The sequence below is a fragment of the Aquarana catesbeiana genome, linkage group LG06, assembly GCF_042186555.1.
Source record: "Aquarana catesbeiana isolate 2022-GZ linkage group LG06, ASM4218655v1, whole genome shotgun sequence".
Lineage (NCBI taxonomy): Eukaryota > Metazoa > Chordata > Amphibia > Anura > Ranidae > Aquarana > Aquarana catesbeiana.
The window spans coordinates 22,474,067-22,546,155 of NC_133329.1; the positions used below are offsets into that span (position 1 = coordinate 22,474,067).

General features: G+C 41.5%; 2 protein-coding genes across 2 annotated transcripts; one reads left to right on the forward strand and one right to left on the reverse strand.

Moving 5' to 3' along the window:
* Positions 1–26,463: 26,463 nt before the first annotated feature.
* Positions 26,464–27,423, reverse strand: LOC141147895 (olfactory receptor 8G17-like). Its single transcript, XM_073635057.1, has one exon. The coding sequence runs from the start codon at positions 27,421–27,423 to the stop codon at positions 26,464–26,466; it is 960 nt and encodes a 319-aa protein (XP_073491158.1).
* Positions 27,424–51,794: 24,371 nt separating this feature from the next.
* LOC141147896 (olfactory receptor 1J2-like) lies at positions 51,795–52,745 on the forward strand. The gene has a single exon (XM_073635058.1). The coding sequence runs from the start codon at positions 51,795–51,797 to the stop codon at positions 52,743–52,745; it is 951 nt and encodes a 316-aa protein (XP_073491159.1).
* The last annotated feature ends 19,344 nt before the right edge of the window (positions 52,746–72,089 follow it).

Genomic DNA, 72,089 nt, shown 5'->3' on the forward strand with positions numbered 1-72,089 from the left:
AAAATATTTATAGATAAAGACCCTGAACTGCAATAACATTCAATGTACAGGAACATGCAATTAAAGTGATTGTAAAGTCTAGTTTTTTTGCTCTGTTGCAGTGGATTTGCACAGAGCAGCCCGGATGCTCCTCTTCTCAGGTCCCTCTTTGGCTCTTCTGGCCCCTCCCTCCTGTTGAGTGTCCCCACAGCAAGCAGGTTGCTATGGGGGCACCCGAGCCGAGTGTCCATTCAGACATGGAGCCTCGGCCCGGCCCAGCCCCATTTCTCTCCTCATTAGCTGACTGACTATGATTGACAGCAGCGGGAGCCAATGGCACCGTGCTGCTGTCTGAGTCAATGAGGAGGGGAGTCCCAGGCAAGCGAGACATTCCTACAACATTGCTGGATCTAGAGGGACCAAAGGTAAGTATAAGGGGGGCTGGGGGGGAGATGCTGCACACAGAAGGCTTTTTATCTTAATGCAAATAATGCATTAAGATAACAAATCTTCTGCCTTTACAATCACTTTAAGGCATCTTAAGTGGCCTTTAATGAAAAAACTTTACTTAGAGTGGGATAGAGTGGAGAAGGGAGAAGTGTTTGTACCCCCCTGGTTTTTTACTGCTGTCTGGGTCTATATAAGAGAGGGGAACACTGAAGAGATTTTTTTTTAGAATAAATGAAGCATACAGTAGATCCTCTGTCAGATTTTTGTTTCTGTCTTTAACCCCGTGTGGTAAAACTATTTTCACTAGGACAGAGAGTGAAAATACATTTTTCTAATGGAGCAATGGATTGTTGTACAATTTGTACAAATATAAATACAAACCCTTGTAGAAATTTATTTAACCACTTCAAGTCCACCCCATAGCAGATTTACTGCTACAGGGCGGGTCTCTTGTGTAGTATCGTGTATATATTTACCGTCAGGTCCATAAATATTGGAAAATCGACAACAATTCTAATCTTTTTGGCACTATACACCACCACAATGGATTTGAAATGAAACAAACAAGATGTGCTTTAACTGCAGACTTTCAGCTTTAATTTGAGGGTAATTACATCCAAATCAGGTGAACGGTGTAGGAGTTACAACAGTTTGTATATGTGCCTCACACTTTTTAAGGGACCAAAAGTAATAGGACAATTGGCTGCTCAGCTGTTCCATGGCCAGATGTGTGTTATTCCCTCATTATCCCATTTACAAGGAGCAGATAAAAGGTCCAGAGTTCATTTCAAGTGTGCTATTTGCATTTGGAATCTGTTGCTGTCAACTCTCAATATGAGATCCAAAGAGCTGTCACTCTCAGTGAAGCAAGCCATCATTAGGCTGAAAAAACAAATCAAACCCATCAGGGAGATAGAAAAAACATTAGGTGTGGCCAAATCAACTGTTTGGAACATCCTTAAAAAGAAAGAATGCACCGGTGAGCTCAGAAACACCAAAAGACCCAGAAGACCACGGAAAACAACTGTGGTGGATGACCAAAGAATTTTTTCCCTGGTGAAGAAAACACCCTTCACAACAGCTGGCCAGATCAAGAACACTCTCCAGGAGGTAGGTGTATGTGTGTCAAAGTCAACAATCAAGAGAAGACTTCACCAGAGTGAATACAGAGGGTTCACCACAAGATGTAAACCATTGGTGAGCCTCAAAAACAGGAAGGCCAGATTAGAGTTTGCCAAACAACATCTAAAAAAGCCTTCACAGTTCTGGAACAACATCCTATGGACAGATGAGGCCAAGATCAACTTGTACCAGAGTGATGGGAAGAGAAGAGTATGGAGAAGGAAAGGAACTGCTCATGATCCAAAGCATACCACCTCATCAGTGAAGCATGGTGGTGGTAGTGTCATGGCGTGGGCATGTATGGCTGTCAATGGAACTGGTTCTCTTGTATTTATTGATGATGTGACTGCTGACAAAAGCAGCAGGACGAATTCTGAAGTGTTTCAGGCAATATTATCTGCTCATATTCAGCAAAATGCTTTAGAACTCATTGGACGGCGCTTCACAGTGCAGATGGACAATGACCCGAAGCATACTGCAAAAGCAACCAAAGAGTTTTTTAAGGGAAAGAAGTGGAATGTTATGCAATGGCCAAGTCAATCACCTGACCTGATTCCGATTGAGCATGCATTTCACTTGCTGAAGACAAAATTGAAGGGAAAATGCCCCAAGAACAAGCAGGAACTGAAGACAGTTGCAGTAGAGGCCTGGAAGAGCATCACCAGGGTTAAAACCCAGCGTCTGGTAATGTCTATGCATTCCAGACTTCAGGCTGTAATTGACTGCAAAGGAGTTGCAACCAAGTATTAACCACTTAAGGACCGCCTAACGCCGATTTACGTCGGCAAGGCGGCACGGGCAGGCAAAATCACGTACATGTACGTGATTTGCCTCTCGCGGGTGGGGGGTCCGATCGGACCCCCCCCCGGTGCCCGAAGCGGTCCCGTTCTGTTCCCCGGCGATCCGAGATGAGGGGGAGGCCATCCGTTCGTGGCCCCCCCCTCGCGATCGCCGCCGGCCAATGGGAACACTCCTTTGCTGCTGTATGCTAAACAGCAGCAAAGGAAATGATGTCATCTCCCCTCGGCTCGGTAGTTTCCGTTCCAGCGCCGAGGGGAGAAGACATCAATGTGAGTGCACAACACTACACACACAGTAGAACATGCCAGGCATACAAAACACCCCGATCCCCCCCCCGATCGCCCCCCCAATCACCCCCCCCCCCTGTCACAAACTGACACCAGCAGGTTTTTTTTTTTTTTTTTTTTTTTTTTTCTGATTACTGCATAGTGTCAGTTTGTGACAGTTACAGTGTTGGGACAGTTAGTATTACCCCCCTTTAGGTCTAGGGTACCCCCCTAACCCCCCCTAATAAAGTTTTAACCCCTTGATCACCCCCTGTCACCAGTGTTGCTAAGCGATCATTTTTCTGATCGCTGTATTAGTGTCGCTGGTGACGCTAGTTAGTGAGGTAAATATTTAGGTTCACCGTCAGCGTTTTATAGTGACAGGGACCCCCATATACTACCTAATAAATGTTTTAACCCCTTGATTGCCCCCTAGTTAACCCTTTCACCACTGATCACCGTATAACCGTTACGGGTGACGCAGGTTAGTTCGTTTATTTTTTATAGTGTCAGGGCACCCGCCGTTTATTACCGAATAAAGGTTTAGCCCCCTGATCGCCCGGCGGTGATATGCGTCGCCCCAGGCAGCGTCAGATTAGCGCCAGTACCGCTAACACCCACGCACGCAGCATGCGCCTCCCTTAGTGGTATAGTATCTGATCGGATCAATATCTGATCTGATCAGATCTATACTAGCGTCCCCAGCAGTTTAGGGTTCCCAAAAACACAGTGTTAGCGGGATCAGCCCAGATACCCGCTAGCACCTGCGTTTTGCCCCTCCGCCCAGCCCACCCAAGTGCAGTATCGATCGATCACTGTCACTTACAAAACACTAAACGCATAACTGCAGCGTTCACAGAGTCAGGCCTGATCCCTGCGATCGCTAACAGTTTTTTTGGTAGCATTTTGGTGAACTGGCAAGCAAGCACCAGGCAGCGTCAGGTTAGCGCCAGTACCGCTAACACCCACGCACGCACCGTACACCTCCCTTAGTGGTATAGTATCTGATCGGATCAATATCTGATCCGATCAGATCTATACTAGCGTCCCCAGCAGTTTAGGGTTCCCAAAAACGCAGTGTTAGCGGGATCAGCCCAGATACCTGCTAGCACCTGCGTTGTGCCCCTCCGCCCGGCCCAGCCCAGCCCACCCAAGTGCAGTATCGATCGATCACTGACACTTACAAGGCACTAAACGCATAACTGCAGCGTTCGCAGAGTCAGGCCTGATCCCTGCGATCGCTAACAGTTTTTTTGGTAGCATTTTGGTGAACTAGCAAGCACCGGCCCCAGGCAGCGTCAGGTTAGCGCCAGTACCACTAACACCCACGCACGCAGCATACGCCTCCTTTAGTGGTATAGTATCTGAACGGATCAATATCTGATCCAATCAGATCAGATCTATACTAGCGTCCCCAGCAGTTTAGGGTTCCCAAAAACGCAGTGTTAGCGGGATCAACCCAGATACCTGCTAGCACCTGCGTTTTGCCCCTCCGCCCGGCCCAGTCCAGCCCACCCAAGTGCAGTATCGATCGATCACTGTCACTTACAAAACACTAAACGCATAACTGCAGCGTTCGCAGAGTCAGGCCTGATCCCTGCGATCGCTAACAGTTTTTTTGGAAGCTTTTTATTGAACTGGCAAGCACCAGCGGCCTAGTACACCCCGGTCGTAGTCAAACCAGCACTGCAGTAACACTTGGTGACGTGGCGAGTCCCATAAGTGCAGTTCAAGCTGGTGAGGTGACAAGCACAAGTAGTGTCCCGCTGCCACCAAAAAGACAAACACAGGCCCGTCGTGCCCATAGTGCCCTTCCTGCTGCATTCGCCAATCCTAATTGGGAACCCACCACTTCTGCAGCGCCCGTACTTCCCCCATTCACATCCCCCAACGAAATGCAGTCGGCTGCATGAGAGGCATTTTTATGTGCTCCCGAGTACCCCTACCCAACGAACCCCCCCCAAAAAGATGTTGTGTCTGCAGCAAACGCGGATATAGGCGTGACACCCGCTATTATTGTCCCTCCTGTCCTGACAATCCTGGTCTTTGCATTGGTGAATGTTTTGAACGCTACCATACACTAGTTGAGTATTAGCGTAGGGTACAGCATTGCACAGACTAGGCGCACTTTCACAGGGTCTCCCAAGATGCCATCGCATTTTGAGAGACCCGAACCTGGAACCGGTTACAGTTATAAAAGTTAGTTACAAAAAAAGTGTAAAAAAAAAAAAAATATATATACAATAAAAAAAAATAGTTGTCGTTTTATTGTTCTCTCTCTCTATTCTCTCTCTCTCTATTGTTCTGCTCTTTTTTTACTGTATTCTATTCTGCAGTGTTTTATTGTTATTGTTATTGTTATTGTTATTATGTTTTATCATGTTTGTTTTTCAGGTATGTAATTATTTATACTTTATTGTTTACTGTGCTTTATTGTTAACCATTTTTTTGTCTTCAGGTACGCCATTCACAACTTTGAGTGGTTATACCAGAATGATGCCTGCAGGTTTAGGTATCATCTTGGTATCATTCTTTTCAGCCAGCGGTCGGCTTTCATGTAAAAGCAATCCTAGCGGCTAATTAGCCTCTAGACTGCCTTTACAAGCCGTGGGAGGGAATGCCCCCCCCCCCACCGTCTTCCGTGTTTTTCTCTGGCTCTCCTGTCTCAACAGGGAACCTGAGAATGCAGCCGGTGATTCAGCCAGCTGACCATAGAGCTGATCAGAGACAAGAGTGGCTCCAAACATCTCTATGGCCTAAGAAACCGGAAGCTACGAGCATTTTATGACTTAGATTTCGCCGGATGTAAATAGCGCCATTGGGAAATTGGGGAAGCATTTTATCACACCGATCTTGGTGTGGTCAGATGCTTTGAGGGCAGAGGAGAGATCTAGGGTCTAATAGACCCCAATTTTTTCAAAAAAGAGTACCTGTCACTACCTATTGCTATCATAGGGGATATTTACATTCCCCGAGATAACAATAAAAATGATTTAAAAAAAAAAAAAATGAAAGGAACAGTTTAAAAATAAGATAAAAAAGCAAAAAAATAATAAAGAAAAAAAAAAAAAGCACCCCTGTCGCCCCCTGCTCTTGCGCTAAGGCGAACGCAAGCGGCGGTCTGTCGTCAAACGTAAACAGCAATTGCACCATGCATGTGAGGTATCGCCGCGAAGGTCAGATCGAGGGCAGTAATTTTTGCAGTAGACCTCCTCTGTAGATCTAAAGTGGTAACCTGTAAAGGCTTTTAAAGGCTTTTAAAAATGTATTTATTTTGTTGCCACTGCACGTTTGTGCGCAATTGTAAAGCATGTCATGTTTGGTATCCATGTACTCGGTCTAAGATCATCTTTTTTATTTCATCAAACATTTGGGCAATATAGTGTGTTTTAGTGCATTAAAATTTAAAAAAGTGTGTTTTTTCCCCAAAAAATGCGTTTGAAAAATCGCTGCGCAAATACTGTGTGAAAAAAAAAAATGAAACACCCACCATTTTAATCTGTAGGGCATTTGCTTTAAAAAAATATATAATGTTTGGGGGTTCAAAGTAATTTTCTTGCAAAAAAAAAAAAACTTTTTCATGTAAAAAATAAGTGTCAGAAAGGGCTTTGTCTTCAAGTGGTTAGAAGAGTGGGTGATGTGTGACATAAGCTTCTAAATGTTGTGCATAAAATGCCAGGACAGTTCAAAACCCCCCCAAATGACCCCATTTTGGAAAGTAGACACCCCAAGCTATTTGCTGAGAGGCATGTCGAGTCCATGGAATATTTTATATTGCGACACAAGTTGCGGGAAAGAGACAAATTTTTTTTTTTTTTTTTTTTTTTTGCACAAAGTTGTCACTAAATGATATATTGCTCAAACATGCCATGGGAATATGTGAAATTACACCCCAAAATACATTCTGCTGCTTCTCCTGAGTACGGGGATACCATATGTGTGAGACTTTTTGGGAGCCTAGCCGTGTACGGGACCCCGAAAACCAAGCACCGCCTTCAGGCTTTCTAAGGGGCGTGAATTTTTGATTTCACTCTTCACTGCCTATCACAGTTTCGGAGGCCATGGAATGCCCAGGTGGCACAAAACCCCCCCAAATGACCCCATTTTGGAAAGTAGACACCCCAAGCTATTTGCTGAGAGATATAGCGAGTATTTTGCAGACCTCACTTTTTGTCACAAAGTTTTGAAATTTGAAAAAAGAAAAAAAAAAAAAGTTTTTTCTTGTCTTTCTTCATTTTCAAAAACAAATGAGAGCTGCAAAATACTCACCATGCCTCTCAGCAAATAGCTTGGGGTGTCTACTTTCCAAAATGGGGTCATTTGGGGGGGTTTTGTGCCACCTGGGCATTCCATGGCCTCCGAAACGGTGTTAGGCAGTGAAGAGTAAAATCAAAAATTCACGCCCTTAAAAACGCTGAAGGCGGTGATTGGTTTTCGGGGCCCCGTACGCGGCTAGGCTCCCAAAAAGTCCCACACATGTGGTATCCCCATACTCAGGAGAAGCAGCTAAATGTATTTTGGGGTGCAATTCCACATAGGCCCATGGCCTGTGTGAGCAATATATCATTTAGTGACAACTTTGTGCAAAAAAAAAAAAAAAAAAAAAAAAAAAGTGTCACTTTCCCGCAACTTGTGTCAAAATATAAAATATTCCATGGACTCAATATGCCTCTCAGCAAATAGCTTGGGGTGTCTACTTTCCAAAATGGGGTCATTTGGGGGGGGGTTGTGCCACCTGGGCATTCCATGGCCTCCGAAACTGTGATAGGCAGTGAAGAGTGAAATCAAAAAGTTACACCCTTAGAAATCCTGAAGGCGGTGATTGGTTTTCGGGGTCCCATACGCGGCTAGGCTCCCAAAAAGTCCCACACATGTGGTATCCCCGTACTCAGGAGAAGTAGCTGAATATATTTTGGGGTGCAATTCCACATAGGCCCATGGCCTGTGTGAGCAATATATCATTTAGTGACAACTTTTTGTAAATATTTTTTTTTTTTTTTTTTTTTGTCATTATTCAATCACTTGGGACAAAAAAAATAAATATTCAATGGGTTCAACATGCCTATCAGCAATTTCCTTGGGGTGTCTACTTTCCAAAATGGGGTCATTTGGGGGGGTTTTGTACTGCCCTGCCATTTTAGCACCTCAAGAAATGACATAGGCAGTCATAAACTAAAAGCTGTGTAAATTCCAGAAAATGTACCCTAGTTTGTAGACGCTATAACTTTTGCGCAAACCAATAAATATACGCTTATTGACATTTTTTTTACCAAAGACATGTGGCCGAATACATTTTGGCCTAAATGTATGACTAAAATTGAGTTTATTGGATTTTTTTTATAACAAAAAGTAGAAAATATCATTTTTTTTCAAAATTTTCGGTCTTTTTCCGTTTATAGCGCAAAAAATAAAAACTGCAGAAGTGATCAAATACCATCAAAAGAAAGCTCTATTTGTGGGAAGAAAAGGACGCAAATTTCGTTTGGGTACAGCATTGCATAACCGCGCAATTAGCAGTTAAAGCGACACAGTGCCAAATTGGAAAAAGACCTCTGGTCCTTAGGCAGCATAATGGTCCGGGGCTCAAGTGGTTAAAAAGTGAAAGTTTGAAGGATGATTGTTTATCTGTCCCATTACTTTTGGTCCCTTAAAAAATGGGAGGCACATATACAAACTGTTGTAATTCCTACACCATTCACCTGATTTGGATGTAAATTAAAGCTGAAAGTCTGCAGTTAAAGCACATCTTGTTAGTTTCATTTCAAATCAATTGTGGTGGTGTATAGAGCCAAAAAGATTAGAATTGTGTCAATGTCCCAATATTTATGGACCTAACTGTATATATATATTTAGCACTGATTAGTGTCACTGGTTCCCGCAAGGTGTCAAAAGTGTCAGTTAGTGTCTTAGGCTGGATTCAAACCTATGCATTATTAGTGCTTTTTGCATTTTGCAGATTTGCACTACAGAATGTGTTCCATAGAAAACAACGTTAAATAGACTGTAGTGCAAATCTGCAAAATGCAAAAGCACAAAAAGTACATAGGCGTGAATCCAGCCTGATTGTCCACGGCACTATCGCAGTTCCACTATATGTCGCTGATTGCCACCTTTACTAGTATTAAAACAAAAAAGAAAAAAAAAAATTCCAGAATATATCCAATAGTTTGTAGACACTAAAATGTTTGTGTAAAACAATCAATATACCCTTATTTTTTTTTTTTTGTTTTTTTTTTACCAAAAATATGTAACAGAATACATATTGGCCTAAATTTATGAAGACATTTGATTTTTTTTTTTCATTGGATGTGTTCTATAGCAGAAAATACAAAATATATATATTTTTTCAAAATTGTTTGTCTTTTTTGTTTTTAGTGCTAACAAAAAAAAAATGCAGTGGTGATCAAATACCACCAAAAGAAAGCTCTTACCAAAAATATGTAGCAGAATACAGATTGGCCTAAATTTATGAAGACATTTGATTTTTTTATCGGAGGTGTTTTATAGTAGAAAGTACAAAATAGAATTTTTTTTTTTCAAAATTGTTTGTCAAAAAAAAATGCAGTGGTGATCAAATACCACCAAAAGAAAGCTCTATTTGTGGGGAAAAAAAAATACTTTTTTGGGGTACATCGTGGCATGACCGCGCATATGTCAATTAAAGTATCGCAGTGCCGTATCGCAAAAAAATGGTCTGGTTATGAAAGGGGGTAAATCTTCCAGAGGCCAATTGGTTAATTGTTTAATCGCCTGAACAATAATGAGGAAATTTAGAAATAGATGGCTATTTACTAAAATTGGAGAGTGGGCATCAACTAAATCCTTGCAACTCTGCATAGAAACCAATCAGCTTCCAGGTTTTATTGCCAAAGCTTAATTGAACAAGCTGAAGTTAGAAGCTGATTGGCCACCATGTACATCTGCACCAGATTTTGAATGCACCAGTAATAAATCTCCCCCCATAATGAATAAGGAAGTGACATAATCCCCTTATTGTATACAATATACATACTTTTTTCTATATTAATATAATCAGTATAACCTGCCCTAGAGTCATAAGACACCTAACCCATGGTCAGCACCGGGCATCCAACCCATAAAAACATACAAATATCTCCAAAAGGGAAGCATGACCACTAATCCTACACCCACCCCCTATTATTGATGAAGCTCCCTAAAACGCATACCCTCGACCAATACCAAGATATTGAACATACCCCAAGAAACTCGAGGGCTCACAGCTACCCCAATGCTCAAGCACACTGTCAAGACAGTATGCTAACCGAACAGAGTAACCGCAATGACTATAAAACTACCAGGTCGCTTTCAGGGCTCAGTGCCCATGTTGTTCAACTTTTAATGTTTTTTTTCATAAGTCATTATTGTTCACCCTACTGAAAAAACATTACACTACTCCGAGTAATATCTTTGACAAATTATAATATTGCATTGTATTGCAGTTTTGACATTCTACAAATGTATTCCTATTGTGCAATATATCTTCTGTATACAATAAACTTTGATTTTGGAAAGAAAAAATATATATATAATCAGTAAAAAAAAATCCAATCCAGGAAATCCCATTAATTGATTATTGGATATGGATATGATATATGGATCAAACAAATTCTAGAAAAAATGCATAAATTAGGCTGAATACGGTTTACTAAAAATGGTGACCTATATTTACAAAATAAGTAAAAAATATACCTGTGAGATTTAAAGCCAGTAAAATGGTGAATTTTTGTTGTTTCATCGTCTTTCCGGATTTCTTTTTTCCAATATCCCTAGCAGAAGTAAATGCTGATGGAAATAGGAAATCTGTGTGATGCTTCTGGTCACAATACAGTTGTATTAGCCATCCATAGATATATTTATAATACAGAAATTTCCCCTGACATCTCCGGAACACACAAGAGGGTAAATTTGCTCTTTATTCCTCGCAAACATGGTTTCTTGGGAAAATGAATCTCTATAGAAAATAAATCACCTTCTGAATTCATGTATCCCTCACTGACATACAACTTCTCTCTACTGATAAATAGGTGACTTCAACTAAAATAAATTCACTCAAGTTTGAAAAGGTTAAGTTCTAAACTTGAAAGTAGAGCGACAAAAGATTGAAGGACATCAAAAGAAAATATATATAAAAAAGGTGAAAATAATAATGAGTGGAGGAATCTATGGAACATTATTCCTCCAGTTGCCCTCTGTTGAAAATTTACTGCATTTGTCAGGTTTGGAGTGATGTAGATTATTAAAAAAAATAAAAAATAATCAACAGGTTCAGTTTAGGTACCATTTCTTCATAGCTGACCTCCCCCATGGTCTTTATTAATTCATTTCACTTTCTCTAGACTCTTTCTAGTTTCTGTACATCCTTTCTGAGAACTGGTACCCAATTCTGGACTGCTAATCGGCTGTGTAGAGGGGAAGATACTGAGGTTGAGGCTGTTTATATAGCAAGTTAAAGTTTACTTTACCAAACCAAAGAAAAAAAAAAAGGGGGAAGAGTGAGCGGAGGAGGGGGATGAAGTGGGAATTGGAAGGGAAAGGAGGGGGAAAGAAAGGGTTGTCTCATTCCCCCTTCCACATTCCATCCACTCCAGATTGACACTTCAACAGACACTCCATTATAGCCCTTAGTAATTTCTCATTAGTTTTAAAATGAGATCAACATGACCACATGGTCATAAATGTATGTAGTTGATCTTGGGAGATATCAATTATTTCCTCCATTTCTTTAATTTTATTTATTCTTGTAAACCATTCCTTAACCATTGGCGTGTGTGTAGAGTGCCAATGTGTATGACCAAGGACTTGCAGTAGTCCTTTCTAGAGAGGGAAGTATGATGCAACAGATATTGCGCTGGAGTACAGCTTCCAGGTTTTCTAGCCAAAGCTTCATTAAACAAGCTGATTTTAGAAGCTGATCGCGTACCATGCACAGCTGTACGTGATTCTGAGTGCTCCAGTTTTAGTAAATCTCCCCCATTATATCTGAGATCAGAGGTAGTATAAATGTCAGACAATGAAAAATGATTGATTGTCAAAAATCAAAAACATATTAAAAAAATATTGTCTTAAATCTTAACGATAATAATTACGACGCTTTGTAATCTTTTACATTTGGAGGAGAATTATCATATGTTTGGCTCAGTGTCACAGTGACTACCCGCAGAGTTGGAAACACATTAATCATTGAAAAATGTAAAATAAAAATAATAGTGTGTATCAAATATATGACACATCTCAACCTCATGTTCCCCATCTAGTGTGCCTTGAGGTGGGCACACTAGCCAGTCTCACTCCTCATCTCAGTGCCATTCATTTTATTTGCACGCGTACTTTCCTACTTCCATAGCTACAGTAGAAGCTTTCATTGATTCCAGAGCAGCTAGAAATTTTGTCTCAGCCTCCCTTGTAAAGAAAGTTGCCTGGACAATGGAACCTATCCCTTATATTCTAGGAGTTTCTGCCATTAATGGGACCATTCTGGCTTTTGGGTGCATTTGGTCTTGTACCTCTCCCATTAAGATAGCAGTGGGGGTACTCCAGAAAGAGATTATTCCTTTCCAAGTACTTCCTGATGTCTCTTATAAGCTTGTCTGAGGACTCCCATGATTGTAGCAATGTTTTTCCATGTTTGACTGGGTCACCTCACACCAACTTGCTTGGAGTCCTTCATATCATTCTAAATTCCAGGCCAAGAAATTCCCTTTAAAACCACTACCACTCACTTCTGCTGAGGCTTCCACACTTGTACAAGATGATTACAACATTTTTATTTGCCTTTTTCCAAACATAAAGTGGATTACCTTCCACCCCACAGGCACTTTGACGGGACTGTGCTATTGATGTGATCCCGAGTGCCTGAAAAAGGGTGTTATCCACAAATCCTCTTCCCCAACAGTAGATGTGTTCCTCTTTGTCAAGAGCAAAGATGGTTCTCTCTTACCCTGCATAGACTAATGCAGCCTGAATGTCAACACAGTGAAAAACAACTACAGTATATCTCTTACTACAAAAAAAAGCTGGCTGTCCCTGGAGAGCAGAGATATTTACTAAGTTAGACTTATGTGGCACTTACAATATTTTTCTCATCAAAGATGTTGACGAGTGGAAAATAAAGTTCAACAAACCAGGTGGGCATTAGAAATACCTTGTGATGCCCTTAGGTCTATGTAATGCCATTTTCCAGTACTTTTTTTTCAAATCTGCTGTATGCCTTTGTTTTTGTATACCTGGATGACATATTCATGTTCTCCCCAGGTCTTCCCAAGCACAGACTACATGTTTGATCTGTTTTCCAGCATCTTTGGAACACCAGCCTCTACACCAGGGATATGCAATTAGCGGACCTCCAGCTGTTGCTGAACTACAAATCCCATGAGGCATAGCAAGACTCTGACAGCCACAAGCATGACACCCAGAGGCAGAGCATGATGGGACTTGTAGTTTTGCAACAGCTAGAGATCCGCTAATTGCAGATCCCTGCTCTACACTAACTGAGAAGTGTCTTTTTGAGCTTCCATGGCATCATCAACTATTATTGGCTTGTTATTAAGAATTACTCTGTTTACTCCAACTACAGCTCTGACCAGGAAGAATGATCAACCCAAGAACTGTACTCCTGGATCAGAGGAATATTTTCATGTCCTAAAGCAAGCTTTCTTCTCTAGCCCTTCTCTCTTAAGGCTGGACTTGGTCAAACCATTTTCTATTGCAGTAGATTGTGGTGAATGCACCTTCAGTAGGTCTTGGAGCAGTTTTTTTCAATACCCCAGTGGACCTGTGTTTGTGTCATGGTCAGGGGTCAGGGTCGGAGACCAGTAGCTATAGCAGTAGAGAGGCCCCCACAGGACAGCTGAATAAGTGCAGCAGCAGGTAACCCTGACAGATAATACAGTCTCAACTGAGAAGCAGAGTTTAAGCACTAACCAGTGTTCACTAGAGCACCTGATGGTGGAGATGGGTTTTGCTGTGTGTTGGTACCAGGTCATGGTCCTTAGAATCACCCCACCAGGAGGTGAGCAAGCTGAGGTCAAGTAGCAGATAAAGCACATAGGGATCAAGCAAAAGCTCAGTCAGTAAACAAGCCAAATGTCAGTAACAAGTGATCAAAAGTTGGGATCAAAGCATAAGCATAATCAAGGAACAAACGAAAGAATAATCAAGGAACAAACCAAAGGTTATTAACAAGTGGTAGCGGAGATATGGACAGCAGCAGCAGTGACTATAATGAGATATTGGCTGGAGAGAGCACAGTAATCTGGCAAACAGTAAGTACAGAGACATGACTTAAATCAGGAAGTTCATGGGAGGAGCAAAGGCTCAAGAAAAACAAGATTCAAGGTAAGATCATTTAAGAAATTGTCCAATTTGCTGTCCAGCATCCCAGGTGGCTCAGCAAGAAGAGACAATGCCAGACACAGCAGAGGTAACAAGCCCAGACCTGGGTCCCAACAGCTTGTATGTAAAAGAAGTCTTCCATTTACTCTTTATTTTTACTACTTTTAACCTTTTCGCACAGAGAATTATTTTCAGAACACAGAGAATTATTAAATGACTGTATATCTAAAGCCAAAAATTATTTTTGGTTTGTTTTGAATTGAGTAAGGAAAAGTAGTAACTTCTTATCCTAGAAATACTAAAGAAAAATGAGAGAACATCTCTTCTAACTGATGTAGAATTGTCTCCGGAACATGTGTTTCCCCTTTAAGATTTCTCCTCTTTTTCTGTTCCAATCACCATTTAAAATGTATTTTTTCTTGACTTCAAGCCTCAGTAATAGTGGTCACCAGGACAAATAGAAAGAGTGAATCATGCCAGTAGGTACACAGAATAAAAAAAAACTGAAAGGGCTTCTAACCATTCTCTTTTTACTTGAAAATACTCTTAAGCCTCATACACACGATAGGACTTTGCACAAACTTTCCCTTGGATTTTTGTACAAAGGGCGTTGGCCATAAGTTTGTATTGCATACACACGGCAGAACTTTTTCAGCCAACTTTCACCAAATCATGTGGTTTTTCAGCTCTTTACCACCATCCTTTGGTCAACTTCTGTATTGTTGTCTGATATTGTGTCAATCTCGCCGCTTTTATCGGTGAGATTGACACCTGGCGATCCGGGTTCACACTGGTGCGGGGATCCGACTTGGATCCCCGCCAATGCAGGCACTGTGTTTGGTATGAATCTTGAGGGGGAACTCCACGCTAAATTTTAAATAAAAAACCGGCATGGGTTCCCCTCCAGGGGCATACCAGACCCTTAGGTCTGGTATGGATTTTAAGGGGAAACCGTATGCCGAAAAAATGGCATGGGGGTCCCCCCAAAATCCATACCAGACCCTTATCCTAGCACGCAGCCCGGCCGGTCAGGAAAGGGGATGGGTACAAGCGAGCGCCCCCCTCCTGAGCCGTACCAGGCCGTATGCCCTCAACATGGGGGGTAGGTGCTTTGGGGGAGGGGGGCTCCCTGCGGCCCCCCTCCCCCAAAGCACCTTGTCCCCATGTTGATGAGAACAAGGCTCCTTCCCAACAACCCTGGCCGTTGGTTGTCGGGGCCTGCGGGCGGGGGGCTTATCAGAATCTGGGAGCCCCCTTTAATAAGGGGGCCCCCAGATCCCAGCCCCCCACCCTATGTGAATGAGTATGGGGTATATCGTAACCTACCCATTCACCTAGGGAAAAAAGTGTCAATAAAAAAAAACACACTACACAGGTTATATTATATTATAGTAATTTATTAGACAGCTCCTGGGGTCTTCTTCTGACTTTGGGGGTCTTCTTCCGACTTTGCCGCTCTCTCCGGCCTCTTCTCGTGGTGTCCGGTTCTTCTTCCGCTCTCTGGCCTCTTCACCTGGTGTTCACCCTCTTCTCACAGTGTCACAGTGTCTTCTGCCGTCTCCTCTGCTATCTTCTGCCACTCTTTTGCTAGCGGTGGCCCAGACTTCTGCGTCGTCTTCTTCCCTCTTCTCTTCTTCCAATGTTGACACGACACTCTCTCCCACTGTAATGCTGTCTGAGCACTCCGCAATGACTTATATAGGCGGTGACCATGCCCCCTTATGATGTCACAGTCCCGGGGCATGCTGGGACTGTGATGTCATAAGGGGGCATGGTCATGTCATCTCAGGTCATGTCACCGCTTATATAAGTCATTGTGGAGCGCTCAGACAGCATTACAATGGGAGAGAGCGTCGTGTCAACATCGGAAGAAAAGAAGAGGGAAGAAGACAACGTAGAAGACCGGGCCACCGCTAGCAAAAGAGCAGAAGAAGATAGCGGAGGAGCCGGCAGAAGAACCGGACACCGGGAGAAGAGGCCAGAGAGAGCAGAGAAGAACCGGACACCAGGAGAAGAGGCCAGAGAGAGCGGAGAAGAACCGGATGCCAGAGAGAGAGGAGAAGAACCGGACGCCGGGAGAAGAGGCCGGAGAGACCCCCGAAGTCGGAAAAAGACCCCCAAAGTCAGAAGAAGACCCTGGAGCTGCCTAATAAATTACTTTAAAAACCTGTGTAGTGTGTTTTTTTTATTGACACTTTTTTCCCTAGGTGAATGGGTAGGGGTACGATGTACCCCATACTCATTCACATAGGGTGAAGGGCCGGGATCTGGGGGCCCCCTTATTAAAGACAACTAAGACAACTAATGGCCAGGGTTGTCGGGAAGAGGCCCTTGTCCTCATCAGCATGGGGACAAGGTACTTTGGGGTGGGGGGGCCGCAGGGCACCCCCCTCACCCAAAGCACCCACCCCCCCATGTTGAGGGCATGCGGCCTGGTACGGTTCAGGAGGGGGGAGGCGCTCGCTCGTCCCCATCGCCTTTCCTGACCGGCCAGGCTGCATGCTCGGATAAGGGTCTGGTATGGATTTTGGGGGGCCCCCATGCCGTTTTTTCGGCGTAGGGGGTTCCCCTTAAAATCCATACCAGACTGAATGTGTTTTTCCTATTGTAGCCAGCGCGAGATGTACAGTACCCTGTCGCTGAGAACCAGTGCGATGGGATCACGCTGGAAACATTCTCACGGCTGTATACTGTAGTTTGTACAAAAGTCCGATGGTTTTGTGTACACACAATCGGACTTTGCTCAATCGGACTTTTGTTGCCGGAAAGTTTGTGCGTTCGCACAGCCAACAAAAGTCCGATGGAAACAGAAAAAGTTTGTCCGATGGAGCGTACACACGGTCGGATGTTGCTCCAAAACAACTAATTTGCATGTTTGCTGTCAAAAAGTCCGATCGTGTGTACGGGCCTTAACAGAGATAAACGTTTTGGCTTTAGAAACACTCACTTGAGGATTTTGAACATGAGACATAAGTCCCCAAAAACTTCAAAACATGTTTAGGACACTTTTTTTATGTCTTCCCCCTCTCTCCTTGTGCAGCTTTCCCTGCCACTATTACTTGCTTTTAGTTAAACAGCAGGAACAAAATATAAAACTGTACAGCTGCACCAGATTTTGAGTGCTCCAGTTTTAGTAAATCTTCCCCCAAGTGTCATTGAGCAATTCATTAAATACAAGTATTGTTTCAATGTACATACTATTTCAATCATATGTAGATCAAAGGAGTGACATTTGAGCCACATATGACATTACTTAAAAAAACCCTTACAAATTAATTTATTTTGAACACTATATTAATCCATAGATAACCCTAATCACACCTAATTAAAAACTTTCTCTCCTTCTCCCCTTAGCTAATATTCTTATTTTATTTCCATTTTTTTACCATTCATGTTTTTATGTGTCATGTAAGTCACTTTTTTTCATACAATAAACTTGCCATGCTTTGTACCAGAAAAAATAGTTGTGTGTCATGTGGCAACTATGTGGCATGTTCACCAATGCCAGGAGCATGGCAGACAAGATGGGTGAACTAGAGATACTGTGGTACGAGGAGGATTTGGATTGTGTGGGAATTTCAGAGACCTGGTTCAACAGCTCTCATGATTGGCTGGCAAACATTCAAGGGTATACCCCTTACCACAAGGATAGAGAGGGTAAAAAAGGGGGAGGGGTATGCCTATATATCAAGAATAATGTACAAGTGAGTGTGAGAGACGACATCACTGAGGGAGCTAGGGAGGAGGTGGAATCCTTATGGGTAGAGCTCCAAAGGGATGAAGCTAAGGGGAAAATAATACTGGGAGTATGCTATAGGCCCCCTAACCTGAGGGAGGGAGTGGAGACAGATCTCCTATCGCAAATTGGATTAGCAGCAAGGATGGGAAGTGTTATCATAATGGGGGATTTTAATTATCCAGACATAGACTGGGCGGAGGAAACCGTGCATTCTTTTAAGGCTCGCCAGTTCCTTAATGTCTTGCAGGACAATTTTATGGGTCAGATGGTAGACGCACCAACTAGAAATAAAGCATTACTGGATCTACTGATTACCAACAATACAGACCTGATCACGGATGTGGAAATATGGGGCAATTTAGGTAACAGCGATCACAGGTCAATTAGTTTCAGTATAAATCACACAAATAGGAAATATAAAGGGAATACAAAGACACTGAATTTCAAAAGAGCCAACTTCCCTAAACTACAAACCTTGCTAAAAGGCATAAATTGGGATAAAATATTAGGAACAAAGAATACGGAGGAGAGATGGGTTTGCTTTAAGAGTATATTAAATAAGGGCATTAGCCAATGCATCCCATTGGGTAATAAATTTAAAAGAGCGAACAAAAGTCCTGGATGGCTTAACTCCAATGTAAAAATGCATATAAAAGCAAAGGAGAAGGCCTTCAAAAAATACAAGGTTGAGGGATCATCCTCAGCATTCAGACTTTATAAATAATGCAACAAGAAATGTAAGGGTGCAATTAGGATGGCTAAGATAGAACATGAAAGACACATAGCAGAGGAGAGCAAAAAAAATCCCAAGAAATTCTTTAAGTATGTAAACAGTAAAAAAGGGAGGACAGACCATATTGGCCCCATAAAGAATGAGGAAGGACATCTGGTTACAAAGGATGGGGAGATGGCGAAGGTATTGAATTTATTCTTCTCCTCAGTCTTCACAAGTGAATCGGGGGGCTTCAGTAACCAAAACTGCAGTGTTTATCCTCATGACACAACACAGGAAGCACCTTCCTGGTTAACAGAGGACAGATTTAAAATTAGACTTGAGAAACTTAACATTAATAAATCACCGGGACCAGATGGTTTGCATCCGAGGGTACTTAGGGAACTCAGTCAAGTGATTGCCAGACCGTTGTTCCTAATTTTTACAGACAGTCTACTGACTGGAATGGTACCAGCTGATTGGAAAAAAGCCAATGTAGCACCAATATTTAAAAAAGGCCCAAAATACATCCCTGGTAATTACACACCAGTTAGCCTAACATCAATAGTATGTAAACTCTTGGAGGGGATGATAAGGGACTATATACAAGATTTTAGTAATGAAAACGGTATCATTAGCAGTAATCAGCATGAATTCATGAGGAATCGTTCTTGCCAAACCAATCTACTAACCTTCTATGAGGAGGTGAGTTGCCATCTAGATAAAGGAAGGCCCGTAGACGTGGTGTATCTGGATTTTGCAAAAGCATTTGACACAGTTCCCCATAAACGTTTACTGTACAAAATAAGGTCCGTTGGCATGGACCATAGGGTGAGTACATGGATTGAAAACTGGCTACAAGGGCGAGTTCAGAGGGTGGTGATAAATGGGGAGTACTCGGAATGGTCAGGGGTGAGTAATGGGGTCCCCCGGGTTCTGTTCTGGGACCAATCCTATTTAATTTGTTCATAAACGACCTGGAGGATGGGATAAACAGTTCAATCTCTGTATTTGCAGACGATACTAAGCTAAGCAGGGCAATAACTTCTCCGCAGGATGTGGAAACCTGGCAAAAAGATCTGAACAAATTAATGGGGTGGGCAACTACATGGCAAATAAGGTTCAATGTAGAAAAATGTAAAATAATGCATTTGGGTGGCAAAAATATGAATGCAATCTATACACTGGGGGGAGAACCTCTGGGGGAATCTAGGATGGAAAAGGACCTGGGGGTCCTAGTAGATGATAGGCTCAGCAATAGCATGCAATGCCAAGCTGCTGCTAACAAAGCAAACAGAATATTGCCATGCATTAAGAAGGGGATCAACTCCAGAGATAAAACGATAATTCTCCCACTCTACAAGACTCTGGTCCGGCCGCACCTGGAGTATGCTGTCCATTTCTGGGCACCAGTCCTCAGGAAGGATGTACTGGAAATGGAGCGAGTACAAAGAAGGGCAACAAAGCTAATAAAGGGTCTGTAGGATATTAGTTATGAGGAAAGGTTGCGAGCACTGAACTTATTCTCTCTGGAGAAGAGACACTTGAGAGGGGATATGATTTCAATATACAAATACCGTACTGGTGACCCTACAATAGAAATAAAACTTTTTCGCAGAAGAGAGTTTAACAAAACTCGTGGCCACTCATTAAAATTAGAAGAAAAGAGGTTTAACCTTAAACTACGTAGAGGGTTCTTTACTGTAAGAGTGGCAAGGATGTGGAATTCCCTTCCACAGGCGGTGGTCTCAGCGGGGGACATCGATAGCTTCAAGAAACTGTTAGATAAGCACCTGAATATACAATGTAATACTGACACATAATCACACATAGCTTGGACTTGATGGACTTGTGTCTTTTTTCAACCTCACCTACTATGTAACTATGTAACTATGTAACTATGTGTCATTTTAAGCAGGACAAATTATAGAACAAAATGTATACATCTTATTCTCAGTAAAATTACTTTTAAAACTTTTTGAAACTGCATTTGTTTACATTTCTTTGTCTATAGATTCCATACACAATACACAATCCTTGCAAAAGAAAAAAAAAACTGCCAAAAGAAAGTTTATCATTTTCTCAAAGAAACAACCTATGTATTACTTTGTTATTGTAATTAATGATAAAGTTATCAAAGTTTTTTAATAATTTTTTATTAACATTTTAAAATTTTTATTATTTTTTCTAAATGTATGGGTTCAGTCAAGATCTGTTCTTTTAATGTCAGAGTATTGAATTCCCCATCTAAGTGATCGCAAATTCTGTACTCTCTTCATAAACAAAAAGGTCAGTGTTGTCTTTTTCAAGGAAACGCATTTTCACTCAAACCATATACCCCATATACAAAACAAATATTACTCAGCATGGTATCATGATTCTTTTTCCTACTCTAAATCTAGGAAGGTCTCTATAGCATTCCATAAATCTTTACCTCATTAAGTTCTGGACAGTTGGAGGAGTGGAGATGGAAGATCTTTACTCTTAAAAGTGTCCATTTATGGAAAAAAATATACTTTTATTAACTTAACACTTACCAAATCAAGATCAGATCAAGACAGGTATACAAATATTAACAGATCTCATGGAAAGAGCGAAAGGTGTGACCCTTTTAGGGGGTGATTTTAATTTTGTTCTCGACCAAGGTTTGGACACTACTGCACCTATTTCACCTATTACTACCGGTACTCGTCTATTTCAAGCTACTAATCAAATGAACACATTTAAAGATATTTTGGATAAATATCAATTAATTGATACATGGAGAATTTTTCACCCGACGGATAGAGAATATTAATTTTATTCAAAGGTTCATAATACCAATCACAGATTGGATTTTCTTCCTTATAAACCAAATGGGAATGGCAATGACATCTTCTTCTGAGATTGGAAAGCTTTATTTGGTCTGATCATGCCCCAGTGTTTTTAGACCTTGCTATACCGAGTTGTGGAACAACAAATTGGTCTTGGAGATTAAACGATATGTGTATGTCAGAAATTCGTCAGGCAGTTAGCAATTTTGTGATAGATCATGAAAGAGATACAACCTCTCCTCCCTTTCAATGGGAAACGTTAAAATGTGTATTACGAAGTCTTTTTATAAAACATGGGGCTAGATTAAAGGTGGATAGAGCCTGTAGAATATCTTCTCTGTTAAAAAGATATTTCAGCATTAGAAAAAACTCATAAACAAAATTATATTCCAGAAAATGTAATAGTATTAACAGATAAACAGATAGAACTACAGACTTTATTGAATGAACAGACCCTAAGGCTTGAGATAAAAATCGTGCTTTGTTTTACCAACATGGGAATAAACCAGGCCGGCTCTTGGCAAGGGCATTACGCCAACAAGTACCCATATCTTCTATATTAAAAATTCAAAAACCATCTGGAGAGATGACATATGATCCTAGAGGAATTTTAAAAATGTTTTACTCCTTTCATTCTAGATTATACAATGTCCCAAGTCAACCAATAGGTATGGACCCGGAAACATTTTGCCAAAAAGTACATCAATTATATGGGAAACAGCAATACCTACCTTACCTAGTGAAGAGGTGGAGGAGTTAAAAAGAGAGATCTCAATAATAGAAATACAAAAAGCTATAAGCTCACTGGTCCCGGGCAAAGGTCCTGGACCAGATGGATTTACTCCAAGTCTTTTAATAGACACTAAAAGAAGTTTTTTATTCAATTTCTTTTTATTAATTTTATAAACAATTTATACAAATACATATACATTGATATACCTTACTTTATAACTATACTTAATATCATGTGTCCTTGACAATAGGCAATATTTCCTTGTATTAGGATCTATCTTCGCTTTCTATATCCTTCCATCTTCCTTTTGTCACCTACACAGGACCTCATGCATTGTCTCCTATTCCAATCATCCTACAACTTTAACTTCAACCCCAAACAAAAAAAAAAAAAACTCTGCCATCTCCATGTGGTAGTATGTTCCCTTTCATAAATATTGTATCATGTTTGTCGAGAACCGAAACTCTTCCCATTGTTGCCATATTTTTTGGCATTTGATTCCTTACATTCTCTTCTCTCCTTATCTGTTCCTCCATATGTTGTATTTTGTTCATTTCACAAATCCATTCCGCTATTGTAGAACTTTTTGTTTTTCACCATCTTCAGACTATTATTGTCCTGGCAGCTGTTATCATATGGTGAAGAATATCCGTCTTTATGGATTTCATTGACCCTGGTATTATGGATAGCATCGATACATCAACATTTGGTTGTATCTCAATTCCTGTCACCATCTGAAGGAAGTTTTGGTCTCTATTATGAGTAGGACCTTCAATTCAGTCTCTGCCTCCCAACTCTTTGTTCCACAAGGAATGGAGGCACATATTTTAGTTAAGCCTGGGAAGGATCATACGCTGTGTGCGAACTATCTCCCGATCTCTTTAACAAATATCGATCTGTGACTTTAAGATTATTGCAAATAGACTTACACCAATTTTACCAGCATATATCCATTTGGATCAAGTGGGTATTCATGATGGTTCGGGAGGCTAGAGACAATACATTGAAGACTCTTACACTGGTGGAGACAATCCATCCCATCCTGTCTTCTCTCTATAGATGCAGAAAAGGCATTCGACAGGGTGGGGTGGTGTTTTTTTGTAGAAACAATGGAGTATAGGTCCTCAGCTTCTGGAGAAAATCATGGCCCCCTATTACAATCCGAAAGCTAGAGTACGGATAAATGGAAATCTCTCAGATCCTGTAACGATCTCAAATGGAACCTGACAGGGATGCCCTTTATCCCCTTTATTTTACGAACTGGTAGTGGAAAAGTTGAATACAGCTATTCATAATAATTAGATAGTCAAGGGATTAGGGTTAAAGAAAAAGAATATAAAATGTCAGTATATGCAGACAATCTGTTGCTTTATATTACTAATCCAGTGGTGACTATACCAAATCTAATTAAGGAATTTAATCGTTTTGGAGCAGTGAGTAATTTTATAGTTAATTTTGATAAATCTGAAGCTTCTGAATGGCAAAAAAACGCCATTACATATTTAGGGATATATATCCCTCGAGATCTAACTAAGCTTCAAGAATTAAACTACTCTCCGATAATTCAAAATATAACTGCTTCAAAAATACGATAGAACGTTTTTTTTCCTGGATTGAAAGGATTAACATAGTAAAAATTGATATATTACCAAAATCATTATACATAATTCCAATATTTTTCCAACAACTTTATTGGGTCAACTACATAGAGCTATAGGGAGATTTATATGGCCAAATTAGAAGAGATATACCAACCAGGACAAAGATGATTAGGGGTCTGGCCCTTCCAGATTTTATAAAATATTTGCGCTCAGCATTTGTGACTAGGATAGTGTATTGGTTTCATAATGCGAATTGTAAGCAATGAGCGAAACTGGAGGAAGATGTCACTGCCATGAAATTGAAATCATTACCATGGATTGCAGTTATTTCCGACCTACAATGATGTCACATGTGACAAAACATGTCGGGCGGTGCTATGTGCTGATGCCATCGTGCCTCACGTGACCCCGGAAGTGCTTCATTTTTGCTCGCAAATACTTTTATCTTATGTGCGCATACCAATTTTTTACATTGTAAGTAGCCATTTGGCTTTCTTTTTTCAATAAACTCCATCTTAAGGGTATTACACTATTTGAGCTTCTTTCTCTGTATGATCATTTCCTGTTCCTGGATGATTGGGATATCCTGCTGTGAGGGGAGATTACCGTGAAGGACCCATCTATCATCTCATTACCCTAGGGGCTTTGCCTTCTGTTACCCCATAGAGGTAATTCTGCTTGCCCATTTGACCATCCTAGAGAAAGGTGGTCCCAACTATCTTGTAGGAGTCCTTGACTACTGTAAGTGGTGTGCCACAGAAAACTCTACATCAAGTGTTTTTTGAAGTGTTTGTTTATTATTTGCACATTTGCACTTTTTGATGCCTCATTTATTTAGTGTGTCATAACACCATAAGTACTATTTCTCACATATGACTAGCGCAATTTTATTTTGTTTATGTGTGTTACCTGGTTTATATCACTTGGTTAATCGCTGCAGTCTTCACATTACTACATTACAATGAATAACATTTTAGCACGGTATACACACCCCCCTTTTCTTATTATACTTACCTAGGTGGATGCAGCCTCGGTCCGATGCTGCATCTGTCCCCCCACTGGCTGTAAGACTGAGAAATGAGCAATCATACACTGCTGATCATTCGTAGTGCTCTGTGAGCAGAGAGCTGTTGACTGTCAGTCACCAGTTCTCTGCTCTGCTTCCCCCATTTCCCCGTGGAGCTCTGGACTGTGTGGGGGCGGGAGTGGCTGGTTCAGGCTGTCATTGGCTCGCTGAGAGGCTGGGTCAGGTGCCAGTCTAGGGATCTGGGTGGATCCCACTGTCTGCTGAAAATGGGTGCAGAATGGCCTGCACTCCTAGGAGAAGTTAAACCAAATGAGCTTTGGCAGTGCTTCTCCTTAAACTACTCTGATGACAGGATGTTAAAGAAAAATTGTAAAAAAAACTAAAAAATTAAATAAAAATTTTTAGAATAATGAATAAAAAGGTATTATTATTATTTTTTAACATACTGTCACCAGTCACAATCCCTGATCACTGCCACACCAGTGCTATGATGACACTGAACTGCACTGGTGACAGTGTGTAAAAACATATTATGAAAAATAAAATGATTTAATTTCTTAATTTTCCAAAAAAAAAAAATGTTTTTTTTGTTTTTGTTTTTTTTTAATAATTAAAAAACTCAGTGATGATCAAACAGCACCAAAAGAAAGCTGCTTGATTTGTGCAAAAAAAATATTTACATTTAATTTGGGTACAGTGTTCCCATGGAGTATGTATGTTCTCCCTGTGCTTGCATTGGTTTCCTCCTCAATGTTCTGGAAACTCCAGTTTCTGCCTACACTCCAAAGATATGCTGGTAGATTAATTGATACCTAAATTGGATGGAGCATGTGGATGCTTGTGATTTAGGGAGATTGTAATCTTCTTGAGTGCAGGGACTGATGTAAATACACACTATATTACCAAAAGTATTGAGATACACATTTACGCGCACATGAACTTTATTGGAATCCCAGTCTTAGTCCATAGGGTTTAATATTGAGTTGGCCCACCTTTTGCAGCTATAACAGCTTCAACTCTTCTGGGAAGGCCGTCCACAAGGTTTAAAAGTGTGTCTATGGAAATGTTTGACCATTCTTCCAGAAGAGCATTTGTGAGGTCAGGCACTGATGCGGATGATAAAGTCCGGCTTGCAGTCTTCTCACTAATTCATCCCAAAGGTGTTCTATTGGGTTGAGGTGCAGGCCAGTCAACTTCCTCCACCCCATCTCACTCATCCATGTCTTTATGAACCTTGCTTTGGCACTGGTGTGCAGTCATGTTGGAACAGAAAGGGGCCATCCCCAAACTGTTTCCACAAAGTTGGGAGCGTGAAATTGTCCAAAATGTCTTGGTAAGCTGATGCCTTAAGAGTTCCCTTCACTGGAACTAAGGGGCCAAGACCAACCCTTGAAAAACAACCCCACGCCATAATCCCCCCTACACTAAATGATTTGGACCAGTGCACAAAGCAAGGTCCATAAAGACATGGATGAGCGAGTTTGGGGTGGAGGAACTTGACTGGTCTGCCTCCTGACCTCAACGCGATAGAACACCTCTGGTATAAAATTAGAGTTGAGACTGCAAGCCAGGCCTTCTTGTTCACATCAGTGTCTGACCTCACAAAAAGTGCTTCTGGAAGAATGGTCAAACATTCCCATAGACACACTCCTAAACCTTACGGACTAAGACTGGGATGCCATTAAAGTTCATGTGTGTGTAAAGGCAGGCGTCCCAATACTTTTGGTAATACAGTGTACAATATGTAAAGCCCCATGTAAAGCCCCGTGTAAAGCCCCATGTAAATTGTCGGCACTGTATAAAATACCAGTAAAAACTAATAAAATATTACTTCTATATCTTTCTAATATCTACAAAAGAGGATTTAGCTAATGTAAATTCTGTATTTTGATTGGAAGGTGGAAGATTTTCCTAAAAGGAAAAACCTTTGTAAAGGCTGTTTTTATATCCTGGTTCCTCAGACTGTAGATCAGAGGATTGAAGAGAGGAAAAATAATGGTGTAAAAGACGGACAACATTTTGTCAGCAGAACAATTATTATTAGTGCTTGGGTGAAAATAATTAAACATAATGGAGCAATAAAATATGAAGACCACTGTCAGGTGGGAGGTACATGTAGAGAAAACTTTACTCCTTTTACCTTTAACTTGTATTTTCAGGACCGTTTTGAATATATAGACGTAGGGCAGAATGGTCAGTATCACAGATCCAGCTCCAAGGATGCCACCCAAGAGAAAGATGAGCAGAACGTTGATGTAGATGTCACTGCAGGAGATCTGAAACAACTGGGGAAGGTCACAGAAAAAACCTTTTATAATTCCTGATTCACAAAAAGTTATCTTTAAGATACAAAGTGTGTGAACTAGTGAATGGGAAAAACCAAGAAACCACACAATGGATACCAACTGTACGCAGCGTTTTGAATTCATGATTTGTATGTAATGTAACGGCTGACATATAGCAGTATATCGATCATAGGACATGACAGACAACAGAAAAGCCTCAGCGTCAACAAAGAATATAAAGAAGAAGACTTGGGTTATACATTCCATGGTGGTAATCTTTTTTCTCTTGGTGTGAAGGTCAAATAACATTCGTGGGACGGTGACTGAGGAACAACAGAGATCCAAACCAGCCAGGTTCCCAAGGAAGAAATACATAGGAACTTGGAGGTGAGAGTCGGTGACTATAAGGGAGATGATCAGCAAATTCCAGATTATTGTCAGAAAGTAGATGAGAAGGAAGAAGAGAAACAGAGGGAGCTGAAGAGCTGGAAGGTCAGACAGTCCAGAGAGGAATAATTCATTCGGTATTGTCTGATTCTCCATTGCAATATTTTTATGATGTGATAAATAAAAAAGAAAACATACATAAATAAGTCAAAATCGCCTCCTTGGTTTGTTGTCTGACTTGTTTTTTGACATCTAAATCATCTAATATAGACATTTTTCAACAAAATGCTGACTCAAAATTCGGTGCAGAAATGATGAGCCAGTTTTCTTATTACTCTCAGCAATGCCAAATGTTAATTCTTCACTAGAAAACTCAGACTTCGAAACATCAAGGTTCCCTCAGAATACATGGAGCAGAATGTAATTCCAGTTGTCCTCTATCCAAGATACAGTAAAAAGTCACTTTTTTCACTGCAGCATCAGAAATAAAAATATGAATTTACAGTACCAGCTATATGAACAAATACCCAAATTAGGTTACAAAAATTTGCTTTAAATACAATAAATGCTCTATATGACAGTATTCAGTCTGGTGATAAGAATATGTTCTACTTTTTCTGCTGTGAGCTCAAGAGGCTGCAGGGACTTCAAGCAAGAAAAATATTTGTAGATATGCAATAATATTTAAGACACTTGCGCATGTAATTAAAGTGAGTGTAAAGTCTCATTTTTTTCCCTATAAAAATAACAAACACGTTATACTTACCTGCTCTGTTGCACTTGCTTTTGCACTGAGTAGCCCGGATCCTCTTCTTCTCGGGTCCCTCTTCTGTGATCCTGGCCCCTCCCTCCTATCAAGTGCCCTCAGATTTAGCAGCTTACTATGGGGGCACCCGAGCCGAGTCACAGCTCCCTGTGTCCATTCAGACATGGAGCCCTGACCTAGCCCCACCCTCTCTCTCCCCCAATTGGCTTACTGACTTTGATTTTCTCAGGAAGGAGAATCTCGGATGGCTGAGACACTTGTGGACATCGCTGGACAGAGAGGGACCTCAGGTAAGTGTTAAAGGGGCTGAGGGGGGCTGCTGAACACAGAAGGTTTTTTCATCTTAATGCATAGAATGCACTTTCTGCCTTTACAACCACTTTACGGCATCTAAAGTGGCCTTCTAATGTATGCAACTTTTTATCAGAGTTGGATAGAGTGGAGAAGTGTTAGTACCCCCCAGGTTTTTTACTGCTATCTAGGTCTATATAAGAGAGGAGAACACTGAAGAGATTTTTTTTTTTAGATTAACCACTTCAGCCCCGGAAGAATTTACCCCCTTCCTGACCAGAGCACTATTTGCGATACGGCACTGCGTCGCTTTAACTGAAAATTGCGCGGTCGTGTGACATGGCACCCAAAAAAAATTGACGTCCTATTTTTCCCACAAATAGAGCTTTCTTTTGGTGGTATTTGATCACCTCTGCGGTTTTTATTTTTTGCGCTTTAAACAAAAAAAGAGCGACAATTTTGAAAAAATATTTTTCACTTTTTGCTGTAATAAATATCCCCAAAAAATATATAAAAAAACACATTTCTTTCTAAGTTTAGGCTGATATGTATTCTTCTACATATTTTTGATAAAAAAAAACCTCAATAAGCGTATATTGATTGGTTTGCGCAAAAGTTATAGGGTCTACAAAATAGGGGATAGTTTTATGGCATTTTTATTATAATTTTTTTATTATTAGTAATGGTGGTGATCTGCGATTTTTATTAGGACTGCGACATTATGGCGGACACATCGGACACTTTTGACACTATTTTGATACCATTGTCATTTATACTGCGATCAGTGTTATAAAAATGCACCGATTACTGTATAAATGACACTGGCAGGGAAGGGGTTAAACACTAGGGGGCGATCAAGGGGTTAAGTGTGTCCTAGGGAGTGATTCTAATTGTAGGGGGATGGGCTACCTAGGACATGACAGAGATCACTGCTCCCGATGACAGGGAGCAGTAGATCTCTGTCATGTCACTAGGCAGAACGGGGAAATGCCTTGTTTACATAGGCATCTCCCTGTTCTGCCGCTCCATGACACGATCACGGGCATGATCATGGAGTACACGGCAATGCCGCGTCTTAAAGGGGACGTACCTGTATGCATCCATGCCATTGTGCCGACGTATATCATCATGAACTGGTCGGCAAGTGGTTAAATGAAGTATACAGTAGATCCTCTGTCAGGTTTTTGTGTCTGTCTTTAACCCTGTTGTAGTTTTGCCCTCACTTCCTGTGTGGTAAAACTATTGTCCATAGGACAGAAAGTGAAATTAAATCTCTTGAATGGAGCAATCCAAACTTAAAAAAAAAAATTTTTTTAAATACGTTTCTGTCTTATACACATTACACATTACACATTAGTTGATATATAAGTATGCATAACATAGTATTTTTTAGCATTTGTTACAGTATAACAAATCAGGATTAAAATGCTGAAATATTACTAGATGCCATATTGAAATAGATAACGCCTGCACAAAGTTGTAAAAATATAAATGCAAACCCTTGTAGCATGTGCAAATATTAATTCAACCACTTCAAGTCCGCCCCATAGCAGATTCACTGCTACAGGGCGGCGCTCCAGTGTAGAATCACATATACAGTGAGGGGGGAATAATTATTTGATCCCCTGCAGATTTTGTAAGTTTGCCCACTTACAAAGAAATGAAGGTTCTATTGTTTTTTATCATAGGTGTATTTTAAATGATAGAGACAGTATATATAGATATAGAGACAGTATATCAACAAAAATTCCAGAAAAAAAAAACCACATACAACAAATGCTATACATTGAGTTGCAGTTCAGTGAGTAAAATAACTATTTGATCCCCAAGCAAAACATGACTTAGTACTTGGTGGAGAAACCCTTGTTGGCGAGCACAGAGGTCAGACGTTTCTTGTAGTTAGTGAGTCGAGTTAATGCCAAAGAGCTCCACTTTGGTCTCATCTGACCACAGCAAATTCTCCCAATCCTTCACTGAATCATTCAGAAGTTCATTGGCATGACTGTATATGTGCCTTCTTGAGGAGAGGGACTCACTGTGTTTGGAGGAAAAAAAAATGCTGACTTTGATCCTAGGAACACCATCCCTACATTCAAGCACGGAGGTGGAAACATTATGCTTTGGGGATGTTTCTCCACTAAAGGTACACACTGACTTTGCAGCATTGAGGAGCCAATGAACGGGGGGCCATGTATTGTAAAATCCTGGGTGAGAACATACCGCCAAGGCAATAAAGGAGTGGCTCAATTAGAAGCATATTAAGGTCATGGAGTGGCCTAGCCAGTCTCTAGAACTTGATCCTATAGAAAATATATGGAGGGAGCTGAATCTTTGAGTTGCCAAGTGACAGCCAAGAAATCTTTAGGATTTAGAGAAGATCTGTAAAGAAGAGTGGACCAAAATCCCTCCTGAGATGTGTGCAAACCTGGTCACCAACTACAAGAAATGTCTTATCTCTATGCTTGCTAACAAGGGTTTCCCCACCAAGTACTAAGTCATGTTTTGCTTATTTTACTCACCGAACTGCAGCTCAATTTATAACATTTATATTGTGTGTTTTTTCTGGATTTTTGGTTGATATTCAGTCTCTATCATATAAAATATAAACCTATGATAAAAATTATAGACCCTTCATTTCTTTATAAGTGGGCAAACTTACAAAATCTGCAGGGGATTACATAATTATTTTCCCCACTGTACGTGATTCTGCATTTCCGCCTGCAGGGGGTGCACATGCCGTCAGCGAGCTGCTTCTGCTGTGATTATTCAAAATTGTCGGTCTTCTTTGTTTTTAGTGCAAAAAATAAAAAAAATGTAGTTGTGATCAAATATCACCAAAAGAAAGCTTTATTTGTGGGAAAAAATAACTTTTTTTTGGGTACAGCGTGGCATGACCGCACAATTCTCAGTTGAAATTACGCAGTGCCGTGTCACAAAAAATGGCTTGGTCATGAAGGGGGTAAATCTTTGAGAAGTCAATTGGTTAAGTGTTTAATCACCTGAACTATCCATGTAGAAGATTATAAATAGGGGGGCTATTTACTAAAACTGGAGTGTGGGCATCAACTAAATCTGGTACAAAGGAAAAGAAACAGCGCCTCTAAGTGCAGTATTGGTAAACCATTTAATAATTCAAAAGTAAAACTACTCATAAAGGGAGCATAAACACAAGCATGATAGTAATCCTGCAGCAAAATCCGGAGGTGGTTTTTCTACTAAACGTCCGTGTCTCTGAAGTACAGCTCATGCAGGTGGATTCCAGCATTCGCAGCCTATGAGAACAGCAGGAAACTCAGGGGCAATTGGAGATGACGTCACTTCCGGGTGCAGGGTGAGAGGAGGTGGCTTCATGTTCGGAGCATGCTTGCTCCTTCCTCAGGCCTTACATTATCTGTTTAAATCTGGTACAACTCTGGATAGAAACCAATCAGCTTCCAGGTTTTATTGCCAAAGATTAATTGAACAAGCTGAAGTTCAAAGCTGATTGGCTACCATGCACATCTGCACCAGATTGTGAATGCACCAGTTGTAGTAAATCTCCCCATAATGAATTAGGAAGTGACATGACCCCCTTACTGTATACATACTTTTTTCTATATTAATATAATCAGTAAAATATCCAATCCAGATTACAATTGTATCAATCTAAGACACAGATGAGCATATAAAATGTGTGTAACAAGTGAAAAAGTCATTGCATTTATCAGTTTGAACCGTATATAAAATGTGTCTGTTTATGTGCCTGAAAAGGACAAAGGACATGTTACGAGGAGCCTAAAGTTTGCTATACTATTAAGAAAAGTTGTATTTGAAACATATGGATCAAAAAAATTCTAAAAAATACATAAATTAGGCTGAATATGTTTTATTAAAAATGATGACTGATACCGAAAATAAGTAAAAAAAAAAAAAAAAAAGATACCTGTGAAATTTTAAGCCAGTAAAATGGTGAATTTTCGTTGTTTCATCTTCTCTCCATATTTTTTATCTAATATCCCTAGAAGAAGTAAATGCTGATGGAAATAGGAGATAGGAAATCTGTGTGATGCTTCTGGTCACAATACAGTTGTATTAGCCATCCATAGATATATTTATAATACAGAAATTTCCCCTGACATCTCCGGATTACACAGGAGGGTATATTAGCTCCGTATTCCTCTAAAACATGGTTTCTTGGGAAAATGAATCTCTATAGAAAATAAATCGTCTTCTGAGTTCATGTATCCCTCACTGACACACAACTTCTCTCTACTGATAAATAAGCAACTTAATCTAAAAAAAAAATTCACTTAAGTTTGAAAAGGTTACGTTTTGAAAGTAGAGTGACTGACAAAATATTGAAGGACATCAAAAGAAAATATACAAAAAAGGTAAAAATAATAAAGAGTGGAGGAATATATGGAACATTAATCCTCCAGCTGCCCTATGTTGAACATTTTCCGCATTTGTTAAGCTTGAAGTGATGTAGATTAAAAAAAAAAAAAATAATAATAATCAATAAGTTTGGTGCAACGTTGCACCAAAACAAAATTGACGTCTTTTTTTTCCCCCACAAATAGAGCTTTCTTTTGGTGATATTTGATCACCTCTCGGTTTTTATTTTTTGCGCTATAAACAAAAAAAGAGCGACAATTTTGAAGAAAAAGCAATATTTTTTACTTTTTGCTATAATAAATATCCCCCAAAAAATATATAAAAAAACTATTTTTTTCCTCAGTTTAGGCTGATATGTATCTTCTACATATTTTTGGTAAAAAAAAATTCCAATAAGCGTATATTGATTGGTTTGCGCAAAAGTTATAGCGTCTACAAAATAAGGGATAGTTTTATGGCGTTTTTATTATTATTTTTTTTTATTAGTAATGGCATTGATCTGCAATTTTTTATTGTAACTGCGACATTATGGCGGACACATCGAATACTTTTGACTCATTGTCTTTTATACAGCGATCAGTGCTATAAAAATGCACTGATTACTGTGTAAATGACACTGGCAGGGAAGGGGTTAAACACTAGTGGACGATCAAGGGGTTAAGTGTGTCCTAGGGAGTGATTCTAACTATGGGGGGGATGGGCTATCACTGACATGACAGCGATCACTGCTCCCGATGACAGGGAGAACGGGGAAATGCCTTGTTTTCATAGGTTACTCCCCGTTCTGCAGCTCTGTGACACGATAGCGGAACACCGGTGGACATCGAGTCCGCAGGTCCCACGGGCACAGTCATGCTGTACGCGGTGGATGCGCGTGCATCCGCTAGCCCTGCCAATTAAAGGAGATGTACAGGTACGCCCATTTGCCCACCACTGCCATTGTGCCGACGTATATCGGCTTGCAGCGGTCAGCAAGTGGTTAATTAATTTCACTTTCTCTAGACTCTTTCTAGTTCCTGAACATCCTTTCTGAGAACTGGTACCCAATTCTGGACTGCTAATCGGCTGTGTAGAGGGGAAGATACTGAGGTTTATACTGAGGTTGAGGCTGTTTAGACAGCAAGTTAAAGTTCACTTAACAAACCAAAGAAAAAAAAAGGGGGAGGAGTGAGGGGAGGAGGGGGATGAAGCGGGAATCTGAAGGGATAGGAGGGGGAAAAGAAAAGGTCGTCTCATTCCCCCTTCCACATTCCAAACACCCCAGATTGACACTCCAACAGACACTCCATTATAGCCCTTAGTAATTTCTCAGTAGTTTTAAAATGAGATCAACAGGACCACATGGTCATAAATGTATGTAGTTGATCTTGGGAGATATCAATTATTTTCTCTATTTCTTCAATTGTGTTTATTCTTGTAAAACATTAACCTTAACCATTTGATTGGGTGTAGAGTGCCAATAAACAGGGATGCACAGTCTTGTGCATTTACCATGCATTAATCCATGTGCATGACCAAGGACTGATTGGGTCTGAGGAGGGCAGCAAGATCAGGGAACGTTCCACACAAAAGGGTTGACTGCATCTCACACCTCCAGACTTAGCACCCAAGGGCAGGAGAATTGTTTTTTTTATGTTTTGCATGACCAAGGACTTACAGTAGGCCTTTCTAGAGAGGGAAGTATGATGCAGAAAAAATTTTGCTGGAGTACAGCTTCCAGGTTTTATTGCCAAAGCTTTGATAAGCTGACTTTAGAAGCTGATAGCTTACCATGCACAGCTGCACCAGATTTTGAGTGCTTCAGTTTTAGTAAATCTCCCCCATTATATCTGAGATCAGAGGTAGTATAACTGTCAGACAATGAAAAATTATCGAATGTCAAAAATAAAATAAAAAATATTAAAAACGTATTGGCTTAAATCTAAATAGACAATAATTGTGATGCTTTGCCTGTAATTTCTTACATTTGGAGGGGAATATCATATGTTTGGCTCAGTGTCAGAGCTTAGTGATTTTTTTGTTTTTAAGGTGTTTATTTTATTTTTTTCCTGTAGTGCCTTTATGAATACAATAGTAAATACAACAACCCCTGTGTCTAGGTACTTACATTTAGGCTGCTCAACCCAATAAGGTTTAAATAATTGCATATTCACACATTGTATTATGGTAAAGACAGATGTTTTTCCTTTGAAGCTTAGTCAAGGACTACACTGACAATCATGGCAATGAAGAGCCAGACGAATGGACAGTAGAAGTTTCCATCCAGGGTTTCCATCTTAAAAAATGTTTGGGCAAATCCAACCCATATAGGTTATCTTATATTTTGGAAGTTTTTAATTCACATGATAAAAAAACTTGTAGAGTTGGAGGGGGTAACATTTTTCCAAATAGGAGGAATAAACTTCCTGGCTTGAAAGAAAATGAGTCTGAACATCGTGTGATTATAGGTGATGATGGACAAGGCCATTTGGAATGCCAAAGAAACAAACCTCTTGGGTTTTGGGGGCCTGAAGACCTAGGTTGGTTTCTGGTACATTGAACAGACTGTTCCAGAAGATAACGGTTTGTGGAAAAGCCAATATCATGGAACATCTGCTAATGTAGTACTACATCTGGGACAATGACCATGGGTCCCAAGTCCCATACGGAACAGCTTAGCTGGTGTATAATGTAGAAGATGAATGATTTTGAATTGTTTGAGGTTTTCCACAGTACTGATTACATCATAAAACCAGGCGTCAATAATTTTACCCTATCCTTTTCCTGTGAGGTCGGGTATATCTCTAGTAGGAGCAATTTCTAATAGGAACTGCCAAATGTATTTGATTATTTAGCTTACAAACACTTGTAAAAATGTGTGGTAAAATTGGTTTGAACTCAATAGTTTTAATACAAGTGTAAATAAATATGCCTGTTGATGAAGGTTTTTGATCTATTTATTCATTCATTTTATATTGGTTGATGAGCATGGGTCTTTTTTCAATGTACCCAAATACGGTATGTACTGATGTACATTCTGAGTACATGGACATGTACACAGAAGAGTTCTGAGAACTTCTAGAATGTAATGTGTTTTGCGAGAGATAAGAGGTATATCATGGAGAGTCCCATCACAGATTCCTCAGCATCAACTAAAACTCTGAACAATGTGGACTGTTCTAGGAATCTCAATTAGTAACCAATACAGGACTGCATGTTGGTTACTGATAGGCCTTCTCAATTCAGATCTTCTGTAATGCCGCGTACACACGGTCGGACTTTTCAGCTACAAAAGTCCAACAGCCCATCCGACAGTCTTTCGACTGACTTTTGGCGGACTTTCAACGGACTTTCTAACGACCGGACTTGCTTACACATGATCACACCAAAGTCCGACGGATTCGTACGTGATGACATTCACCGGACTAAAGTAAGGAAGTTGATAGCCAGTAGCCAATAGCTGCCCTAGCATAGTTTTTTGTCCGTCGGACTAGCATACAGACGAGCGGATTTATGGGTCCGGCGGAGTTACGACGTAAAGATTTGAAGCCTGTTCCAAATCAAAAGTCCGTCAGATTTGCGACTGGAAAAGTCCGCTGAAGGTCCGGTGAAGCCCACACACGATCGCATTGATCGCTGGATTTGGTCCGTCGGCGTCCGTCAGACAAGTCCAGTCGAAAAGTCCGACCGTGTGTACGCGGCATAACTCACAGATAAGGGAGCATTTCTTTATCTACATTACAATGGTGTCTGTCTTATTTCTTCGCTAGTCATTTATGAACCCTTCACATGTATCTGTACTGTATATTCTCTTTAATTTAGTTTTTATATTTGGTCAGTTTCTGTACTTGTCACCACTTTTATTGTAACTTTCTTTAAGCTTTAGAACTTTACATTTACCTTAATTTACTTTATTATCAGTAGAGCACATTTGTGTGTCAGCGAGGGATATAATATATATGTGGGCAGGGGGATTACTTTTTCACAAGGGAGGTTTGGACAGCTTTTTTCCATTAATAAATTAAATCATCCTTTAAAAACGGCATTTTGTATTTACTTGGGCTATCTTTGTGTATTTTTAAAATTAGTTTGATGATCTAAAGTGTGACAAAAATATGTCAACCTTAGCTAAAAAAAAAAAGTTGAAAAGGGTGGAAAGAGTCTATGGAAGACCTTACTGACCTAGCTACACAATAAGGTCTAAAGTTGATAACTGTAAAGTTCTGAACTTTGGGACTAAAAGCATACATATATCATACAACCATGAGCAGTAAAACTATGTTAATCAATGATGACCCTGGAGTTGGACCTTTTGTTAGATAAAAGACTTAATAAAAGCATGCAATAGAAATCTGTAGCTTTTGAGAGTGACACAGAAATGTTGGTTTCCCAGCTGACCTAAAGGAACCAGTGGATTTCAGCAGACATCAGCCAAATGTACCTGGGTTTGAAATAAGTCTGGTTCGGTGAAAAAGTTCAGGTCAAAATCGAACCCAATGAAAGTCACTGGGAGTTGAATGATAAAACACAATGATTATTTTGTGGGCTAATAGATAAGGAATCGTCAAACAAATGGCAAAGGAGCCTGGGCACTGCCATAGTGTACATCGGGCAGCACAGTGGTGTAGTGGGTAGCACTCTCGCCTAGCAGTAAAATGGGTCGGTGGTTTGAATCCCAACCATGACACTACCTGAATGGAGTTTGCATGTTCTCCCTGTGCTTGCGTTGGTTTCCTCCGGGTACTCTGGTTTCCTCCCACACTCCAAAGGCATGCTGGTAGGTTAATTGGCTTCTGTCCAAAATTGGCCCTAGTATATGAATGTGAGTTGGGGCCTTGGATTGTGGGCTCCTTGACGGTAGGGACCAATGTGAGTGTGCGATGTATGTGTGGAGTGCTGCGTAAATTGACTGCGCTAATGGGTACCTTAAATAAATAATATGTAATAGAGGAGCATCTTAATGAGACACAATGTACAGGTGTAGGCACAATTGTAGACATGCACTCACTCAGGTTAAACTGCATGGACTGTTGTCTTTATTCAACCTTACTAACTATGTAACTATGTAACATATAGCAAAACTACATTTTTTAAAATTCTGTTTGTTGGGGAGCAGTGATGCCAAAAATGCTTTAAGATCAACATTAAAAATGCTAAATTATTTTAAATAACATGACTAGGGGGTTCTTTCACCCCTGTTTGTGAAGTGGGACATCTGTGGGATGTATACAACCTACTAAAGCAGCACTGAAGTTTGCAAAGAAAAAGTGTGTTTAAATTGCCCACAAAATTACAGCTCCTGGCTTTTTAATTCTGTTTGTAAAAAAAGCAGCCAGGATTCCATTCATCTACCCTAGACCCCTACCCTAGAGAAGGGTCTGGTATAGGTGTTAATTAGGGACCCCACACAAAAAAATTATGGCGTAGGGTTCACCCTAAAAATACACATCATACACATACCTTATCCTTGATGAGAGTCTGAAGTGGATATCAAGGGTTTTTATTTTTTTTTTATTAAAAGACTTGTCAAATGCCGTGTGTGCTCCTTTTTATTTATTTATTTATTCATTTTTACCTCTTACTTAATCCCATGGAGGGGGCAGTATCTGGGTTTATTGCTAAAGGGATTTCCATATTCTGAAAAGCCCCCACCCACAGACCTCCACCACCACCAGGCCAGGGTTTTGGGGAATAGGCCCTCATCTTCATAAACATGGGGACAAGGTTATTTACCAGGGGGATATCCCTTGACAAGAATTCCAACATGTTAACGAAAAATGGTCTGGTATGTTTCAGGATGAGGGCACACACTCCTACCTTCTTTTCTGGCCAGGAAGACTGAATGCTCAGCTAAGGTTCTGGTGTGGATTTTTTAAGGGAACTTCCCACTTTTTGTTTTTGATTTTTATATTGGGTTAACCTTTAAAAACCATTTGAAGGGCCTGGCATAGAGTGTGGGGGGGATGCCAATTTGTTTGGTTTATTTGTATGCAGTTCCCCTAAAATACCTACCCATCATGCCCCGGGACTGTGGGGTCACCGGGTGACATCACCCAGTGACCACGCCCCGTGCCTAAGTCATTGCGCACCGCTCACACAGCATTACAGCAGGAGAGAGTGTCCTGTCAACATCGGAAGAAGAGAAAAAGGAACAAGACGGCGGAGAAGACCGGGCCACCGCTAGCAAAAGAGCGGCAAAAGAGCAGAAGATAGCGGAGGAGCCCGGCAGAAGATCCGGAAAGCGGGAGAAGAACTGGACACCGGGAGAAGACGCCGGATACCGAGAGAAGAGGCCGGAGAGAGAGGAGAAGTTGGAAGAAGACCCCTGAAGTTGGAAGAAGACCCCCAGAGCTGACTAATAAATTACTTTAAAAACCTGTGTAGTGTGTTTTTTTATTGACACTTTTTTACCTAGGTGGATGGATAGGGGTACGATGTACCCCATACTCATTCACATAGGGTGGGGGGCCGGGATCTGGGGGCCCTCTTATTAAAGGGGGCTCCCGGATTCCGATAAGCCCTCTGCCCGCAGACCCCAACAACCAAGGTTGTCAAGGAAGAGGCCCTTGTCCTCATCAACATGGGGACAAAGTACTTTGGGGTGGGGGGACCGCAGGGCGCCCCCTGCCCCAAAGCCTACCCCCCCAAGTAGAGGGCATGTGGCCTGGTGCGGTTCAGGAGGGGGAGGCTCGCTCGTCCCCACTCCCTTTCCTGACCGGCCGGGCTGCGTGCTCGGATAAGGGTCTGGTATGGATTTTGGGGGGACCCCACACCTTTTTTTTGGCCATCACTATCTACACTTCCTTCAACACTTCCTTCCACATCAGCTGAGGCTCCTGAAGTCCAACCTGGGCCTTCCACCCAGGAAGAAGATGTGGAGGAGCCCAACTTGACCCAGGTATAGCATTGTTGAACATATTTCTTGTCAAAAATGTAATGATGTTAACTAGATGTTATTGATCACTAATTTCTGATTTAACAAAGCGGTTTACATATCAATAGACAGTAGTAGCCAAAAATGAAAGGGACAAGAATGAAAAATGCTGGGGTCAGAATGATAGCCTTTTCTATTTGTTAACATTCAATTTGCAACAGTCATGACCTCAAAATTGTATGTGATTTATGACCAAAAAACTAAAACTATGTACCATTTTCATACACAGGAAAGTCTCAGCCATGAGATGGACGTGGCAAGTAGCCTGACGGAATCCTAGGTTCCACCCCTCCGCCCTCCAACCAAAAGAGCCAGGAAGGTGAGGAACCTGGAGGATTCCATGGCTGCTTTCCTTCCACAAGCTACTGCAGCACTTACCACGACCCCTGGTGGCCACGAGTCATTTGGATGTGTCACAGCAAGAAAACTCGAACACATGGAGGAGGGCCAACGCCTGATCTCTGAAGAAATAATTCTTCACGCCCTTAACAAGGGGACAAGGGGCCAACTCACAACTCAAACCCACCTGTGTGAGTTGGACCATGCTCCTCCACCACCTCCAGAACAGGGGTTGTTGGTTGGCTAATTATCTGCAAATCGTGCCACATCCTAAAATAAGAGTTTAAACAGAGACAGTTCCCCTAGTGGACTTTAAAGGCACATATGAAAAAATGTGTAAGAGAATGTAGTAAGTAGACAATAATTTATTCATTACAAAAAAATCTCATAAAAGCATCAAACATATAACACAAATAGAAAGGAATGCGATTTCATGTATCTATACATATATAGCTATTGATACCAATAAGCTTGCACCCGACGCGTTTCGGAGTTGTTTTAGCCTCCTTCTTCAGGGGTGGTTGTAAGCTTTAACAGAGATTTCTATATAAGAAATAGTTTATTCAACATAGACATAGTAAGTATATGTATATATCAGATCATAAAAATATAGGTGCAATATTGAATTCATTTCGTTTACACTTACATTGGTATATATGTAGACTAGCTACGCGTTCCAGAGAGGTTTAAAAACAACGGTGCTGACACTGACTGCCCATCAAGCGTGTTTCCCAATCGTGATATGTAGGAATTATTTAGTATGCCCAGAGTATTAGTATTACATCTGTCGAAATGAAAATAGCTGGGTATGGATAAATAGGGTGGTTTTACTTCCTTGTGATAGGAAGAAAGGCCCATCAATAGAGGGCATACAGATATTTTGGATCTGGAATCTCACTGAGGCCAAATGTGGGTCCTGTAAATTGCCAAAATATATGAATGTATAGTGACCAGAAATATGGGTATACTCAATGATAAGAAAGAAGTTTTTTTGGGTAATACAGATGTAAAAAAAAAGGAAAAGATTCCCCAAATGGGGTTTTTAGGCAGCAAAGGGAGGATATTAGGCCAATGTATGTAAAAATAAATTAGTTTTATTATACAAAAATAGCTTCAACACACCGGTTAAAAAATGAGCTCCAATACAGAGTGTTAACAAATCTCATGACACTCAGCACATATAATGTAAGCACGTTTACATAGCAACATTGTATATGTATTGACAGTATCAGAAATGTAGACCTGATGCGTTTCGACCTATATGTTCCAGGTCTTCTTCAAAGGTCAGTCTGCTAAAAATATACAACAAAGGTGCATATGTCAAAAGTTGATTACGTAGATTTCAAAACAGTTATACCATATATTGACATGACATAATTACCCAATGCTGGGTGTCCTAGAGTGAGAGGCTTTCTGTAAAAGAGGTCCCCTTAAAATCAAAGAATTGCCTGTTCACTTTCCCCCAGAGATCCTATGGCATCACCGCTGTAGCCTGCAATCCCAGGGGAAGATCCCAAAGATGTGGCTTACGAGAGATCACACTATAGAGCGCCCCCTATCTATAGGCACGGACTCCACGGCCAGTCAGGTGGAAAGGACACCCGCAGCAACAACCCAGGAAGGAAAATACAATTTGGAATCATATGCATTTTATGCACTCCAACATTGAGTCTAAAAAATGTATGTATATTTGCTTGGTTGTAAGATACCATAGATATATGTGTGCACCCAATAAACAGGCCATAGCCTTATTGTACTGGGTGTATGTGTGTGTGTATAAAAACCCACATACATATATATATATATATAATTCATATTTTAATTTAGGAAATATCTTTAGGTGCATGCATAAGGTATAAAAATAATAATAAAAAAATAAAAAAATAATAATTGATTTTGTAAAAAAACCCCAACCGTGTAGTTAAGGGGTGAGTAGACTAATCTATGCTGCTGGTGGGGAGTGACACTTGGGAGTGACATGTTGTAAAAAGTGTGAAGAAGCGAGAAACCGTGAATCCCTTCTGTGGGCAGCAAAAGTGTGTGAAAAGTGAACACACAGGAAGTGTCATGCAAAACCAAAATAAGTGATAGGTGAATAAAAATAGAGAAAAAGTGGTGAGAGAGTGCCCACATATGGAGAAAACCTAGTGAACTGAGTATATTACCTAATAAACAAGGTGAAGATAAGTGTAGGACCGCACTGTGTTGCCCTATGTGCTTGCACTCAATTGTGACCTGACCCGGGATTGGTCACAGCCTTGAACTGGGCTCAGTAGACGCCCGTCCAAGTTGCATTTAGCAAGTCTGAAAATATAAAGTAAGAGGATATTGTATACATTCAAGCATTTAAAATATATATATGGTCATTGTAATAGACCAAGCATTCCATATAGGACAGCAACAGTGTGAAAACATTCTCATAGAGTGTACTTACAGAGTGACACTGCAGAGGAAGCCACCAGCCAGACGGAAAGATTCTCAGTGTGATATGGATGAGAGGGTATATGTACTCTTAATTTTGGGTGTGTATCCGACGAGGGTTGATTGGTGACAGGTGCGGGAGCCTCCCCCACCTGATGAGACCGATCTAAGGAGACCGTGCTGGGGGGCATGGCGGCCAAATGGCAGCCTCGTGTGGCCCCCCCGGCGTTCGGGGCGAGTCGAGACTCCGTCATCTGACGTCATCGCCGTCGCAATCGCGTGACGCATCTGCATCACGTGGCACGCGCGGGGCCCCGCGCATGCGCAGTGAACGGAAGCGTCCGGGGATGTCCCCGAACGCCGCCGGCAAGGAGAGAATCCCCAACGTGGTAGCCAGGGCCAGCCTAGGTATCCAATGGGGAAAGGGGGGAGGAGGAGCCGACCATACAGGTGCCCCCCCCCCCTACCTTGCCGGGAAGACACATCTAAGGGAAAAGAACCCTGGTACGAGGGCAGCAGCAACAATCATGATGACAGCTCTCATGGGGAGGGGCGAGCAGAGTATAAAACCATCCCCATTAGACTCATACAAGCCTCCTACACTGAATTCTATGAATTGATTCAATCAGCATTTGAAAAAGGAGTAATTACTAAGGACCAATATGAGTTCATCTGGATTAAACACCCAAGGGTGGCAACATTTTATAGCTTGCCCAAGATACATAAAAGCCAGACAGATCCTCCCGGATGACCGATTGTCTCTGGCAATGGGGGTATATCGGAAAACCTGAGCTGAGTCATTGACTCTTTTTTGCAGCCCTTTGTTTTGAGTATGCCTTCGTTTTTGAAGGACACAATACATCTGTTACAATCCATTGAAGGGCTTAATCTTTCAGCGGATTCTTTCTTGGTGGCTATCGACGTCGAGGCCCTGTACAGCTCGATCCCCCATGCTCAGGGGATCGCTGCTGTATGGGCGCTTCTGCATCGAAGCCATAAATATGATGAGGCATTGAACGAGTTCATCGTTGATGGACTTGACTATATCTTGCATCACAACTTTTTTTGTTTTAACAACTCCCACTACCTCCAGGTGCAGGGCGTGGCCATGGGCACTTGCTGTGCCCCGGCCTACGCCAACCTGTACCTGGGGGAGTGGGAGAAGGCCCTCCTAGATGATGGGGACCTCGCGGTGTACACGGGCCACATATCCCTGTGGTTACGGTACATCGATGATGTCCTCTGAGGGCTCAGAGGAAATGCTACTCCAATTTTTGAACTGTATCAATCAGAACAAATACAATCTTAAATTCACCACGACCTACAATCGTGATCAAATGACATTTTTGGATGTCAAGTTGGGACGCACCCCAGACAATAAGATCTCAAGCACCCTTTTTCGAAAAAGCACGGCTGGCAACACAGTGTTGCACGCCGAGAGCTTTCACCCCACAGTTTTGAAGAGGTCAATTCCATATGGACAGTACCTGCGCCTACGCAGGAACTGTTCGGATGATGCCCTTTTCAAACAGGAAGCTTACAAGTTACAAACTAGATTGCTGGCACGAGACTACAGCCGCTCTTGCCTACGGAAAGCATATAACAGAGCGGTTGTACAATCCCGGTTTGAACTTCTATTCAAAAAAAGGTCAATGGATGGCCCTAACACCGGCCCCACCAGGATTATTCTATGTTTTTCTAGACAACATCAGGTGGTCAACAATATCATCCAAAAACATTGGCCCATACTGATGAATGATCCGAAGGTCCGCAATTTTATCTCTAATAGACCATCAATTACCTATAAGCGCGCTATCTCGCTAAGAGATAAATTGGTTCAAAGTGAGTTCAAGGATGAACTAAAAAGATCCAGACACTGTTCAATTTTAGGATCCTTCCCTTGCGGACATTGCTCCTCCTGCCAATATATCAGACGTGATAAAACCTTCCGTCTTCCAAATGGGGCATTGTTCAAGCCCAAACACTTCACTAATTGCCAAACACGAGGGATTGTATATCTTATGTCATGCGAGTGTGGTGCTTATTATGTTGGTAAGACCAAGCAGGAATTCCACCGCCGGATGTCCAAGCATATTTATCATATGCAGATTGGCAACCATTATCTACCATTAGGTCGACATGTAGTGTCAGTACACAACTATAGAATGCCAAAAGTGTCCTTCACCGCTCTCGATCGGGTACATATACCGAATCGAGGCGGTGATTGAAACAAAATCCTGTTGCAACACGAACAAAGGTGGATATTTAAACTAAATGCCACTTCGTTCCCGGGGTTAAATGAGGCTATCTCATTTGCCCCGTTCCTAAAAGGGTTTGTTTCGGGCAAGACTCAATAAAGCCCCCTTGGCCCCCTTTAAGTAACATGGAGTATTCTTGCTTGTTATGGGTCTTCCCCCTGTTCCATCCCCGAATATTCTTTTCTGTCTTTCTTCCCTTCCCCCCTCCCCCTGTTAGCCTAGTGGTATTTATGATTATTTATGTATTGATTTTTTTCTTATTTTTCTTTTTTGTTATACATTTGTATATTTTTCATATTTTATTTCATTTTTTGTTGTTCTTTTTTTTGCTCTAAACATGTATCCTGTTTTCATACACCTAGGCATGTGAATTTACTCTACATATATGGATACCTCATGTGTAATTCTCTCTGCCAATCAATGTATGTATCAATATAGGATGATGTGTCCATATATGCGATGGACCATTAGTCCATATGTATCCTCATTTTTTGATCAACAAAGTGAACTTACATACTAATTGAGCCTTCTGTTTCCCCTATGCTCTGCTCGCCCCTCCCCATGAGAGCTGTCATCATGATTGTTGCTGCTGCCCTCGTACCAGGGTTCTTTTCCCTTAGATGTGTCTTCCCGGCAAGGTAGGGGGGGGAGGGCCACCTGTATGGTCGGCTCCTCCTCCCCCCTTTCCCCATTGGATACCTAGGCTGGCCCTGGCTACCACGTTGGGGATTCTCTCCTTGCCGGCGGCGTTCGGGGACATCCCCGGATGCTTCCGTTCACTGCGCATGCGCGGGGCCCCGCGCGTGCCACGTGATGCGGATGCGTCACGCGATTGCGACGGCGATGACGTCAGATGACGGAGTCTCGACTCGCCCCGAACGCCGGGGGGGCCACACGAGGCTGCCATTTGGCCGCCATGCCCCCCAGCACGGTCTCCTTAGATCGGTCTCATCAGGTGGGGGAGGCGCCCGCACCTGTCACCAATCAACCCTCGTCGGATACACACCCAAAATTAAGAGTACATATACCCTCTCATCCATATCACACTGAGAATCTTTCCGTCTGGCTGGTGGTTTCCTCTGCAGTGTCACTCTGTAAGTACACTCTATGAGAATGTTTTCGCACTGTTGCTGTCCTATATGGAATGCTTGGTCTATTACAATGACCATATATATATTTTAAATGCTTGAATGTATACAATATCCTCTTACTTTATATTTTCAGACTTGCTAAATGCAACTTGGACGGGCGTCTACTGAGCCCAGTTCAAGGCTGTGACCAATCCCGGGTCAGGTCACAATTGAGTGCAAGCACATAGGGCAACACAGTGCGGTCCTACACTTATCTTCACCTTGTTTATTAGGTAATATACTCAGTTCACTAGGTTTTCCCCATATGTGGGCACTCTCTCACCACTTTTTCTCTATTTTTATTCACCTATCACTTATTTTGGTTTTGCATGACACTTCCTGTGTGTTCACTTTTCACACACTTTTGCTGCCCACAGAAGGGATTCACGGTTTCTCGCTTCTTCACACTTTTTACAACATGTCACTGCCAAGTGTCACTCCCCACCAGCAGCATAGATTAGTCTACTCACCCCTTAACTACACGGTTGGGGTTTTTTTACAAAATCAATTATTATTTTTTATTTTTTTATTATTATTTTTATATCTTATGCATGCACCTAAAGATATTTCCTAAATTAAAATATGAATTATATATATATGTATGTGTGTATATATATGTGTATATACATATGTATGTGGGTTTTTATACACACACACATACACCCAGTACAATAAGGCTATGGCCTGTTTATTGGGTGCACACATATATCTATGGTATCTTACAACCAAGCAAATATACATACATTTTTTAGACTCAATGTTGGAGTGCATAAAATGCATATGATTCCAAATTGTATTTTCCTTGCGGGTGTCCTTCCCACCTGACTGGCCGTGGAGTCCGTGCCTATAGATAGGGGGCACTCTATAGTGTGATCTCTCGTAAGCCACATCTTTGGGATCTTCCCCTGGGATTGGAGGCTGCAGCGGTGATGCCATAGGATCTCTGGGGGAAAGTGAACAGGCAATTCTTTGATTTTAAGGGGACCTCATTTACAGAAAGCCTCTCGCTCTAGGACACTCATCATTGGGTAATTATGTCATGTCAATATATGGTATACCTGTTTTGAAATCTACGTAATCAACTTTTGACATATGCACCTTTGTTGTATATTTTTAGCAGATTGACCTTTGAAGAAGACCTGGAACATATAGGTCGAAACGCGTCAGGTCTACATTTCTGATACTGTCAATACATACACAATGTTGCTATGTAAACGTGCTTACATTATATGTGCTGAGTGTCATGAGATTTGTTAACACTCTGTATTGGAGCTCATTTTTTAACCGGTGTGTTGAAGCTATTTTTGTATAATAAAACTAATTTAGTTTTACATACATTGGCCTAATATCCTCCCTTTGCTGCCTAAAAACCCCATTTGGGGAATCTTTTCCTTTTTTTTGTCCTGAACATTAGGGGTGAGCAGCACTCCCTTCCCTTCCCTGTGTCCTTCCTCTTTCTTGGGTAATACAGATGTATCCTACCTGGTGGGCCTACTGTAAAGAGTTCGAAGAGAAACACCAAAGGATGATGGGTGTAGACCGGATGGATCTCGGATAGCTGGAAAAATCAACATAGAGAAGAAGGGACATATAGGAGTCTCATTCTGGTGATTATGTAATTTATCTTGACAGTTTAAGGTGTACATACAGATGTGTATTTTAGGATTTTATATATAAAGTGACACAGGTTCAACAAAATTGTCCCTGGTTGTTAGTATTAAGTTCGATTGAGTGCTCTTTTAGTCAATCACAGGGAAAGAGGGGGGGGAAGGGGAGGAGGGGAGGGAGGAGGGGGGGGAAAGGGGAAAGACGGGGGAAGGAGGAAGGGGGGGAGGAAAAAAAGGGGGGAAAGACGGGGGGAAGGAGGGAAGGGGATAAGTATAGGGGGGAAGAAAAAGGGGAGAAAGGAATCAAGACGGGGGGAGCAAGAGGAAAAGAGAGAAAGAAAAAAGAAAGGAGAAGAGAAGGAGGAAAAGAACAGAGGGGGAAGGGGCAAAAAACAAGAAAGCCAGGGGGGGGGGACGGGGGGGCGAAGGGAGGTGGGGGGGCTTGGAGGGAAAAAGAGAAGAAAAAGGGGAGGAGGGAAGAAAAAGGGGGGGAGGGGGAAGGGAGGAAGGAGGGAGGGAGAGAGAGGGAGAAAAATAGAGAGAAGCAAAGAAGGGAAGGGGGAAGAAAAAGGGGGGGAAAGGAAGAAGGAAAGGGAGGGGGGAGGGAAAGAGAAATGAAAAGGCTCGGATGTATTAAGAGATTAATGGCTTGTAATTACAGTAATGCAGGTACAGGTTTTCATACATTTGTATTGCTTGAAGTTACATAGGGAAATGTTAGGGAGAATCCCATCCAAGATTCCCCGGCCTGATCTAAGATTCTGATCTGTTTAGATTGGGATAGCAACCTCCATTATTGATCATCATAGGACTGGATGTTGGCTGGTGATGAGACTCCATAATCCAGATCTTCTGCATTAGTAAACATTTGCCTACATTACACCACCTGTATCTGTCTCATTATTCACTATCACCTCCTGAACCCTTCTCATTTTTCCATATTTTGAAAAAGGGAAACATAGTCCTACAGAATTTGACTTGAAGTTAATTTCATAAGTTTACAAAAAGAACTTTCTTTTTACTTAAAAAAAGTGTACATTACTATAAGCCTGACAAAATCCAATTAAATGTTAGTAGAGAACAGCTGGAGAATAAACTTTTCACAGATCTCTCCATTCTTTACTGTCATTTTTCTGCATTTTATTCGGTCAGTTGTTTCACTTTTTACCACTTTAGTGTCTCACTTTCCTTTTCAAACTTGAATAGTTTTATTTTTCTTAAAGTTACTTAATTATCAGTAGAGCAAAGTTGTGTCTCTCTGAAGGATACTCGAATTCAGCTGAATATTTTATTTTCTGAAGATATTCATTGGAGCAAAGTTTTAGACTAATATCACAAGAAATAAGCAACAATGAGACCTCCTGTGTGCTCTCAAAATGTCAGGGGAAATGTGTGCATTATAAATATACATATGTGCAGATAACACAACTGTGTTATGACTCAGCATGACACACGTTCTCTATTACATGAACTCAATTTTGTTCAGTAAAATGTCTCCACATCAGACCTGCTTCCATTGAAATTACCCTTCCAGTGGAGAATAACCCACCCCTTTTATATCTGTATTAGCTTCTGGTGGGGGGATTTAAAACAAAACCAAGAAAGTTGCTGAAAAAGCTAAATTCATCATTTAATCTTTTCTGTTCTATTTTTTTTCCATCAGTATTTTCTTTTCTTTTCCTTTCCTTTCTTTTCTTTTCTTTTCTTTTCTTTTCTTTTCTTTTCCCATCATACAAGAGTTTATATTTCTGTTTATAAATCTTCGTGGAGGAACATTTAGAGGTTTAAATAACACTTTTTGTAGATCTTTTTTTTTTCTTTTCTTTTCCATCAGTGATAATTGAGTACTGTCCGTGATACGGCTACAATCACATCAAGCTTTTCCATCAGTATTAGCCTTTGCTGGGGGTATTAGAGACAAAACATTGAAAGTGGCTAAAAAAGAGAAATTCATAATTTAATCTTTTTCTTTTTTTTTTTCATCACTTTTCTGTTCTTTTTTTCTTTTCGTTTTTCTTTTTTTTCGTTTTTCTTTTTTTTTCTTTTCTTTTCTTTACTTTTCTTTTCTTTTCCCATCATAAAATAGTTTATATTTCTATTTATACATCTTTGTGGAGGAACATTTAGAGGTATATAAAACATTTTTTTCCCATTCATTTATTTTCTTTTTTTTTCCATCAGTAGTAGCCTCTTGTGGGGGTATTAGAGACAAAACCTTGAAAGCGTCGGAAAAAGAGAAATACATAATTTAATTATTTTCTTTTCCTTTCTTCTATTTTCTTTTCTTTTCTTTCCCTTTTCCATTAGTATTAGCCTTTGCTGGGGGTATTAGAGACAAAACCTTGAAAGTGTCTGAAAAAGAGAAATTCTTCATTTCATCTTTTTCTTTTCTTTTCTTTTCTTTTTTCTTTATCTTTTTTTTCTTTTCTTTGTTTTTCTTTTCTTTTTCCTTTCATTTTCTTTCTTGTGGGGTATTAGAGACAAAACCTCGAAAGTGTCTGAAAAGGAGAAATTCATCTTTTCATCTTTTTCTTTCCTTTTCTTTTCTTTTCTTTTCCCATCATACAAGAGTTTATATTTCTATTTAGAAATCTTTGTGGAGGAACATTTTAATGTATAAATAGCACATTTTTCCTGCTCTTTTTTTTCTTTTTTTTCCATCAGTATTAGCCTCTTGTGGGGATATTAGAAACAAAACCTTGAAAGTGGCTGAAAAAGAGAAATTCATCATTTAATCTTGTTCTTTTCTTTTTTCTTTATCTTTTTTTTTCTTTTCTTTTCCCATCATACAAGAGGTTATATTTCTATTTATACATCTTTGTGTAGGAACATTTAGGGGTATATATAACACTTTTTTTCCTGATTTTTTGTAAATCTTGCTAAATAATTCTGAAAGTATTTGAATGATTAATGTATGCTTTCTCAAAAGTCATCTATAACATGTCTTTATCACAATTTACATTACTTTGAATGCAATAGCAAATGTTGATTTGCTGTCCTTAAAATTTCCTGTAGTAAGGTCTCACTTTCTGGCACTTCAGCTCTGTGGTATGCAAAACATACTAATCTTCAGACCAAACTGGGACCTGTGTCAATAAACATTGGGCTTGTGTCACAGGTTCTAATTTTAATATATTGCATTTAGTGAATTTCAATCATATTTTGGGGTCCTTACCATACAGGTTACATAACATGTAAACACATTTCCTATTCCTGATATGTGGCTGCTGTACCATGTACTTCCTTTGTGTGAAATCCCTGGTGTTACTGCCAGTCCCTCTGCTTTCCTATTAAAAAGTGACCACAATCGGCATGAGCGCATTGCAAGGTCAGTTCTGTAGCTGTGCTGTGAATTCAGTCTGCTCTCCTCCAATGATCAGACTTCTGCTCACAGTTCCCCTACACAGCTCTTCACTGGGAATACCAGTGTGCTGTTGTTTCTCCTTCCCAGCTCTCTGTTATCAGCTGCATAAGAAGCTTAGATGGTATGCGATCACTTAGAAAACAGAAAAAGATGTTTATAATGTTTTTATATCTAAATGCAAATGTTTTGCCTTTCATTTCCTTTTTTAAACTGAATGGGTTGTTTTACAAGGTTTGGAATTACATACACATTATGATTTTTGGAAAATGGCGTAATTAGGAACAAATAGTGGTACAAAGCGTGATATCATATATCGAAAGAAATACAGAGTAAAGGAACCATCATTACAGTAAATTATGTTGATCTATAACAGTGGGTGATAGAATTTTTTTAAATAAAATTACCTAGCATACTGTCAGGTTGTTATATTGAGATACATATACTTCAAATATTCCTGAATAAGTTTTTGGTTATGAAAATTATTTATTCGGGGTTTAAGAAGTGTTCTGCATGAATAAACCAAGGGTTCCATTTTTTGTCAAATAGATGTGTTGTATTGTTTAGGTTATGAAATATTTTTTCCATGAGGATGATATTGTTAATTCTTGTTTTCAGTTGGTTTAAAGGTAGTGAAGAAGATTTCCAGTGGTATGCAATAAGCCAGTGAATAGAAACACATATTGTGTGAACCAGTCTCATGTGATGGATAGTTAGTCCTGTGATAGGGGTAGTAGCTTCCATATCTGAGATACCTTCTCACATTCCCAAAAAATGTGTTAAAATGAACCTGTTGAAATACAACCTCTAAAACATATCTGAGGGACTGAGGGGAAAATGGAGTGGAGTTTTGCCGGTCTATAATACCATCTTGTGAACAACTTTATTGCTGTCTCTCTGATTGTAATTGATCTTGTGCATTTAAGTACATTGTTGATACAGTTGGCCCAATTTTCTGTGGAAAGGGAGATATCACATTCTTGTTCCCATTTGAGCATATAGGGATGTTTATCCTGTTTTTCTATAGTAATCAGATTTTAATATATTTCGGATCCAAAAAAATTTCAATGAGAAATCAGACAATATTGAAGGAATTATTTCTCTCTGGATTGTCTGACCTTCCCGTTCTTCAGCTTCCTCTTTTTCTCTTCTTCCTGCTCATCTACCTTCTGACGTTAATCTGGAATTTACTGATCATTGTCCTCATAGTCACCGACTCTCACCTCCATGTTCCTATGTATTTCCTCCTTGGGAACCTGGCCTGTTTGGACCTCTGTAGTTCCTCAGTCACCGTCCCACGAATGTTATTTGATCTTTGCACAAAGAACAGAAGGATTACCTTAACAGCTTGTATAACCCAGGTCTTCTTAATATTATTCTTTGCTGCTTCTGAATGTTTTCTGTTGACTGTCATGTCCTATGATAGATATACAGCTATATGTCAGCCATTACATTACTCACAGATCATGCATTGGAAAGTGTGTGTACAGTTAGGCTCTATTGTATGGTGCCTTGCTTGTACTAATTCCTTAATTCACACACTTTGTGGCTTGACGTTCACATTTTGTAATTCAGATATCATAGAAAACTTTTTCTGTGATCTTCCCCAGTTGTTTCAGATCTCCTGCAGTGATGTCTACATCAACATTCTGCTCATCTTTATGTTTGGTGGTATTCTTGGAGGTGGGTCTCTTATACTGACCATCCTGTCCTATGTCTATATATTCAAAACTGTCCTAAATATGCAGGTCAAAGGTAAAATGAGTAAAGTTTTCTCTACATGCACCTCTCACCTGACAGTGGTCTTCGTATTTTATTGCTCCATTTTTTTTAATTATTTTCGGCCAAGCATTAACCAACATTTTGCTGGTGACAAAGTGGTGTCTGTCCTTTACACTGTTATTGTTCCTCTCCTCAATCCTCTGATTTACAGTCTGAGGAACCAAGATATCAGAACAGCTTTTCACAATGTTTTTAGAAGGATTGTCTTCACCACAATAGAAAATCAATCTAAATAAACTCTTTATTTGTAGATATTAGCAAAATACAGAAGTACCTTTTTTTTTTTTATCCGTGTCGATAATACAGGGAAATACTAGTTTTTATTCCCAGTTGTAGAAATTGTTTTATTTCAATTGTAATATTTCTGATTAATATGTGGAATGTCTTTGCCTAAGAGTTGGTTCCAGTGTTCTGCCATATAGTGTCCTCCTATCGGATAGTGTCCGCTCCGTACTGCGCAGGCGCGGCGCTTGCGCAGTACGGAGCAGAAGGAGATGCCGAAAATGTCCGAAGTTGATCAGCTGACCATCAGCTGTACACGGCGCTTCGGCAGTTCTTAGCGATGACTGTGTAATAGGGCCCCTCGCGGGCTCGCTTCACTCGCCACGCTTCGGGCACGGCCTCGCTGCACTCGGCAACTTTATATTCTCACTCTATGTCCACTTGGATAGTAGGGAATGATCCTGGACACAGGGTGAGAATAAAAGCGCAGGCGCCGTGTACAGCTGATGATCAGCTGTTAAACTTCGGAGACTTTCGGCGTCTCGTTTGTCCTCCGTACTGCGCCTGCGCAGTACAGGGAGGACACTATATGATAGGGGACTGTATTTGACAAGACACCGGCAGCTACAATAGATTACATTTTACAAAAAAAGTAGACAGTTTCCCAGAAAATAAAAAGATCTGGGAACCAATTAAGTACCATTGTGTTTTTTATTTTCTGAAAGTGAATAGAAGATTCATTAGTAAAACATCTACACAGATCATTTCTCTATTAGAAAACATCTAAAATGACTGTATGAATTTGGAAAATTTTTGACAATTGCTTTTCATGTATTATTATTTCTATTTTGTTGTATTTAATATTGAATGATTAGGGCACTCTGATGTTAGGAAAAAAAATCTCTTTTATCTCAAAACTTGTAAGGAACACATCCAACCGTAAAATAATTTGTACATACATGTGTGGAAAAATGCCCTAATAAATGCATTTTTGAATATGATTGTCTTTTTCTTTCTGAATTACTAAAGAAAAGAATGGCACATTACCAAAAAATACACATATATAAATATATACACATATATACTGTATATATCTATCTATATCTATATCTATCTATCTATCTATCTATCTATCTATCTATCTATCTATCTATCTATCTATCTATCTATCTATCTATCTATCTATCTATCTATCTATCTATCTATCTATATATATCTATATATATATAGATATATATATCTATATATATAGATATATAGATATATAGGGGGGTCATTTACTATAGCGCTATGGCGCTAATTCGCGCAAATTGCCGCGAATTAGCGCTAATTCGCGGCAATTTAGCGCTAATTCGCGGCAATTTAGCGCGAATTAGCGCTAATAGCGGTAATTCGCGCTAAAACGGTATTCACTATAGCGCTGGTGAGAAAATTCTCCCAAAATCGAATTTACTATAGCTCCCTGAAACTAAATAGAGCCCAAACCCTTACTCTGCTAAAACCTAGAGAATTGCACATGGAAATAATGTTTAGAGCATGATATAATTGCCTAAATGGTACTGAAATATGCGGTATATTATTTAAAGATTATCTGCTTTTAAACTGTGTGAAAAAGTGATTTCTACACTGAAATATCTTTAAAAGTCTGAAAAGTGAAAAATTCCCCGTTTTGGACAACTAGGTGCCAACACAACTGAGCATGCTCAGACCTGAAAATAACTCTCATTTTAACTCAAGTGTCTTTTTTACCTGGAGGTATAGTAAATACCAAAATGAGAGCTAATTAGAGAGCATTTTTTGGGAGTTAAAATCTGCTCTAATTTAGTCCAAATGAAGTTTCAGTCATTGATTCTAATGGAACAATTCTAACTTTCACAAAAAACCTTTTAATGTTGAGATGAAATGTATCTTTCTGTGAAATAAATTTTCCTTTGCAACATTGTTGCTTCTACTTAAAATATTTTGATTTTAAGAATGCTACAATGTGGAATGTTTTGATGTTTTGGTAAAATATATTTTTCTCTGTCACTTTCACTTGTTATTCTTCATCTCACAACCATCTTTACCCCAAACTCACACAGGTGTCTTTATAATCCACAAACAATACCATTGCTGATGAAAATTTAAAATGAATCACATTTTTTTGTGCTTTGTATTATTTCCAAATATTCATAATTTGAGCCCAAAAAATATGAAATGTGTACCAACATCAGAAATCAAAATGTAATTCCCAAAAATTTGAGGGTAATATTCTACTCTCACCAACAAAAAAACACCAAATATCACAGAATAAATCAAGAAGAATAACTCTTGAGTAATGTAATTCCATCACTTGTATGTCCATAGAAATGCAGTATTTATGTGTTTTTATGTGTATTTATGTGTATTTATGTGTAGGTATGTGTAGGAGGGTCTCACACGTGGCAGCTCTGTGGCTTAGAGGTTAGAACTTCTGCTTAGTATCTCTGAGGGTCTGGGTTCAAATCCCAACCATGTTACTGCATGTGAAGAAGTTGTCTCATCTCCCAGGTCCTATAATTATGTCTAAATGTAGTAGTTATGTGTAGGAGGGTTCCACCACCATTGTAAGTCTTTTCCAGATACACTATATAGCCAAAAGTATTGGGACGCCTGCCTTTACACACACATGAACTTTAATGGCAGCCCAGTCTTAGTCCGTAGGGTTAAAATTTGATTTGTCCCACCCTTTGCAGCTAGAACAGCTTCTGGGAAGGCTGTCCACAAGGTTTAGTCTGCCTATGGGAATGTTTGATCATTCTTCCAGAAGTGCATTTGTGAGGCCAGGCACTGATGTTGGATGAGAAGGCCTGGCTTGCAGTCTCTACTCTAATTCAGCCAAAGGGTGTTCTATCGGGTTGAGGCCAGGACTCTGTGCAGGGCAGTCAAGTTTCTCCACCCCAAACTTGCTCATCCATGTCTTTATGGACCTTGATTTGTGTACTGGTGTGCAGTCATGTTGGAACAGGAAGGGGCTTTCCCCAAACTGTCCTCACAAAGTTGGGAGCATGAAATTGTCCAAAATGTCTTGGTATGCTGACGCCTTAAGAGTTCCCTTCTCTGAAACTAAGAGGCCAAGCCCAACCCCTGAAAAACAACCCCGCACCATAATCCCCCTCCACCAAATCATTTGGACCAGTGCACAAAGCAAGGTCCATAAAGACATGGATGAGTGATTTTGGGGTGGAGGAACTTGACTGGCCTGCACAGAGTCCTGACCTCAACACAACAGAACACCTTGGGGATAAATTAGAGAGGAGACTGTAGGTCAGGCCTTCTCATCCAACATCAGTGCCTGACCTCACAAATGCACTTGGAAGAATGGTCAAACATTCCCATAGACACACTCCTAAACCTTGTGGACAAGAAGAGTTGAAGCTGTTATAGCTGCAAAGGGTGGGCCAAATGAGTTTTGAACCCAATACTAATACTGGGATGCCATTACAGTTCACGTGTGTTTAAAGGCAGGCATCCCAATACTTACGCCAATATACTGTATATTTCTTGTGACACTGAGCATGGCTATGGACTTAGGGCTGGTTCACACCACAGAGATGCAGAGAACATGTGTGGGGCTGCCTGGTGGCTTAGTGGGTAGCAGTTCTGTCTAGCAGCACCTGGGATGTTGGTTCAATTCCCCAACATGCTAATGCTTGTGTTGAAGTTTATATGTTCTCCCTGTGTGGGTTTCTCACCACAATCCAAAGACATGCTGGCATCTTATTTGCCTCCTGTCGAAATAGGTTCTAATGTAAGAACATTAATTTTGGACTTTATATTGGAAGCTCATTGCAGCCAGGGACTGATGTTAATGTTTATTAGCACTAATCATGCCCAGGGACTTGGATATTTCAAATTTTAGGGTTTACACTGCACAGGTACATATGCTTAGAAAACTGTTGCTTTGTTTATGTGGATGCAAATGGACTTTGATCTTTGGCCTGTAGTTGGAGATTTGATGCACATAGCCAAGGCTAACACAGTTGTGAATAGTATTATGTGTTCCTGCTCATCAGGTGCAATCACTTTAGACATACATGAAGAGACAGATTGAAAGATACTGGTGGGCGTGTACTTCTATTGGGTGTGTCAGTGTGCTAACAATACAACCTCTCTTATATAAAGGCCTGCAGTAGGGGGGTTCGTTTGGCCTGAGAAGGTCAGGTTTTTTGTTGTGATGGAGAAGGAATGATATTGGGAGATTTGATGAAATTCTTGTGCATTTTTTCAATCAAAAGTGGGTTTATGTGGCCATGCTGTCAATGTTGTGTGTGTATTGTTCCTGTCTGATCATGCAAACATCGTTTGGAAGCATCTGCTGACCTACTCTTTTTGATCTCGTTTAATCGTGTACACCGAAATGCAGCTTCCAGCAGAACATGGTCACCAATGTATGTATGTGTGGATTGTGGGCTGGTGGTGGGTGTTTTGAATAAGTCTTTTGCAATATTATGTTGGAATGCTTTGTAAGAATGACTGTTAAGTATGTTTCTATAATCTTTCAGATAATAATGTGATGTGTTGCCCGTTATACACTGAAATTAAAGCTGTGTCCAGTCTAAGGTTTTGTCTAATTTTAGATTGTAAGCTCCTATGAGCAGGGCCCTTAAAATTCCGTTGCTAAATGTAGTACCATATTTCCTGTCCAAATTTTTTTGAAGCTAGTAAATGTAAATTTATTTTTTTTCTGCTGGTAAAATAAAAGTACATTGAGCTCTTGTTGTGGTGTGTGGGTTTTTTTTTTTCCTTCTACTTTTCTTTCTTTAGTTTTTGTGGGTGGTGGTTTTGGGAAAGTGCAATATCTCTTTTATATTTTATTTCAATATGTATTTGTGCACCAAAAAACTAATCTCTTTGCCCTGGTTCACATGCTACTTTGAAATTGTGCTACTTCACTTGAAGTAGCACGATTTCAAAGTAGCAAGGTCAGTGTGATTTCAGGTGGCTTCATACACAAATGTCTATAGAAGTCGCACCTGAAATCGGCAAAAGTAGTGCAGGAACTACTTTAGCAAATTGATGCGGTGCCACAAAAAAAAATGTTGCATCAATTGGAAGAGTGCCATTGCCAATAGTTATGTGATTTGATCTCTCAAATCGCATGTCCAATCGCTCCAATGTAAACCTAGGCTTCTGCACAACTGCAAGTTCTATATAAAGATTCCACCTTTATCATTAACAGCTGTGGAGAATTGTAGGTAATGAATTCAGCTGGTGGATAGGCAGTGTTTGAATGTGTCAGCTCTGGTTCACATTGGTGTGATTTGACATGTCAAATCTGTGGCAATTGCACTGTTCTAATTGGTGCGATTTGTTTTGTACCTGCACTGATGTTGCCCCCACAGTCGGGACTGACATGCAGGAATGAAATTGTGGGAGTTCAGCTGAACGCTTTCCTCCTGCTGTCAGTGTGAACCAGGGCTCAAACTGGGCCTTTTGCCTTTGTAATTCACCTGCTGCTAACCCAGGGACACCATTTCTTAGCAAACTCCCTTAAGTTTACCTTCAAATATATGTAGAAATACAGATTTGCATATCTGAAAATAAAAAAATACTAATCATGGTTGAGATCAAATATTCGCAGCTGCAATCAAAAGTGTGGTTTCACCTTCTGACCTGGAAATTAGTCATTGTATGCACCCGGAAGTTCCTGTGCTGGTCAGGATCTCCATCTAGGTGGACATGGCGAGGTCTCTTTAGCAGAGAGGAGGCGCTGCTTATTGGCCGGGTAAGTATAGGATATGTACTTGTTCTTAATCAATGCGGGGGTGGATGTCATAGTTAGATTTGGTGTGGGTGGGGTTCATTGATTTGTTTGGCATCACCACACATTTGCTTCCGTCCCATGTGCACACATCACTTCCTGCATTTGTTCTGCTGATGTAAATCAGTAAGGACTTTGCAAGTATAAATGAGAGCTCCTTTTATTAAAATATATATGACTTGTTTCACAGCTGGGCGAATTTTCCAGCAAATTTGGACCTTTGAGTTGCATGACAAGTTGTACCCCATGATTCTCAATGACAACCATTCATATCTGTGCTACTTTAAGTCGCACCAACTTCAAAGAAGTCCCTGTACTACTTTGGTGTGACTTGAGGTATATCGGGTACAATATTACACAGGCATTCCCAGAAGTTGGGGCCAAGTTGCAGCGGCAAAGTGGCAGCAAAATAGGGTGACTTTCAGGTCGCAGCAGTGTGAATGAGATTCAAGGATAACACCTTTGAATTTGGCCCTATTGTCACTTGTGCATCCTGAAAGTGTAGCAAATTCGTCCCTGCACTACCTTGGTTTGACTGATGCAATTTGAGGTCCATACACCACAAGATTACACAGACATTTCTTCAAGTCATGACAAAGCTGTGCAATTTTAAGGTCGCACAAGTGCAAATGGGGCCTTATTCAAAGGTGTTATCAATTAATCGCATTAGGTTACTTTCACACTTGGGTGACTTTTCATGGAGCTTTGGACCTCAGAGTCACATGAAAAGTTGTCCCCCTTGATTTCCATTAATATTTATTAGAGCTGCACGATTAATCGTCATCGTAATTTTTTTTCCCCTTTACGATCTTGAAAAAAGCGTTTCACGATTCTTGCTATTGCAAAGAACTCTCTCTGCTCTTCTGAAGCCACAGCCGAAAAACCAGGAAGTCTGCCAAGAATTAGAACATTCTTTCCTGTCGCATCATGGCAGCATACACTTTGGGTTGTGACTCCGCCCCCACAACCTGATAGGACTACATAGCTATAAGTTGTAGAGATGGCCCCTGCCCAGTATTCTCTTATTTTTCCTCACCTGAAGGACTGAACATATCAGAAGCACCCCCTTACCGAATTCGCCCCAGCCAGGTTCTAGCCTCTCCTGGGTGGAAGTCCTTACCTGTACAGCCTCTAAACGAGCTAGATGGAAGGAGCCCCGCTCTGGTGATCTCGGGGGTATGTTGCGGTCTGGTATAAGCCTTAAACAGGCTTAGTTGTTGTGCAGCGGTCGCCATGCCTCTTTTTTCTCACTTTTTGTCCTTTTCCCTCTATGCTGGGCTCTGTGGTCCCTGTGTGCCTCCCTACAGGCTTCCCGAGCGTCTCGGCATTTCCGCGCATGCGCAGTGCGCGCCGTCAGGGCGTCCTTTCGATTTTGCCAGTTTCCAAGATGGCGCCGGGCGCATCGCGCCGCTACTGCGCATGTGCGAGCGGGTCGTGACCTCGGCGGCCATGGCGGCAGATTTAAAAGCCCTGTTTTTCATTTCTGAACTCTCCTTGCTCCCTGGAAGACTTCTGACTGCTGCTGTTTTGAACTTCTGCATTCCTAAAGCTACCCTCTCCCTCTGGGTAAGTGTCTAATACTTATGCACTGTTTTTTGGGACCTGGCTGCATGCTCTTACCTTCCTATACCTTTCTCAGGTATTCACCTTCCTCTCCTATGGAGGCCGCTGCCCCAGCAGATCACCACCAGCCTAATAGGTAAGGGGGGGGGATTCCAGCGGTAAGTAGAGAAGATTGAAAAAGAGAGCAGGACCGTACTAATGCTACCTAATTGGTCAGCCCTGTCAGGTCCGCAAGATCATCTAAATCAGGACGAAGAGAATCTTCGCACAGGAGAAGCCGCTCCGGCCATAGACGCAGCCGCTCACGCGGAAGAAGCCGCTCAGGCCGCAAGGGGAGTCGCAGACGGAGTCGATCCCACTCAAGGCATAGCCGTTCCCACCGCAGAAGATCCCCTGCACGAGGACACCAATCCTCTACGCACCCTTCCCGTCCAGCCGGGAACGCTTGCTGGGTATGTGGGGCCACGGCCCTCCCAGACAAACTAGCCTGCCGCAAGTGCATAGATGAAGCCACCAGGGAGAAAGAGCCGGATTCCATAGAACCCACTGGAGTCTCTACTCCCCAGGTCTCAACTCCTGATGTGGAGTTTACGGCCTATAGCACCTCACCCACCATTCCCAGTGCATCAAGAGAGCAAGACCTACCGTCGGATGATGAGGAGCCGGAAGCTTCAGCTGGCTTTGATTTCGCGCTCATAGAACCGTTCATCAGATCGGTTAAGGAAGCGATTAACTGGGAGGAGCTTGAGGAGACACAGCCTAAACAGAGAAAATATTTCCCAAACCTCAAGAAGGTTCCGGAGGCTTTCCCATTCATCGACGAGTTAGAAGAGCTCATTAAGGAGGAGTGGCAGAATCCGGAAAAGAAGTTCAGTCTGTCCAACAGACTCACCAAACTGTACCCTCTCAAGGAACCCAAAGTATCTCCTTTACTTTCTCCTCCAGTAGTGGATGCATCTTTGATGCGTCTAGCCAGGCACGTGACGCTCCCCATTGAAGATGCAGTAACGTTCAGAGACGTGCTTGACAGGAAGGTGGATACAGACCTTAAGAGAGCTTACCTGTTCGCAGGAGGCACCTGCAGGCCAGCGGTGGCATTAGCGGCGGTTGGGAAAGCTATCTCCAGCTGGTCCTCAGCTACAGCGAGGCTCGTCACTGAGGGCGCAGATCAAGAACAGATCACTAAGGCCTTACAAGAACTTAGCCTTGCGGGAGATTTCGTGGCGGAGGCTTCCGTAGATACCATCAGATCCACATCAAGGTCCATGTTAGCCTCTGTAATGGCCAGAAGGGCGCTATGGCTTAAACCTTGGTCGGCTGACCCCGCCTCAAAGTCAAACTGGTGCAGGATTCCATATGATGGGGTGAACCTCTTTGGAGCAAAGCTGGATACCGCAATCTCTAAAGTAACAGGCGGGAAGTCGGGTCTCATACCATCGGACAGAAGGCCGAAGCAACAAAGGCCACCTCCCTTTAAACGTAACCTTCCGGAAAGATATAGGGATGCGAAATCCTATAGACCCGGGAAGGAATACAGAAGGAGCTGGAAGAACCCCCAGACGTCCTTCCTTAAGTTCCAGAAACCCAAGACCCCTGCCTCCAATGACCAGAAGTCCTTTTGAAGGTTCGCCCGCCCAACCAGCGGTAGTGGGGGCCAGACTCACAAAGTTCAAGTTGGTCTGGGCGGGAATGATAAAAGACGCATGGACGGTGTCCACCATTCATTTCGGACACAGGTGGGCATTCAGAGGTCGTCCTCCAAGAGACCAATTCTGCTCAACCAGACTTCCTCCCTCTCAAGAGAAAAGACTATCCCTAGTCCAGTATATCCAAGAGTTGCTCCAGAAACAAGCAATAGTGGAGGTACCGCCATCCCAAAGAGGCAAAGGTTTCTACTCCCCACTTTTCTTAGTGAAAAAGAAATCAGGGGACCTTCGTCCAGTCTTGGACCTAAAAAACCTCAACCGGTCGATACGATTGGAAACATTCAAGATGGAAAGCCTTCAATCAATCCTCCAAGCAATAAACTTGGGAGATTGGATGCTGTCAATCGACCTCCAGGACGCGTATTTGCATATCCCTATCCATTCCGAGTTCCAAAAATTCCTCCGGTTTACCCTAAATCATCGGCACTTCCAATTCCGAAGCCTTCCGTTCGGGATCTCTACCGCACCCAGGACGTTTACAAAAGTCCTATTACCTGTAATAGCCCACCTGAGAGAAAACGGGCTGAGGGTCCACCATTACCTGGACGACATCCTACTTCTCTCAGACAGCCAGGACTCTCTTGTCCTTCACAGGGAAATCCTGGTCTCCACATTACAGTCCCTAGGGTGGCTGATAAATTGGAAAAAGAGCAACATCCATCCCACACAGAGAATGGTCTTTCTGGGGGCCGAATTGGACACAAGGGAGAATACGGTGGAACTTCCGGGGGAAAAAATCCCTCCTCTAATTCAAAAGGTGAAAAGGGCAATCTCCGCTACAATGCTCCCGGCCAGGACCTGTCTCAGTATCCTGGGCTCCCTAGCTTCCACCATTCCAATGGTCCAATGGGCGCAATGGAATTCGAGGCCTCTCCAGATCTCCTTCCTACGTCAGTGGAAGGGCACATCAATGTCCCAACCAATCCTCATCTCTCAGGAGGTAAAGCAATCGTTGATGTGGTGGGTACGTCCTCACAACTTGGGAAGATGCAGGCAGATAGTCACTCCCTATCAAGAAACCGTGACCTCAGATGCCAGTCTACAGGGATGGGGAGCCCACTATCAGGACCTTGCGGCTCAGGGTCGTTGGCCTTTCAGGGCACAGGATACAGTGTCGAACGTTCTGGAGATGAGAGCAGCGTTCCAGGCTCTCCTGGCCTTCAGTTCTCACTTGAGGAGGAAGCACGTCCTCCTAAGGATGGACAACAAGGTGGCCGTTGCCTACATCAACAGGCAGGGGGGCACCAGAAGCAGGTCCATGTTACAGGAGGTCCGTCCTGTTCTGGAATGGGCGCAGCTGAATCTACTGGACCTAAGGGCGGTTTATGTCCCGGGAGTCCAGAACACCTTAGCCGACTCACTAAGCAGAAATTTCCACTCCAACAACGAATGGTCTCTGAGTCCACAAGCCTATGCTCTCATATCCCGAACCTGGGGTCCTCCAGAGATAGACCTAGCAGCAACTCCGGAGAACACAAAGTGTCAGAGATTCCTATCAAGGACACCGTTTCCTTCGGCAGAGGGGACGGACTGCCTCCAACACCCCTGGAACTTTCACCTGGGGTACATTTTCCCCCCGACGCCTCTCATAGCGAGATTCCTCCTGAGGCTCAAGAAGTCAACAGCATTGGTGATAGCAGTGATCCCTTTCTGGCCGAGGAGGCCATGGTTTACTACCCTCATGCAGCTGAACACGGCAGAGCCTCTGCCTCTCCCATTGACGACAGACCTACTCTCCCAGGGACATCTTCTTCACCCGAACCCGGGGAAGCTACACTTGATGGCCTGGAGACTGAAAGGGCTAGGTACCTAGAGCAGGGCTGTTCCCAGAAGGTGGTGGATACCTTACTCCAGGCCAGAAAGCCTACTACCAACATCACGTACAGAAGAGTTTGGGAAAAATTTGTCTCCTTCTCCCACCAGCAAGGTTGGGACTCGTCCTCCCCGTCGGTGTCTCACATCTTGGAGTTCCTTCAATCAGGCCTAGAGAAAGGCCTTAGGTCAAGCACCCTGAAGGTCCAGGTATCGGCCCTGTCTGCCTTGACAGGAGTTAAATGGGCGCAAGAGCCTCTGGTGGTTCAGTTTCAGAGGGCCTGTCTAAAGCTGAGGCCCCCCAGAAAACCGTCATTCCCGGTCTGGGATCTCTCAATTGTTCTAGAGTCATTATCCAAGGAACCCTTTTTTCCAATGCAGAGCATATCCCTCTGGGATCTGACGCTGAAGGCTTCATTTTTAATAGCCATAACATCGGCAAAGCGAGTGTCAGAGATGCAAGCTCTAATGGTTAACGAACCATACTTGGTTGTTCTTCCAGACAGGCTAGTCCTAAGGCCTTCGGATCGATTCATCCCCAAGGTGTCCTCATCCTTCCATTTTAATCAGGAGATTAATCTTCCAGCACTCAGCACGGATCAGGGAGACCCTCATCCACTAGATGTTAAGGGTACCGTTATAGAATACCTCTCAGCAACAAAATCCATCAGAAAGTCGGAAAACCTCCTAATTATCCCACATGGTTTCAGGAGAGGTCAAGCGGCATCCTCACGCACCATTGCTTCATGGCTAGTAAAGACCATCAAGAGATCTTACTCACTGAGTAACCATCAAGTACCTGAGGGCTTAAGGGCACACTCCACCAGGGCAGTGGCAACCTCCTGGGCGGCATATTGTAGAGTCTCGGCGGAGACGATTTGCAGAGCGGCTACCTGGTCCTCCAGGAACACCTTCATGTCTCATTACAAGGTGGATTCCGCCTGCTTATCCACGGTGGATTTCGGAAGATCCGTTATCCAGGCCAATTCCTCTATTATTTGATTAATAAACTTAGTTTGAATTCCCACCCAGTCTTTGCGAGTTACTCCCCAAAGTGTATGCTGCCATGATGCGACAGGAAAACGGAAAATTGTATACTCACCTTTCCGTAATTTTCCTTTCCTGTCGTATCTTCATGGCAGCATACAATCTCCCACCCGTCTAAGGTGAGATATATATATACGGAGAATACTGGGCAGGGGCCATCTCTACAACTTATAGCTATGTAGTCCTATCAGGTTGTGGGGGCGGAGTCACAACCCAAAGTGTATGCTGCCATGAAGATACGACAGGAAAGGAAAATTACGGAAAGGTGAGTATACAATTTTCCGTTTTATCAGTGAACTTGACTAGAAACCTTGTAACAATTTGTCAATTAAATAGAATTCTGTGTAAGTGAGGAAAGTTTAACCACTTAAACACTAAACATTTTTCTGACATTTGTTGGTTTCAGGTTAAAATCATTTTTTTTTTGCTAGAAAATTACTTAAAACCCCCCAACATTATATATATATTTTTTGTAGAGACCCTAGAGAATAAAATGGTGGTTGTTACAATATTTTTTGTCACACTGTATTTGCGCCTTTCAAATGCAATTTTTTTTGGAAAAAATTACTTTAATGATTTAAAAAAAAAAAAAGAAAAGTTAGCCCAATTTCTTGTGGGATAATGTGAATGTTTTTATGTCACGAGAACCGTGATCTTTTTATTCTAAGCAAAAAAATTGTGATTCTCATTTTGGCCAGAACCGTGCAGCTCTAATATCTATGCAACTTCACCCATGTTCACATAGGTCTGAATTGACATGTCAAATTGTAGGCCAAATCGGTGCCTATTGATGGCAATGGAACTGTCCAAATTGGTGCGACGCCACAACAATTCCCAAAAGTAGTTCCTGCACTACTTTGGGCGATTTCAGGGGGCAATTTCTTACCTCCCAACTTTTTGAGATGGGTATAAGGGACACCTATTAGCAAAAGTAGGTAGGCATAGGACACCTTCTTAAAGGAGAACAGTTGGGACCTATGTGATTTCACTAGACATTTGTGCAGGAAAGTGCACTGATGTCTCTGAAATCGCTGACAAAGTCGGGCTGAGTCACACTTGTGCAACTTTGGACATCAGAGTCGTATGACAAGTCATACCCCATGATTTTCAATGTGTACCATTCATATCTGTGCGACTTCAAGTAACACTGACTTCAACGTAGTCCCTGTACTACTTTGGTCTGACTTTGATGCGAGTTGAGGTCCATAGACCTCAAGATTACACAGGCATTGCTTAAAGTCGCATTAAAATCTCGCAACTTTCAGGTCGCACAAGTGTGAAAGGTGCCTAAGTCACTGTGCTGAGTACTATTTTATACCTAGAATATAAAGTAGTCCCACCATCAAACACTAGTAAACATATGTTCTCAATATAATTGTGCTCAAATGGCTGAAAATCACACAGATGGTATCACCTACTGAAAGCTTGCATTGTACTCAGCAGCGTATGCTGAAAAGAGGCGAACGCCTATTAGCCAATGCCACATCGGCACATTGGCATGAGCATGGTTGTTACTATAATATTAATGCCTGAAATGCAAAACATTATTGTATTGAATCAAACATTAGTAAATGTATTTTCTCTGTAGGTAAGTGCTCAGCTCTGTAGCATAGCGGTATACCCTGCTGCCCCCAAAAGTTCAAGCCATGAATTCAAATCCCACTGACAGCATTACCTCCTAGAAGTGTGCATTGTACTCAGAAGCATAATTAGCCAAAGGACATCAGCTTGCTTTATTCCATATTTTAACTCTTCAAATGCATGCAATGGTATGTACTTATTCAATAATATTATGGTATGGAATTCCAAAATTCAAGGAAAAAATGTCGTAGGGTCCCCCCAGTACATACCAGGCCCTTCGGTATGGACTTTAAGGGGAACCCCACACCAAATTGTAAAATAAATTTGATGTGGGGCCCCCCAAAATCCATACCAGACCCTTATCCGAGCATGCAGCCTGGAGGTCAGGATAGGGGGGGACGAGTGAGCACCCTCCCCTTCTGAATCTTACCAGGCCACATGCCCCAAAGCACCTTTTCCCCATGTTGATGGGGACAAGGGCCTCTTCCCGAAAACCCTGGTCGGTGGTTGTCGGTCTGCAGGCAGGGGGTTTATCAGAATCTGGAAGCCCCCTTTAAAAAGTCGGCTCCCAGATCCTGCCCCCTATGTGAATAGGTATAGGGTACATTTTACCCCTACCCATTAACCAAAAAATGCAGTGAAATGTAAAAAAAATCAATAGCCGGTTTTTGACAAGTCCTTTATTATAAAATAGCTCTGAGCTGTCTTCTTTCCTTGGCCATCTTCTCCAGACGCTGTCTCTCCCTCCTCCATCTTCTCCCCGAGCTGTATTCTCCCAGAGCCGTCTCTCCTGCCGCTGCCATGTTCTCCATCTGCTGTCTTCTTCCGCACCGCTGGTTACCCGCTAATAAAAAAAAAGCTGCTCTTTTTCCATGGTGGTCTTCCTCTGCTGTGTTGTCACCCGCTGTGTGGCGTCTCTTACATAGCCATGGAGCAGACTCTCCGGGTGACATTATCGGATGGCCACAGAAGACCGCCACAAGAAGAGCGGCTTTTTTTTTATTAGTGGGTAACCGGCTGCGCTGAAGAACACATCAGCGGGGGAAGATGGTGGCAGCAGGAGAGACAGCTCGGGGAGAAGAAACATCAAACACTAGTGAATGTATTTTCTATGTATTTTCTATGTATGACTGTGCTACACCCAATAGGCTAGCAGTCAGCACTTCTACCTTGAAGAACTCATGGGTTCAAATCCCACAGAGAAATACTAAAAGATTGAATTGGTGAAAAAAAAGCAAATGACTATTAGCCAATTAGCCAAAGCAGCATATGCTGAAAATAGGTGAATGCCAATTAGCCAATGCACTTTAAATTTGGCTGATTATATTAACTCTTCAAATGCATGCAATGATATGTAAGTATTCAATACTATTATGGTGTGAAATTCCAAACACCACACACTAACTAATGGGCAGATTACATTTTTTTGTTTGTTCATTTTAATTCGCTTGTGCACTGAAAAAATAAACACAGCTGGGGGATGGTAGGTTGGCTGGTATTTGAACTTGTACCGTGAGTGCTGTGGAGACATCTGAGCAGACTACTAAGCCATTGTGCTAAGTATGAGACCTGCATAATAGTGTAGTATGATTAAAGAATGAATATAAATAATTACCGCTTTATAGTCACCTAAATTAAAAAATAAAAAACAACATACAACAAATAGGTAACCTAAATGTTTAATACATGTGACTTTACAGAATAGCAGACATTACTATGTAATAATCATTCAGAACTGCATTTCTTAGCAAAAGAAGGAAAAAAAACTAGGAATACTAATTGCAATAAAAATCAATATATGCACAGGAACTAGAGCACATCTCTGATAAAAAAAATGTTTCTTTCACATACATGGATCATGGCTACAGTACACTGCTATATAACAACTTGATAAGAATTGGCATTTGTATATACGCAGAAGCGCTAATTAGCGGCAATTTAGAATTTACAAACGTTTGTTCTCCACTTATATCGCTGATTTTCATGCGCAAATTCGCCGTTTTGTTTCCATTTGGCTAAAATTGGCTCTATTATTTGCCATAGTGCCCAGTACTTCTTGGAGTTATAGTAAATGACCCCCATACACACACATATATACACACAGTTGACCAAATTTGGGGCCCTGTATCTCGGGGCCACTTAGTGCTAGGAACCACACATTTGGTATGCAAACCCAGTGGAACTAGAACCATAAGATATCCAAAGCTGGGGTTTCTAGCACCAAGTGGCCCCGAAATACGGGGCCCCAAAAATCGGTTCAGAAAATGTCAAGCACTTTTCTGCAGCAGAAAATGACATTATCCAAACCTATTTTGGGGCCCCATATCTCAGGGCCACTTGGTGCTAGGAACTATAGCTTTTGATATGTTGTGGTACCAGTTTCACTGGGTTTGCACACCAATTTTGGGGTTCCTAGCACTAAGTGGCCCTGAGATACGGGGCCCCAAAGTCGGTTCGGAAAATGCATTTTTTTTGCTGCAGAAAAGTGCTTGACTCGAGTATAAGTCGAGGGGGGCACTTTCAGAAAAACTCAACTTATACTCGTATATACAACGTATATATACAGTGGGGACGGAAAGTATTCAGACCCCTTTAAATTTTTCACTCTTTGTTATATTGCAGCCATTTGCTAAAATGATTTTAAAAAAGAAAAACTGAAATATCACATGGTCCTAAGTATTCAGACCCTTTGCTGTGAGACTCATATATTTAACTCAGGCGCTGTCCATTTCTTCTGATCATCCTTGAGATGGTTCTACACCTTCATTTGAGTCCAGCTGTGTTTGATTATACTGATATACTTGATTAGGAAAGCCACACACCTGTCTATATAAGACCTTACAGCTCACAGTGCATGTCAGAGCAAATGAGAATCATGAGGTGAAAGGAATTGCCTGAAGAGTGCAGAGACAGAATTGTGGCAAGGCATAGATCTGGCCAAGGTTACAAAAAAATTTCTGCTGCACTTAAGGTTCCTAAGAGCGCAGTGGCCTCCATTATCCTTAAATGGAAGATGTTTGGTACGGCCAGAGCCCTTCTTAGAGCTGGCCGTCTGGCCAAACTGAGCTATCGGGGGAGAAGAGCCTTGGTGAGAGAGGTAAAGAAGAACCCAAACATCACTGTGGCTGAGCTCCAGAGATGCAGTTGGGAGATGGGAGAAAGTTGTAGAAAGTCAACCATCACTGCAGCCCACCTCCAGTGAAGGCTTTATGGCAGAGTGGCCCGACAGAAGCCTCTCCTCAGTGCAAGACACATGAAAGCCGCATGGAGTTTGCTAAAAACACCTGAAGGACTCCAAGATGGTGAGAAATAAGATTCTCTGGTCTGATGAGACCAAGATAGAACGTTTTGACCTTAATTCTAAGCGGTATGTTTGGAGAAAACAAGGCACTGCTCATCACCTGTCCAATACACTCCCAACAGTGAAGCATGGTGGTGGCAGCATCATGCTGTGGGGGTGTTTTTCAGCTGCAGGGACAGGACAACTGGTTGCAATCCAGGAAAGATGAATGCGGCCAAGTACAGGGATATCCTGGACGAAAACCTTCTCCAGAGTGCTCAGGACCTCAGACTGGGCCGAAGGTTTACCTTCCAACGAGACAATGACCCTAAGCATACAGCTAAAATAACAAAGGAGTGGCTTCACAACAACTCCGTGACTGTTCTTGAATGGCCCAGCCAGAGCCCTGAATTAAACCCAATTGAGCATCTCTGGAGAGACCTAAAAATGGCCGTCCACCAACTTTTACCATTCAACCTGACAGAACTGGAGAGGATCTGCAAGGAAGAAATGGCAGAGGATCCCCAAATCCAGGTGTGAAAAACTTGTTGCATCTTTCCCAAAAAGACTCATGGCTGTATTAGATCAAAAGGGTGCTTCTACTAAATACTGAGCAAAGGGTCTGAATACTTAGGACCATGTGATATTTCAGTTTTTTCTTTTAATAAATCTGCAAAAATGTCAACAATTCTTTGTTTTTCTGTCAATATGGGGTGCTGTGTGTACATTAATGAGGAAAAAAATGAACTTACATGATATTAGCAAATGGCTGCAATATAACAAAGAAAGAAAAATTTAAGGGGTTCTGAATACTTTCCGTCCCCACTGTATATATATATATATATATATATATATATATATATATATATATATATATATATAAATTGTAAAATTGTAAATATATGTTGTTTATTGATAGTCTGGTTTAAACACTTGATGGCCAGAAGCTCCTCCCCCTTATAACCTAGGTATTTTTTGTTATTTGGCACTGCACTACTTTAACTAGCAATTGCTTGGTCATGCAACGCTACCCAAATTAAATGTTTATAATAATTGGTCCAAATCAACCCCAATGCCCATTTACCCCCTGGCGGTGCCTTTGTCAGTAGGAGCAAGCCAGATTGACATTGCACACAGCTTTAAATACTTGGGGGTGGTGGTATCCCCAGACCCGGCATACTACCTTAAATTGAACTTGGGCCCGCTACTGGACAGGCAGAAGGCTAAATAAAATAGCTGGTGCAGGCTTCCCTTGTCAGTGGTGGGACGAGTGAACCTAATAAAAATGGTATGGGCTCCTCAACTCTTCCATAATTCACCTATGTGGATTTCAAACGAATGGTTCAAATGCATTGATTCCTTAATGCGGGATCTGATATAGAAGAAGAAAAAAGCTAGGATTAGCTTAACCACCTTACAGTATGGAAAAGATAAAGGAGGGCTAGCTGTACCACATCCTAAATTGTATTTCACAGCCTCACAAATTCAACAGCTGGCGGGGTGGGGAGAGGATGCAAGGGACGACCCCATAATTAACCTAGTCACAATGTCCAGTCCCACATTGAAAGCAGCTTCCCATATGGAAATGGACTTGCCTAGTATACCACGCTCAACTGCACAAGCGGTCTCCTTAGGAAGGTATGGCAGGAATTTCTGAAAGCTAAGGCACTTAAAGGCCCATTACCCTTCACCCCATTATGTAATAACCCTAGATATCCAGAACTTCAGGAACTACAGGGGTTCTACCCCTGGAGAGAGAGGGGAATATGGTTTTTCCCACAGCTATACAAAGGGACAGTGTTAAAAACCTATGAATAATTATGTAAGGAATTCCAATTAGCCCCAAGAGGCTTCTACAAATACCTCCAAATAAGACAAACTTTATGGACACAAGAACAAACTCACTCTTTAGCGGTATCATCAACCCCTCAGCTGATAGACGTCCTCTAGGCTGAGACTGGGAAGGGACTTATATCTAGGATATATGATGAATTGCTGTCATCTGTGGAGGATCATGCCTCATTCAAATGCAGAAGTAAGTTGGCTGACGACATTGGAAGTATAGATGGGGATCAATGGGACATGGCCCTGGAGTCAATACCTGCGGTATCTGTTTCAGCCTCTCACAAATTGTCACAATTATCTTACACAGAGCATATAGAACACCAATACAACTCCATAGCTGGAGAGGTAGAGACTCCCCCTGTGTCCGAAATGCAAATTACACCAGGGGGACTTTTTACATCTACTCTGGAAGTGCCCGAAACTCCACTGGTATTGGGTGGAGGTGTCTCAATGCATCTCCAGACTAGCTCAGGTTCCTGTTCCCCTGAATCCCCTGGTGTACTTGCTTGGGGCAATTGGAGGAAATGTATCCGAAAGGAATGTACCATATGATCACCACCTTGATGTATCTGGCCAGGAAACCTATAGCAAGGTTCTGGATGGCCCTTACAAGAAAACCGTGGATTGCATACATAAATTCTTTACTTCTCAGGGAGCACTTGGCCTACAGCCACAGGAAGGCTGCGAAAAAATTTGAACTCATCTGGCAGCCATGGCTGGATAACCCTAGCCTTGCCCCTCC

What these genes read in the sequence shown, in the direction of transcription:
- LOC141147895 (XM_073635057.1), bottom strand. Translation starts at nt 27,423, where the DNA reads ATGGAGAATCAGACAATACCGAATGAATTATTCCTCTCTGGACTGTCT.
- LOC141147896 (XM_073635058.1), top strand. Translation starts at nt 51,795, where the DNA reads ATGAGAAATCAGACAATATTGAAGGAATTATTTCTCTCTGGATTGTCT.